This window comes from Mangifera indica, chromosome 8, assembly GCF_011075055.1.
Source record: "Mangifera indica cultivar Alphonso chromosome 8, CATAS_Mindica_2.1, whole genome shotgun sequence".
Lineage (NCBI taxonomy): Eukaryota > Viridiplantae > Streptophyta > Magnoliopsida > Sapindales > Anacardiaceae > Mangifera > Mangifera indica.
Genome location: NC_058144.1, coordinates 11,486,968 through 11,559,056, shown reverse-complemented (window position 1 = coordinate 11,559,056; position 72,089 = coordinate 11,486,968). Strand labels below are relative to the sequence as shown.

General features: G+C 31.0%; 6 protein-coding genes across 7 annotated transcripts; 3 read left to right on the top strand and 3 right to left on the bottom strand.

Annotated features, from left to right (window-relative positions):
• Positions 1–11,748: 11,748 nt before the first annotated feature.
• Positions 11,749–12,862, top strand: LOC123223980 (transcription factor MYB39-like). The gene is made up of 2 exons (XM_044647470.1): positions 11,749–12,017; positions 12,169–12,862. The coding sequence occupies exons 1-2, from the start codon at positions 11,752–11,754 to the stop codon at positions 12,860–12,862; spliced, it is 960 nt and encodes a 319-aa protein (XP_044503405.1). The 5' UTR covers positions 11,749–11,751.
• A 14,023-nt stretch (positions 12,863–26,885) lies between these two features.
• LOC123223095 lies at positions 26,886–28,133 on the bottom strand. The gene is made up of 3 exons (XM_044646164.1): positions 27,750–28,133; positions 27,605–27,649; positions 26,886–27,506 (listed from the first exon to the last, which is right to left on the bottom strand). The coding sequence occupies exons 1-3, from the start codon at positions 28,033–28,035 to the stop codon at positions 27,364–27,366; spliced, it is 474 nt and encodes a 157-aa protein (XP_044502099.1). The 5' UTR covers positions 28,036–28,133; the 3' UTR covers positions 26,886–27,363.
• Positions 28,134–41,485: 13,352 nt separating this feature from the next.
• Positions 41,486–44,363, top strand: LOC123222792. The gene is made up of 2 exons (XM_044645761.1): positions 41,486–41,706; positions 43,699–44,363. The coding sequence occupies exons 1-2, from the start codon at positions 41,576–41,578 to the stop codon at positions 44,162–44,164; spliced, it is 597 nt and encodes a 198-aa protein (XP_044501696.1). The 5' UTR covers positions 41,486–41,575; the 3' UTR covers positions 44,165–44,363.
• A 636-nt stretch (positions 44,364–44,999) lies between these two features.
• LOC123222503 (dolichol-phosphate mannose synthase subunit 2) lies at positions 45,000–46,550 on the top strand. 2 transcript variants are annotated; one of them, XM_044645317.1, is made up of 3 exons: positions 45,000–45,103; positions 45,908–46,020; positions 46,115–46,550. In XM_044645317.1, exons 2-3 carry the CDS (start codon positions 45,931–45,933, stop codon positions 46,265–46,267), a joined length of 243 nt encoding a protein of 80 aa, XP_044501252.1. In that variant the 5' UTR covers positions 45,000–45,103; positions 45,908–45,930; the 3' UTR covers positions 46,268–46,550. The 2 variants fall into 2 exon arrangements, with proteins under 2 accessions (XP_044501252.1, XP_044501251.1); XM_044645316.1 differs by having other exon boundaries at positions 45,007–45,103; positions 45,895–46,020.
• A 770-nt stretch (positions 46,551–47,320) lies between these two features.
• Positions 47,321–48,371, bottom strand: LOC123222502 (probable calcium-binding protein CML18). Its single transcript, XM_044645315.1, has 2 exons — positions 48,097–48,371; positions 47,321–48,008 (listed from the first exon to the last, which is right to left on the bottom strand). Exons 1-2 carry the CDS (start codon positions 48,122–48,124, stop codon positions 47,515–47,517), a joined length of 522 nt encoding a protein of 173 aa, XP_044501250.1. The 5' UTR covers positions 48,125–48,371; the 3' UTR covers positions 47,321–47,514.
• Positions 48,372–51,478: 3,107 nt separating this feature from the next.
• On the bottom strand, positions 51,479–56,102 carry LOC123224313 (plastoglobulin-1, chloroplastic-like). The gene is made up of 3 exons (XM_044647945.1): positions 55,395–56,102; positions 52,665–52,860; positions 51,479–52,190 (listed from the first exon to the last, which is right to left on the bottom strand). The coding sequence occupies exons 1-3, from the start codon at positions 55,958–55,960 to the stop codon at positions 51,882–51,884; spliced, it is 1,071 nt and encodes a 356-aa protein (XP_044503880.1). The 5' UTR covers positions 55,961–56,102; the 3' UTR covers positions 51,479–51,881.
• Positions 56,103–72,089: the final 15,987 nt, after the last annotated feature.

Below are 72,089 nucleotides of genomic sequence, written 5' to 3'. Positions count from 1 at the left end.
ACTATATCTAATGAATATAAAGAATTATTAGAAATTTCTTTTGAGGAATGGTGCAATTTTGTCATTGAAACTAATGCTGATATTGAATAAATTGTTCACTTAGAGGCTTGATATCACGTAATACCTAGGAAAAATATTTTTTCTATGTACAAGCCAAGAGAAATTGGTAGAGTAAAGATGGACAATACCAGTCATATAAACATAGTAAGAGTTGGTGAGATGTGTGTGTAGATTAAGTTGGGTTAAACATTGACTTTAAAAAATGTGCAACATGTACCAGGTTTGTATTTAAATTTGTTATCTGTTTGTCCTTTGGATACAAAAGGTTATCATAATATTATTGTTGATTAAAAGTGGAAGCTCACTAAAGGTTTTATAGTGGTGGATAAAGGCAAGGCTCACCATAGATTGTACAAGATTCAGTTGAAGTTGCTTAATGATAACTTAAATGATGAACTGAATGCAGTTGAAAATGATGCTTCACAAAACATATGGCATAAAAGACCAACTCATATTGATGAGAAAGAGTTGTAGGTATTGGAAAAAAAATCTCTCAATCCCTTTGCTAACGATACAAATTTAATCTCTTGTGATATTTGTTTATTTGGCAACAATTTTTTATTTTTAGTAGCACCTCTAAAAGAAAAGAAAATATGCTTGATTTAGTTTATTATGATGTATGTGATCTTATTGAGATAGAAAGTATAGATGGTAGTAGATATTTTGTGACTTTTATTGATGATGCTTCACGAAAGGTGTGGGTGTTTATTTTGAAAATAAGACTATGTATTTTAGTATTTCAAAAAGTTTCATGTCATGGTAAAAAGGGAGAGATAAATCCTTGAAATATCTTTGTATTGACAATGAAGGTGAATACACATAAAAGGTTTTTGAGAATTATTGTTTAGAGCATGACATCAGACATGAGAAAACAATTCCTAACACTTCATAACATAATGGTGTGGCTAAGAGAATGAACAGAACCATTATTGAGAAGGTCAAATGTTTGCTCAAAATGACAAATTTGTCTAAGCCATTTTGGGGAGAAGTACTTTACATTGCCTGTTACCTGATAAATAGATTTCTACAAATTCATTTGGAGAATGATATTCCTAAAAAAGTATAGAGTGGGAAAGATGTCAGTTATTCTCACTTGAAGGTTTTTTGGTTGCAAAGCCTCGTGCATGTACCTAAGGAATATAGATAAAAACTTGATGATAAGGCAACTCCTCGTATATTTTCAGGTTATGGAGATGTACAGTTTGATTACAAATTATGGGATCCAAAGAAAAAGAAGATTATCGATCTAGAGATATAGTATTTCGTGAACTAAAGTTAGAGAAACCCGAAAAGCAAAACATAAGCAATTTTGTTGATCCTTCACAAGTATCTCCTTCTATCAAACATGCCACAAAAGAAGAGTTGAATGAAACACTTAGGATATATAATGAGCCTGAAGTAGCTAATGTGGATGATGCACAAGTAGAAGGTATTGCGCAAGGGAAGTAGCCTCATTTACCTCAAATTGTAGGGCCAAAGCTAAGAAAATCTCGTAGGAGGTATATTCCATCCACTAAATATCCTAGTTTTGAGTATTTCACTCTTGTTGAAGAGGAGGAGCCAAAAAGCTTCCAAGAAGTTTAGAGTCATAAGGAAAGAGTTTAGTGGATGAAAGCAATACAAGAAAAGATTAATTCTTTGAAGAAGAATAATACTTATAAGTTGATTGAACTTCTTAAAGATAAAAAGTCTTTGAAGAATGAATGGGTGTTCAAGTTGAAGAAAGATGGTGATAAAGTTACTGAAGAAAATCTTGTAGGAGGTATATTCCATCCACTAAATATCCTAGTTTTGAGTATTTCACTCTTGTTGAAGAGGAGGAGCCAAAAAGCTTCTAAGAAGTTTAGAGTCATAAGGAAAAAGTTCAGTGGATGAAAGCAATATAAGAAAATATTAATTCTTTGAAGAAGAATAATACTTATAAGTTGATTGAACTTCTTAAAGATAAAAAGTCTTTGAAGAATGAATGGGTGTTCAAGTTGAAGAAAGATGGTGATAGAGTTACTGAACATAAAACTTGTCCAGTTTGTGTAATTCTTGGTTTGACAACTAGTCTTGATCTTGAGCTTGAATAGTTAGATGTTAAAACTACCTTCCTTTATAGTGATTTAGATGAAGAAATCTACATGGAGCAATTATAAGACTTTGAAGTTAAAGGAGAGGAACACATGGTTTGCAAGTTGAAGAAGAGCTTGTATGACTTGAAACAAGCTCCTAGGCAATGGTATAAAAAGTTTGACTCATTCATGATGATTTATAAATTAAGGTAGATCATTGTGTGCATTTCAGATTGTTCTTTGTTGATAAATTTGTGATCCTTTTGCTCTATGTAGATGATATATTGATAGTAAGGTTTGATGCTAAGGTAATTGATGGTTTAAAAAAAGAGTTATTTAGTTCCTTTGACATGAAGGATCTAAGCGAGGTACAACATATTTTAGTTTTGTAGATTACTCATGATAAGAAATTTAAAAAATTATGGTTGTCAAAAGAGAAGTATGTTGAGTGAGTTCTAGATAGATTTAATATGAAAAATGATAAACCAGTTAGCACACCTTTGAGTAATCACTTTAAACTTAGCAAGAAATATTGCCTTTCTACCAAGGAAAAGAGGGAACAAATGGTAACTATTCCTTACTCCTTTGTAATTGAGAGTCTGATATATGTTATGGTTTGCACCCGATCAAATATAGCTCATGCAGTTAGTGTAGTTAACAAGTATTTTTTTAACCCAAGGAAAGATCATTATGAAGCTGGGAAATGGATTTTTAGATACTTGAGAGGTGGCTCTAAAATGTGCTTGTGTTTTGATAGCTCAAAACCAATTTTGGAAAGGTATATTGATGCGGATATAACTAGTGACCTTGATAGTAGAAAGTCAACTTCATGGTATGTGTTTACTTTTGCAAAAGGAGTTGTGTCATGATAGTCTAAATTGCAAAAATATGTTGCCTTGTTTACAAATAAAGCTAAGTATGTTGCTGTAATTGAAATAGGTAAATAGATGTTTTGGTTGAAAAGATTTCTCTCAGAACTGGGTTTGAAGCAAAATGAGTATCTGGTTAACAATGATAGCTAGAGTGCTTTGGATTTGAGTAAGAATGTTATATAACATTGTTATATCAAACATATTGATATAAGGCACCATTGGATTTGTGAAGTGGTGAACAATTAAGATATTTCATTGAAGAAGATTCATACTGATAAAAATCTAGCTAACATGATGATTAAAATAGTAACCCGAGACAAACACTAATTATGCATCAAGATGGCGGGACAAAACTCCAAGTAATGTTGAAGAGCTAACATTTTCACCATATGTTAGAGAGGGAGATTGTTGGCCTCATGGGCTTAAAGGTCCAATCCATATTGTAAAATAATAATAATATATTTATATCTTTTTTAGATTTTTGGGAGTCCCAATGTGCACAAAGATGAAACAAGAATAGCATATTAAAGAGCTTGTTTTTCTTGCTTACATGGATCAAAGATAAAAAGTCAGATTTTTCCTTAGCCTTTGATTTATTATTGGGTATTTTCAAGATCATAAAAGTTTGTTTCAAAAATGATTTGAAAAGTTATTTCTCTTGTATTGATCCATAATCATAAAGTTTTGTGAGGTTTTAACTAGGAAAATAATTTTGGTGTTTATTCACTATTGATCTCAAGTTTATAATAAACTTGAGAGTGATTGTATTCAGTTTTTCTTGATAATGGATTTTATTTGGAATTTGACCTACGATTTTTTCCTTCTACGCTGGAGGGTTTTCCACGTAAATCTTATATTCTTATTTGTGGTTGATTCGTGTTATTTTTTGCATGCAATTAATATTTCTTGTGATTGATTTATTTATTTAATTTGCACAATTAGATTTAGGGTTCGTGGCCTTAACAAAATATTTCACTATTTAAGGATGGAGATGGAGAATCAGATTTTGAGTAATTAAAGTTTTGAGTAAATTTATGGATAAAAAGAAGATTGGAAATAATCAATTTATTCAGTACAATTTGGGTACAAGGACATATATTTGTTATGGGGAAAACTATTTTTAAAACTGAATATATATATATTTTTAAAATAATGCTATACGTATAATTTTTTATACATAATTTAGATATATGGATGACATGTCATCATGTGATTAGATAATTTTAAATTAAAGATCAACCACATAATAACACATTTTCTTGTATCCAAATTATATATTAAAAGTGTATAAGCATAATTTTATTTTATTTTAAACGTATTCAAACATAATTTTTGGGTTGGGTTGGGTTGGTGGGGGGGGGGGGGGGGGGGGGGGGGGTGAGGTGTGCTCCTTAATTTTTCCATGGTAGCTTTTGCAATTAGCAAACTTGTAAGGGTGGATTAATTGCAATGTCTCATAAATTTAATTATCAATTTGGAAGCACGTGGTTGTCTTCCACATGACAACAATTCGCAAAGATCCCTATTTCACGTGGTAGACATATACTTGGCTATTGTGGGCTCACGTTGTGGGGCATATCCACATGTATACCATAGTGAATGTGGCACATAACACGTGATATTGTGATCTATGAAACTTTTCCACATAGATATTATCCCATGTGATGTATAAACATGTGGCACTTACTACTAACTTGGTAAATCTACATAAATGCAGAAGCCCTCGTGATTTTATCCACCTTGAAACCACATAGATAACTAAATCTCGTGGCACAATCATAAATCATGCTTTGAACATGGGGTCAATCCAATTATAAATCATATTACTGTGTCACCAAGCCATATTTTAGGCCGACATAGATGCTAAATAAACATTACATCCATGTGTGTCACAAATATAAATCATATGTATTACATGTAACACAACACCCCCCGCCCCCAAAATTAGTTCTCTAATTATAGAGTTTTTACTTTTGTAAAATCACTTTTTTACATCTTAGAAAATACCTCTTAACGTGATAAATTGCACCAACATAATTATGTAAATATCCAGAGAATTAGAGTATCACAAAAAGTGTTCATGTATTAGTAAAAACAATAAAATAATAAAAGAGAAAAGAGTTTTTAAATGGTTTTTAGCAAAATCTACGTCCATTGTAGTGTTATTCACTTTGTTTTAATAATGTGTTTATTGCGACTATTCCAAATGTGACACAAGAACAATATATATTATTTGCATCAAATGCAACATAAATAACTTGGCCAACACAGTGATGATTATATCAAATGCTTGTTTCAGTAATTTGAATATCTTGCTTAATGATGGAGATGTGGTTATGATTATTTGTTTGAATATCTTCTTAATCTCTCAGACAAAATATATCCACATTATACAAATATAATTGTCTATACAATGTGACTTATCAATACACTCTTAGCATGAGTTGCTAAGTTGTTAAGCACACATTAAACACCTACCACCTAATAATTGATGTTGTTTGAGATATACTGATTATTCCTACTCATATAACAATTGTCCTTTGTTTTTGAAATGCAACTAGGATTTCAAGAACTCTTTATCTCTATTTTGTATGCATAGATAACTAGGGTTTAGACTTGTACATATGATGATGTTAGCAATAGCAATGTTTACCCTTTGCATCAATTGACACACATCATTTCAACTATATGGTCATCATAACAGTTGGAGGCATGTTCCTTGAGAATATTAGAGTCATTTGTTGGATTGTTATCATAAGGTCATCAAGACAACGTGAATTTCTTTTTGCTTAGATGCTTTTATTTCCACAAGAACTAACAATTATCCTTTTTCTTTAAAATTTTAGGTCTTGTTATTTTCAAACTTTAGCATTTCATTTTTAGCAATCTTTTTGTTTTTCCCATTTCTTAATTTTTGTTCATAAAATGTTGAGAATTTAGACTATTGGAAACGTTAATTGTTCTTATCGGAATATAATAAGGTCAAAAGACTATTTCCTATCCAAGGTTTGCTGAAATAACAAATTTTAGCTTTCAAAAAGTCGAACTTTCATCCATTATTCACTTTTGTTAGTGAAATTCCGCTAAGTAAAAGAGTAAGAATGTCTTTTTGCATAGTTTTTCTACAATGTTTTTCCTTTTTGAAATAATGTATATATAAGGGTGAACTATAATTTTTGAAAATGTTAGGGATGTTAAAAAATTTAGGTTATTTTGGAAATTTGAAAAACGTTTGGTGGGAAATTTGACAAACGTTTGGTGGTGTTTTCAAAATTTTTAAAATTTAGATATTTTCTTCAATAGTTTCAAAAATGATAATTATACGTCTAGAGAACTGAACAAAATATAATATTTTAAGATGGATTAGAGTTTGAATACTTTTAAGAGTTTTAAGTGATAAATTTTTAAGTTGGTGAAAATATATTAGTTATTTGACATTTATATTGAATGTTAATGGTACTTTTATAATTTCAATAAATTCAAGAAAATTAAATAAAATTATTAGTGAAAGTGGATTAAGGATAGAAATATTACTTTTTGAAATTTAAATAGTGAGAAATCATTTTATAAAACTGAGGTGGCAAATACATTTTGCCATATAATTATTATACATGATGTTGCTTATGTGGCCATTGTTTGAATAATGAGAAATTAAGTGGGGTGGGTAGAATTTGACTTGTAAATAAGCAAGTAAGGCATCATATTTGTTCTTGCTTACCAAATATTTGAGATGCAAGTTAATTAGTGCCAAATGTAAGTTCTCTTAACCATGAAAATTGTAAAATTTCTTGAGTTTTTGCAGTTAATTTACTGTTTGCTAATGTGCCTTTGATGCCAAAAGCTTGAATCAATGACAAAATGAAATTTTTATGACAATTTTAAAAGACTGAATTCATTTTAGCAATTAAAATATTGACCTTGAACTTAAATTTGTGAATTTTCGAAAGCCTGTCATGTAAATATGGGATAAACATTTGAATGTTATGCTTATATACAAAATCCAAAACACTGTAATTGAATAAATGAATTTTGTTTTCCGATTTTACATTAAAAACTATTATATGATAAAATTTTTCTTTAACCAAACTTACTAAATAAGTCAATATTTAATAAAGAAACAAGTTACAATAGTTGCAATCAAACACACCATACAACTTAGTTTAGAGACAATAATTTTCGAGATTACATTATATCCGTATTCCATGCCTACTTAGATAAAAGCAAAAAAAAAAAGTTATTACTAAGCATTGGTGAATTAATAAATTTCATTGATGAACTTTTTGTAATTTTGTAATATTCAAATACAAGTCATACCAAACTCAACCGTGGTTCAAACAATTAATTACTTGTACAAAGTTTCTTTGACGTGCATCGAATTGTTCCTGCGCAAGTTATTAATCTCTCCTCTTTTCCAAATTTTGTCCACTTCTTGTTGTCGAATGTTACTTTAATGGTGGACTTCTGTTGATCGATTTGCTTAGAGTCTTAACTAAACAAGGAAAGAAAGTTTGAAAAGCAATTAATACAACTCCATAGACTTAACAAATACATTTTGTAGTATAACGTGTCCAATGTTGATTTGTTCTTCGTTCTTCAAATTAAGTTTTACCATATGCTTGTTTATGAAGCCAATGAGGTAAGAAAGGTTGACATTTTGCAAGATTTTACATTATCTAAATGTAACCATTATTTTATCTCAAAAAGGTAAAAACCTTGAGATAACTATACAAAAATCAAACCAACCAGGTTAAGAATGAATAAATTAGTCAATGCCAAATATTCCTTTTTACAGTAAAATTATTATTGCTTCCATCAACCAAATTTAATGTCAACGTGGAAATAAGAAATGTCGACAACACTTCGAAGATCAAAAGGGGCAGGTAAAACCCTAGCCCTATTATCGCTTCCATAAATATTTTATGTATTTATTGTCATACGGTCTTTCATCATCAGAAGCAAAGCTAGATATTGCAATCTTTTTCCTTCTCAGAAGTCTACCGTTAGTATAATGGTCTATGTATATATCTTTTGAATTATTGTTGAACAAATTTTTTATTTATTGGTTTAAGCGAATCGAATAATACAAGGGTTGGAGGTTGCTATGGTTAGGGGTTGATTCTACCACATTTACGAAGAAGGAAATAAGGCAGCACACTTTTAATTAACATAGGCCTTCAATGCCATCTTTCTGTTGGTGAAGCTCAGCTCCCTCTGAAATTACAAGAACTATTCACCATCAAACTCGGAAACTTCCTCACTATAGGTAACATAGGCTCAAAAACACATGGTTTATTGTGATGAAATCATAATCAGCCATCCTAGTTTGATCATGGTTAAGTTTAATTGTAGCCATAGATTGAAATAAAAGGCATCTTTGCTTAGAGCCATATATCGTAATTAGTGATCAAATGCAATGCCGCCATCGACGTTAGAGTTGGTAAAACTTTGGTTGGGCATAATTCAGCGTATGTTGACAAATTCATTACATTTATGAATGTAACTTCTATAGTATACAGTAAAAGAAACATGGGCACGCAAGTTTTGTGAAACCCTTAATTAGTAAATTTGTGTATTATATTTATATAATATATGTTTATTGTATTTTATTGTTTTAAATATGTTCGATCATATTATTGAACCTAACACATAACACATATAGAATGTGTGTCTCATATATTTGTTATATTAGAGCAGTATTAAATGATTTTATTATATATTGCCATATTTTTTATTTTTTTTACCAAAAAAAAATCATTTTATAAGATATAAAATAAATTCGTTTTATATAAAATATATAAAACCCAACCTATACAGTGACAAGTTGCATTCAATTTTTTTTTCAAAATCAAAAATCACTTGCAATCCTATATTTTTTTCCTTTTTAATTTTTATCTTGCTCCATCAAATCATCATTTTATCTTTCAATTTTTTTGACACTTGGAAACGACAATTTACATTAATGATCTAATCAAGATGAAAAAACTATTATTTTGTCAAATTTATGCTGGAATAGTTGTGCATTAATAGATTTTAACTTTTATTATTTTGATTTTAAAAAAAACTTAAACTTGATTGATAATAGTCTAATAAATCTTTTTTTATCTCATCATTTGATGAAAAATATACAAACCAAATTAATCCTATTTTGTAATATAATCATTATAACTTCAAGCTTTTTTTAGTTATGACAAATGATGTAGAACAAGATAAAAATTTTAAAGATAGAATATAATTTTTTAGATTTTTTTAATATATTATTTAAACTCTTTTTATTAATATTTATTTGAAAAGTGTTTTTTTTTTTTTTTGAGGAAGACATCTATATGATTTCAATCTGACTCGACTATAGAGGATAAAAGTAGGATATAAATCATCTATTGTTGTTAACTTTTTTCTAATAAAATAAAAAAATCAACTATTATAATATGTGTTTAGGAGATTATAATTAAATCTTAGCTATGTATTGTGTTTGAAAATATTGATACTATAATTTGAAAATATATTATGTATTATGTTATGTTAGATCTAATCACCAATTAAAATAATTTGATTTGAACTGTTATACTGATTTTAATTAAATGTTTCGTGAAAAATATTGAAATTAAGATGAATATTGTCATTTTTTCTAAGCATATTATTAATTATGTGTCATATTAATCTGTATATACATGTTTCATATTTTCACCGCATCTAAATTTTATAAGTGTATTTTTACTAATGTATTTTTTACCATTCATCATATTATATCTATATAATTTTATACTATTTTTCTCTGTTCTTGTATTTACTAAACCCATAAACATAAGATCTTTCAGATTCCAGTTGAAGAAAATACTTCCGAAATATAATCTTAAATTAATTTCTTTTCTATCTTCTCTGGTACTGTGTCGGTTTACCATAATATAATAAGAGTCAATCAATTCTCTCAGCAGCCACGAACAAAGCCCAGTGGCTAGCCATGCCATGCATGAGGCAACTGCAATAAATCCAACAGAATAAGGACATGAATATTTAATAGAATGAAGGAAAAGAAAGTCATAGTTTTGAACGATACATGCATATAAACCTTAAAAATTGGACACATTAATATAGAGAATTTCGATGATCTCATATAATTATGTTACATGCTTAATTTATTGTTATATTGAATTTGAGAATTATGTTCAAACTTGGAGATAAATCTACGTTGACTTTCAAAAGACAATAGTTTGGGTGAATGGGTGATCAACCTCGCTATGCCTGCAGGGTTGGGGTAGTTGGCGACTGCAAAGCTGCATGTTATAGCGTATTAGATTAATTAATTAAGTTTCCATGATAGACCTAAACTTCATAATAGCTACAGTGTTTTTAAAAATGTTAAAAGAATAACAAAATGATGACAAAAGTGCTGAGGGTTTGACGATTTCAGGTAGAAGAAACTATATCGTAAGAATATTTGTAATTAAGAAATAGCTTAATTTAAGAGAATGTGTCTCATATTACAAAAAACATAAACTATTATTTCATTTTGTATACAAGACTTCTATATTGATTTAACGCAAAGATTGTAATTTTCAATATAACCCGTTTACTCGATACAAAATGATACGAAAAAAATTGGATTAGAGTTGAGTTTTTTTACCTGAAATTTAGTTTAAGTCAATTCGATATGAGTCAAAACTAAATTAAATTAAATTTAAATTGATATGAAACCAATCACAACTTATCCAAATGTTTAAAAAAAATTGTTATACTAGAATTTGTTAAAAGAACACTAAAGAAAGTTTAAAGGACTAGTATCAATAGTAGTTAAAATTTTTATCTATTACATATAGTTATATTTATATATAATTATACTTATTTTAATTATTCTTGATTTTATTTACAAAATTTATTTCATTTTTTTGTATGAGAATGTAATTTTGTGATTAAAATTATTAACGTGTTTTAAAATATTATAATATAATTTTTTGAGCTATTTTCTAAATAAGATAAATTGTCTTGTTAATAGCATATTGAAATAATTTAAAAAGAAAATTGAAACGCAAAAAATAATTTTAACATATAATCAAAATGATAATAAGTAATGCTAACTAAATAGAAAGATTTGCCCACCTTAATTATTATGAGAAAACCTCTCATTGCAATTATGATATGTTATATATAGAGGTGTCACATTGGCATTACTAAAATTCATTTTGTATAATTTTTTTATGTGTATACTAGACATCGATATACTTATATTATATAATCAAAGTTAAAAACAGAAGTAATTATCAGTGTTTTTAGTTTATAATGGCTAAGTCCAATGTATGGTAAATTTTAATTGAGAAGATTTTATGAGTAGGAACATGGTAAATTTTAAATGAAAAATTACAAGAGGAGAATAGTAACCCCGCCCATGTGCTAATATAATATTTAACTATATACTAACCTCCAATTAGATAACCACTTTTACTACCTAATCCTGTTTTTATTGCCATTTAATTGCCCATGGTTTTTTCTTTTCTTTTGCGTTCAAATTAGACGCCAGAAGCCAGATGGTGAATTGCTAGGGCAGTTCCTAACTTTAATTGGGAAGCTAATTAAGATTATAATAATACATGGAAAGAACTAAATGTGACATCCAGGTTTGAATTACGTCGCCCAAATGCCCCTATAAGTAATACCCACCAAGATTTATATTCTTCAGCCTCTCTTTCTAAGCAACAAATTCAAAATTAAACGATCTCTCTGTCGTTAGATATCTTCTACTGATTCTTTCTTTCTTTTGCCTTGCCACAATGAGATCTCCGTGTTGTTCTGAGGACAATAACAACCTGAAGAAAGGGCCATGGACTCCAGAGGAGGATCAGAAGCTTGTAGATTACATTAACAAACATGGCTATAAAAGTTGGAGATCACTTCCAAAGCTCGCTGGCTTGAGCAGGTGCGGCAAGAGTTGCAGACTGAGATGGACCAATTATCTGAGGCCTGATATCAAGAGAGGACATTTCACCGACCAAGAAGAGCGTATCATTATTGAGCTTCACGCATCTCTCGGAAACAAGTAATTTCATTTCCTTTTAAGGGGGATAGAATCAAGATAAGATTAATCCTGATAAAAAGAATTAAGGAAAAAATTAATGTTATTAATGTTGATAGATATGATGGTAAATTCGATTGCTTTCTGCTATTACTGACGTCTAGATTTGTTGCAGGTGGTCGAGAATTGCTAGTCATCTTCCAGGGCGGACCGATAATGAAATCAAGAACTTTTGGAACACTCATATAAAGAAGAAAATGCTCCGAATGGGAATTGACCCTAGCACACACATGCCCAGGACTGATATGAATCAACTTTTGAATCTTTCCCACATAATTTCTGCAGCACCATTTGGAAATTTGATGAACCCTTGGGACAATATTGCCCAACTAGCACAAATCCAATTCTTGCAAAATTTGCTGCAGATTTTGAATGCAAGCTCATCACTTGTTCCAAACATGGATAGCACCACTAGCACTCTTTTAGGCTCCCAAAGTCTCAATCCATTATTTCAAGGACAAATCAACAACACTCAAGTGGTGTCGCCCCAAGATGCTTCTCTGAGTCCGGGCTCAATCCCTGAAGCAACCGACCAAGACTTTTGGGTTATTGCAGATTCTTGGAAGTGCTCAGGAGATCTTGATGCTTTTAGTAACAGCTTTAATGGTAGTTGCTATCCTGAGAAAACGCTTCCTCAGTTGGTTTCTGTCTCTAATGAGATGAATACTATCAGTCAAATGGAAAGCAAGGGCAACACAACACATCATCTCTCCACCAGCTCATCACCAGCCTCCTCCACTTTTGAGGATTGGAAGAAACTCCTGGATGATGAAAGCAGTGATTCTTATTGGGAAAATATTCTGAAGTAGGTACTTAACATTGGCTTTATTGATGATAATTTCGTTGTATTTTGTTTGTATGCTTGATTAATTATTTTCTTGATGAAGAACTGATCACTGGATCCTTCTTCTTTACAGCCTTACATCTTCAGAGTCATCACCAATCTCGTGGTAGAAAAAAATAATTGCCATGATATCAATACTGATACACAAAACATTGTGAGAAGTTCCAATTTTTCAATTTTTTAGGTTCTTTCATTTAGTTTGCTCACTGAGGCAGTTTGTTTATGCTGCCTATGCATACTCAAAACCCAAAAGTTCATATACACTAATGATAAGAAACTGTTCATTATATCAATTTGAATCGGCTGTGATGTTGTTTTGCAATTAAATTGTATCGATTCCTTTTTCTTCCACTTTATATCTTAAGTTCAAGTTAATTATGATGATAAGTCAAGCTCAAACAAAGCAGCAATTTCATCAATGGGTTCAATCTTAAACAGTAAGACTTTGAGTGATGAAGCATAAGCCTAGTAGCCCGGAGTTCAAACTAGAGATGGAAAAAGTCGGATACCTTAATCACATCCGTTACCTTGTAAGGAAAACCTTTCTCCATTTTCACCTCTTCTTTGATACAAGAATGGCAGGGAATTCTTAACCCATCTCTACTAAAATAATAATATAATATTTATAAATGTCATAACATATTTTTAATAATTTAAAATTTTTAAAAATAATTCAATATATAAAAGTTTAAATAATATATAAGCGAATAGATGAATGAAATGATGGGTCGTGGATAAATTTGTTTTTATCCTTGTTTTGGGTCAAATTATCAAATTTAATTTAAACTAAATACTGCATTCATCATATAAAAATACTGCACTTTGAGAATCCACATTGAAAATAGGGGGTCATCAATAGAGATAAAAACAACTGTGAGATGAAATGAACTTATATTTTGTAAAACCTAGATAAGTTTTCTATATGAGTGGTGCAAAATTTTTGTACATAAACAACGAGCTGTTATTATATGATTGAATAATTAAAAATTAAAGATAAAATAATATCCAATTACATAATGACACATTGTTGTTTGTATATAAAAATTATACACATAATGTTATTTTTTCTAGATTTAGCCCCAATTTTATAAATGATGAGTTTCGTTTTCATTCTAATATGGTGAGTTTTTAAAGACAAACAACTAATGGAACATTAACAACCATTGCAAATTCCATTAACCATTAGCTCATATCTCCCCATCCTCCCCAGTGAGAGTTGATTTTTACTCATCTTTGTACAAATTAGCTTCAATCATTGCAACATCACGAAGCAAACAAAAACTTAAACTCATTTCGGTGATCAGTTTCAACCGACTTATTCATCAAACAAACTTACACTGGAATTTACCAGAATAATAAACCAAAAAAATTCAACAATGTACTTCCTTCTTGAAATTCCAAATAAGATTACCAAAAATTCCAACATCCAACACATCTGATCATATACTATTTTACTAAAATTCAAGCAAATCAACCAAGATTTTTAGCATGGAACAAACCAGGTCATAGCTTCCTCCCTAAAACTTAATCAAATTAACAAAGACTCCATCGCCAAAGCACCAGAACACATACTTCCTCCGTTATACTCGGACTTAAAAAAATAAAAAAAAACAAAGATTCCAGTATCAGATACACCAGAACACATACTTACTCCTTCTAACTCAACCAACTCAGCAAAGATTCCAACACCAAAATACACCAGAACACATAGTTCCTTCTTGAAACTCAACCAAATCAACAAAAATCTCCAGCACTAAAACATATCAGAACGCATACTTCCTTTCTAAAATTCAATCAAATCAACAAAGATATCTAACATTACAACATACCAGGAGACATGCTTCCTTTCTGAAATTCAATCAATTCAACTCTAAAACACACCAAACTAACCAATGAAATCAACTCCAAGAACAAGCACAATTCAGCAGTATGCAGATTATCTACACACACAAATATATTCAACATAAGACACATCATATCACATACTATCTTTTTGAGAATTCAATCAAGCCAACTTTCAGTCAAAGCACAATTCAACATCAAACACATTTCTCACGTAAGATAAATTTCCAACCTAAAATTTCCACATTCTCTATTCTATAATTACTTCCTCTTCTATATTTTGTTGTCATGCTTTCTCTAGCCTGTCAAAAATACAAAGTTTTGTTCTTAAAATGGAAAATCAATTAGCAATTAGAGGTTTTGTGAGAACATCAGTTAATTGAAAATTTATAGGCACATACTGTACAATTAACAAATTGTCAGTAATCAATTCTCTCACATAATGCACATGATCTATCTCAATGTGCATTTTTCAACCATGAAAAACTGGATTACATGCCAATGATCCAACGCTTTGATTATCACACCACACAACAACTTTCCTAACCCTGGATACCTTTAATTCTTTGAATAAATTTCCTAGCCAGACCATTTTAGTAGCCACCTGACTAAGACTTATACTTTCAGACTCAGTGGAAGACATGGCTACCACTTTTTGCTTCTTTGGCCTCTATTGAATTAGATTACATCCAAGGAAAATACAGTGCCCACCAGTGATCTTCTGTCTCATAAGTATTCTTGCCTAATCAACATCTATATATGCCTCTAGCTTATGGATTTTGGTTCAAACCATCAATGCAAGGTGCCTTTAATAATATATCTTAATACTCATGCTTGTCATGGTAATCTTATAAGAGCTTTTAGGATTTGACTCAATTTATTCACTACAAAAGATAAATCAGATCTTCTGAATGTTAAATATTGCAATGCTTATGTAGTGGAGCTATAGAGAGTAGGACTTTCAAATGGTTCATTGTCTTCAATGAATACCTTCATACTAATAGCCTTTTAGGTGTAATGCAAGGATTTGCTTCTTGCATTTGTGCCTTAGTAAGGAGATCAAGTGCATATTTTGATAGACTTAAGTGCAAATCACAACTGTTTCTAAGAGATTCGAAGCCTTAGAAATAATCTAGTTCCCGCAAATCTATAACACCTCCCTCCAAAAATACTACCCTCCCAAGGGAAAAGTTACTAGATTAACTATTATGAGCATCTCATTTGTTTTAAATCAATAAAAGCAAGTAAATAACTGAATAAAACTTATTTATTAAAACTAGTAAAAATTGCTTTAATACCCTTACTAAGAATAAGTTTGCCAGCGCAACAAAAGATGTTTATTAAACGAAAACCCATAAAAGTGTATAGCTTAACAAATCAACTAAAATAAAGCTGAAACAAATGAAAGTCTAATAAATGTTGAAATGATAGAAATGTCATCCAACTCTATACCCTCTAACCGCCACTCGTCCCATAACCGTCACAATCACCTGTACTTGCATATTCAAAACAAAGAGGATAAGTGACAAAACATACTCAATGAGTAGAAGACTCTAACTAGTATATAATCTCTAAATTTTTCCAAAATGTCCTCAACTTTAAACTCTATCATCTAAAGTTGGCATCAAACTCCTTACAAAATGATGATGGGTCCTGATTACTATATTGGTACTCATTATGTACTTTAGAGCTAACCAGGCTATGTATCTTAACTCTCTAATTGAATTATATCCCTTTTTGGTCACTAAGGAACCATTCGTCCGAATTCCTCTGTAGTGTGACACTATTGCACTCGATGGAAACACCTTAAACTAGAAGCTATGTTGTAATTGAATACTCGGTCAATTGATCCAGATTGAATATAGGGATTTGATACTTTGGTCATGTGAGTTATCTCTTATTTCCCAACATCTGTTGTACTTTAACCTGGCTCTATTGTGAGCAAGTACCCTATTGCTAATTTATTGTAACCATAACATAAAAATAATCTCATTGTTTTAAAATAATTTATTGTAGGCTCTATTGGGATCAAATACCAGGTAACATCATGCAAAAAGTGTGTACAACTATAGTTACTACAACCAAGTCACGTAATCCCCTCATGGATAAATAAATCACTCCAGAAAAAAAAAAAACTATTTATGTTGGAACTATAACATTATTTTGAAAAGTTTAGCAATCAGACAACCCTTGCAACACAAGATAGACAAAAACACAATGTCGTTTGTCTGTTTAACTTAAATTTTAGCTGACACATTGAAACATGCCCCAACAGCATCCACCAAATTCCAACGTATGCTTGTTTAGGTTATAGGAAAGCATCCTTCTGCAATAGCGTCAATACCTCATACTGGTTATTGAGTTTAGCCACATCAATAGAAGTCTTGCTATCCATGTTTTGAAGGGTTCTGCAGTAAGTGCAAATAAAGATTAATATAAAATAATTAGTAAGTAGTTAACCCATAAGGTAAATTGATAGAAAGCTATTGGCTTACACTACAACACCATTCTTCAATAGAAAGGCTGCACGTTCCTTCCTGCCATACTTAGCTGCGTAGTGAAGGATTGTGTTCTTATTCTTGTCCAATGCATCTACATTTGCTCCAGCCTCATTAAGGATCTGAGCACACTTTACTTGTAAAAAAGTTCAATTGTATCTACTTATCTTCATGTCATAACAAAATTTACTAAATTTTCAAGCCAAAACTAAACTAATATGAAATGTCAAATGGCATGAGATTCCACATAAAAGCAAACTTTAGGGTTTCACTGTTAAGATCCTAGAAACAACTTGAAAAATTTCAAGGCCACTTCTCTGGTTACAATAAATTATTTTGGACTAAAAGTCTCAAATTAATATGCACCTGAAAAATGCTAAAATCCCTTTGCCATTAGTCTAGCCTTAATATTACACTTAATTCTAAACAATAATTTGTGTCATACTTCATTCATAACACTAGTTAAAGGCACTAGACTCCAAGTATGGTTCCTTACTAAAGTAGTAAACTCCTCTTGCATAACTTTAAACCAACCAAAATTAGTCAATGCATCAACAATTTTTTTGGGTTAAACATCCTGATTTTATGATAGAAACATTAAGTATCTTAGGATAAGGTTATGGTAGATTACATGTTTTGGATCTTCTGAGCATTGGATGCATGGACTCATGGGATAAAGGACGCACATCATTATAAACGATATCTTTTCCCAATATACTAAGTACATAACGAAAAACATATTTCTCTAAATGATAATTGAACTTGTGCTTATTATAAGGTCTTAAAATAGGAAAACAGGTACATCCAAATGGTTTAAGAAATGTGTCGTCAAGTAATCTTGAAAACAACACCTAGAATGCCTTTGCTAATTATTGAAGGCTATTGATGAATAATTTAAGTCTTCAGATAAAGTCTTTACTAACACTCTTATGATAAAGTTATCATCAATGAAGTATATTAATGTTAGAGGTGTGCTTGAGCGCATTATGCAAATAAAAGACAGTGGCTCAACTTAAGTCTCTTAAGATTAAATTGTCCAAATCTTTTCTTATGTATTTTATACAAAATTCACTTCCACTACAATATAGACCTTTCAAAAATCTCTCATAACATATATAAGGAAATGGGCCATTAATGAGCTTCAAATTATATGTGTACAAAATGAAGGAAGGTTGTTAATGGAAATGGGTAAAAGTACACATATGGTAATATAAGGAAAGAAAATGAAGAAATAAGATAAACATAAAGGAACCGATAAATATCCATTCAAACTGTATAACGAGTCTAAGTGCATTTCTTTTTGTAAAAAGAAAGGACACAAAGAATGACTATTATAATTTTATGGCTTAGCTTGAAAAGAAAGTTAATCCAATGTTATTTATATATTATGAATCTAATATGGTTTATGTTTGTTGTAATACTTAGTGGATTGATTTTAGTTCTATAATTCATGCTTCAAACATTTTTTAAGGTTTTCTAAACCAAAGGAAACCAATGGCCTCGTGAACAATGCACCTATCTAGGAAATAATATGTGTTCACATATGGAAGCGGTTAGAAAATGCAAATTACATTTATATACTGGTTTTGTATTAGATTTGCAATGAACAGTTTATATTACAAACTTCTTCTAGAAACTTGATTTTAGTGTCAAGATTTGTATCTATAAGATATTCTTTTATGTTTTATGAAACGACAATTACTTTATTTTATAAACTTGCAGTTATTGGAAATGATATGTTGTTTGATGGTTTATTTTGAATTCACTTACAAAATAATGTTTTATTTAAGGCCAAAGGACATATTACCCCCCAAAGTATGTTTTTTTTTTAAGTTTCCCTTTTTTAACTTTGAAAATCTCAAATACTTACCTATGACTAGTTAAAATTAATGATTGTAAAGGCAAAATTATCATTTTATCTATAATATTAAAAATAAACTAAAATATAATCTCATTTTCCTTTTCTAAACTTTAAAAACTAAAAGTTTTCCTCTAATCAAAGTTTTAGAAAATGATAGTTTTCTCCTAGGGTTTAGTTTCCAGATCTCTGATGTCAAATTCGATGTCATTGCTAGCAGTCTCTCCCTCCCAAAGCTTCCTCTCCCTCCAACAGTCTCTCTCTACCCATTTGGATATCTGATCGACGTCAAATAAGGCTTGGAAGACAAAAAGCTTCATTGAGGAAGACGAAACTCTTCGTCTTCCCAAATGAAGACAAAGCTGTTGTCTTCCCAAAAAAAGATGTCTGGGAAGACGAAGAGCTTCGTCTTCCCCGATGAAGCTCTTCATCTTTCAAGTCTTATTCGATATCGATTGAGAGTCCAAATGGATGGAAAAAGACCGTTGAAGGGAAAGGAAGCATCGGGAGGGAGAGGTTGTTGGTAATGGAGTCAGAGATGGTGTTAGAGATTCAGAAACTAAACTCTAAGAGGAAACTATCTTTTTTTTAAACTTAGGTTGGGGGGAAACTATTAGTTTCTAAAGTTTAGGGGGGAAAAAAATAAAATTTTAAGGGGTTGGAGTTTTGTTAATTTTAACTGCTCATGGGTGGGTATTTAGGATTTTCAAAGTTAAATGGGAGAAATTTGGGAAAACAGCATACCTTGGGTGGGCAATAGTCCTTTGGCCTTTATTTAATTTAATGCATGTTGAAAATAATGTTGGTATTAAAATAAGTGTTATGAATGAAAATTTTTCTATATTATAGTATAAGAGATTAGGACATATCTATAAAGAGAATAAAATGTTAGTGAATAATGGATCAGATACTTAATACTCTAAATTTTACTAACTTTGATATTTGTATTGATTGCATAAAGGGAAAATTGACCAACAAGTCAAAGAAATGTGCCAAGAGAAGTTCATACATATTGAAAATTATACATACAAATATTTATTGTTTGGATACGGATCCTTATGGTCAAGTATACTTCATTTCATTTATTGATGACTGTTCATGATTTATTTATCACTGCATACTTCATAATAAGAACAAAACATTAGGATGAATATTATGGTAGAGAAACAATGCAGAAAGCAAATTAAGATCATGAGATCAGATGAATGTTGAGAATATTATGATAGATATACTTACGATGAACAAACACCTATTTATAAGATTTCTTGAAGATAATGAGATTGTTGCTCAAAACATTATGTTTGGTTTTCCAAACTAAAATGGTGTAACTAGAAAAAAGAAATAAACTTTATTGGACAAGGTAGGAAGTATGCCTAGCAGCTTCAAACTTGCTAAATCATTGTTGATTGAAGCTCTCAAAACGACAGTGCATTGAGTTTCAACCAAGAGTCTTTTTAAAACACCATTTGAGTTATTTAAAAGTTTAAGTGTATCTTTTTAATATAGGATAGTTTTGCACTTTGCACTTTTACAAAAATGTTTCATATTAAAAAGATACACTCTAATAACTCCCTTCACTCGCTACAAATTAAAACTCTAGTATCAAATTAATCATACTTAAGTTTTCAATTATCCCACATACGTGAGATTGATCTTAAAAACTTAATTCATTTCTTATAAATAAATCTAATTTCTTCATTTTTCATTATACTACAACTTCTTTTAATATTTTTGCAATTTTAATTATTTTAATTAATTTGTTATTATTTTTAATGAAGCATATTGAATCGGCCCACGGGCCTTATCCTAAAGCCCCAACACAACCAGCATAGCCCATGCAGGCCGTGCCAAAAATAAGGAGCCCTGCAACCCAACCTTTTTTGTCATGTCTAATCATTGCTAATTGATTTCTTGGAGAAAACTTAAGATTGCTTGTCTTACGAAGTCTTGGAGTGTGACATCAATTGTTAAACATTGGAAGACAAAAAAAAAATTGTCAATAATATTATAGATTGATTATTGGATAATTACAAGTTATTAGCAACTAAAAGTACAATTATTAGACATGAAAGATTTATCAATTTGATGTGAAGTCAATCTTTCTTAATGGATAAATTGAAGAAGATATATATGTAGAACAACCTCAAGGGTTCATGATTTCAAGAAAGAAAGATAAAGTACTTAAATTGAAAAAAACATTATATACCATGAAGTAAGCTCTGAAAGTCTAGTATAGTAGGATTGATGAACACTTCACCAATCAAGGATTCAAGAGGAGTAAAAGTGAACTGACTCTTTACATCAAGTTTCATATGACGATGTTCTCACTGTCTCTCTTTATATGGATGATCTTATCTATACAAGCAACAATGAGAATATATTGAAAAAGTATAAAGAAGATATGATGTGAGCATTTGAGATGACAGATTTAAACTTGATGCATTGTTTTCTTGGCATTGAAATTATCCAAGAAGAGTTTGGAAAATTCATCTCACAATAGAAGTATACTAAGAATCTACTCAAAAGATTCAAGACAAACGAGTGTAAGCCAATAACAACTATGTTGGTTACTAATAAGAAATTCAAAAAAGAAGACAGTTTTGAGAGATTAGATGTTTCACCCTACAAAAGTCTTAATAGGTGCCTACTCTACCTAACTGCCACTCGACCAAATATTATATATGTTATAAGTCTATTGTCAAGATTCATGCAGAATCCCAATCAAAGTCACTACGAAATTGCAAAAATGAGTTTTTGATACTTGTAAGGTACAAAAGACTATAACATTTGCTCAATTTTGCAAGTAACTTAAAGCTAATTGGCAACACTAATAATGATTAGGTAAGATCAACAGATGACAAGTAAAATACTTTCGATTATGCATTTGCTTTGGGATCAAGAATATTCTCATAGGTGTCTAAGAAACAAGAATGTGTAACACAATGATTCGTAGAAGCAAAATATGTAGCCACCGCAAATACAACGAATCAAGTGATTTGGTTTTGAAGGATACTCGAAGAGAGGGAAAAAGTTTGACAAGCAGTAAATATTTTATGTGATAGTAAATCAACAACTACAATGGAGCATAATAGCTTGATTACTCAAATGGAGCATGAGAGCTTGATTACTCCTTAAAGTACTCACAAATTTATAAGAGAAATTTTGATGATGGATTAATTTACAAATGAAACATGCAAGCTTACTTATATTGATGTTGGGCGGTTGAGACGATAGATTTGAACTTGATGCATTATTTTCTTGGCATTGAAATTATCCAAGAATATTTGGAATATTCATCTCACAAAAGGAGTATACTGAGAATCTACTCAGAAGATTCAAGATGAACAAGTACAAGCTAGTAGCAACTTCACTGGTTACTATTGAGAAATTCATAAAAGATATCTAGTTCTTCGAAAGCTAAACAAAAAACCTTGGAGGGTGATCGAATAAAGGATTCAAAGGCTCTATTCATTCTACAACAAGCGTTATTGAAGATATATTCCCTAGAATCAGCGAAGCTTTAAGTGCTAAAGAAGCTTGGGATATCACATAGGAAGATTTTTATGGTAGTGAAAAGGTACGCTCTTTTAAATTACAAACTCTTAGACGAGATTTTAAAAATATTATGATGAATGAGACTACAAATATTTACTATTCTATATTGAAAAAATTAGTGAATCAATTGAGAGTCAATGGAAAAAATATTTCTAATAGAAAAATTGTAGAGAAAATTTTGATTAGTGTCACTAAAAAATATGATTCTATCGCGACTATAATTAAAAAGTTAAAAAATATATATAAATTATTAGTGACAAAATTAATGAATTTATAAGAGGTTTATAAAAAAAGAATAAATCATAGAAATGAGGGTTCATAAGAGAGTGTTTTTCAGTCCAAGTGTAGTAAACACTCTCAAAAGTTGAAACCTAGGTGGAAGAAAAATGAAAATTCTTTAAGAACAGAGAGTTCTAGAAATATAGATAATAAAAAATATTCATCTTGTGAAATTTGTAAAAGAACAAGTCATCTAGAGAAAGATTTTGGTTTTGTGGGAAGCTGAAGTCTTGAATTACCAAAAATTTGTGCATGAAGAAAAATATTGTCGCTTCAAAGTAAAGCATCAAACAAATTACTCTTAAAAAAATGAAGTAGGTGGAGTATTTTTTTATGTTGGTCCATCAGTATCCAAAGCAAAGAAAGATAAATGGTCATTAACAATGGTTGCAACAATCACATGACTGGTGATGGAAGTAAACACAAAGGTCAGTGTCTACCTAATTATTATATATATCTAAAGAATAAGTTAATTAACAAGTTTTGTTCACATACAATTAAAACAAATGATACTCTTTAGTTTGAGCTTTGAACTATTTTGCTGATGCTTCATCACTCAAAGTCTCAATTGTTTAAGATTGTTCTTTTACAAATTCCATGAGATGATTTTTTTTCTATTATTTGTATTTCTAAAACTCTCTCTTCTTAAAGAATTTTCATTTTTCATCTACCTAGGTTTCAACTTTTGAGGGTGTATACTGAACTTGGACTAAAAAGCACTCTCTAATGAACCCTTGTTTCTACAATTTATTCTTTTTTCATAAGCCTCTAATGAACCCATTAATTATGTCATCGATAATTTAGATATATCTTTTGACTCTTCAATTACAATCACTATAAAATCATATTTTTTAGTGATACTAATCAAAATTTTATCTACTATTTTTCTATCAGAAATATTATTTATAGACTCTCAATTGATTCATTAATTCTTTCAATCTAAAATAGTAAACATTTGTAGTCTCAGACTCATTTGTCATAATATTTTCAAAATCTCTTTTCAAAGTTTGTAATTTGAAAGAGCATATTTATTCTCTACCATGAAACTCTTCTTGCAAGATATCCTAAGTTTTTTTAGCTCTTGAAGTTTTACTGATTTTGGGGAATATATCATTTGATAGTGTTTGTTACAGAATGAATTGAACCCTCAAATCCTTCATTTGATTATCCTCTAATGCCTTTTGTTCAGTTTTTAGAGAACTAGATATCTCTTCCGGAAGACTGAACCCAAACTTGACTATATCCCATAAATTCTAGGATTAAAAAAAGCTCATCATCTTAATGCACCAATAATCATATTTGTCACCAGTGACTATTGGCACCAGGACTGGACAGATGAATAACTTATCTCAACCATTATAATAGATACCTAAGAGTGACCAAACTTGGAAAAATAATAACTATCGGTGTGATTTAAACATACTAGGAAAGTTCTCAGGAAAGACTGGTGGGGACAAAGACTTCTTAAAAACCAACATCTTTAGACAGAACTCCTAGATATATATATATATATATATATATATATATATATATATATATAATCACATAAATAAGCACTCACTATCTTAAATCGGGCTGTTAGGAAAATAAATAAAATAAAATTTTTAACTAGAAAGTTTATAGAAATAGAAATTACTATTAACTCAAATGAAGCACCAAAGCTTGATTACTTCTTAAAGCACTAACAAATTTATAAGAGAAATTTTGATGATGGAATGATCTAGAAATGAAACATGCAAGCGTATTTATATTGATGCTGGGCGGTTGCAAACAATTAAAGAAGTAATTCTCCTTAATTTGCAACTCTATCGGCTCATTTTTTTGGCTATGTCTTCACTTGACATGTGGCCATAAATTGTACATTAGTGGCATATGTGCCCTTAATTTGCATCAAATTTTGACAGATAAATAATTTATTGACTTTGTAGCGTGGACTAGGAGACGCTTTTCGCTGCAGCACATGCCCTTACAAGGACTTCCACCGTTACCTTTCAAATTGGGGCGAAAGGTACAAAATAATATTATATGCAGTGTTTTTTCCTACCTCTCGCTCTCTTTAATAAATCAGAAACGTATATTTTTATGCAGGTAGGATTGCCTCCAAACTTTCTCGCGATAGACAATAATTTGAACAAAAATTTGGACACACCAAATGTTTCTGGTTTCTGGATACTTTTCAATAGTCCTACCTGTAATTTAAACTGCAGAAAAAGAGTATGCCACAATGTGGGATTCCAGAGATGGTTTTGTCCAGTCTTCACCTTAGATTTGTCCACTAGAAAGAAAGGCTTTGTTGTTTGATGAAAGATTCGATCATCATACATATTGGTAAAGGAGCAAATGTACAACAAAGAGCACCAAAAGATTAGGTTTATATGCTTTAATGCGACTTGCTTATAAAGTTGAAGTTGTTTTAACTTTCACTTTATAACGTTCCAAGTCTTTTAGAGATTCTTAATTACTAAGTATACCTGTCTCTTAATAAGTGAGTTCAACAATATGGGAATTTTGAATACCTTTCTTGTAATTTGGTTATTGTTATGAGCCGTTGGAGGATTTGATACATGTTAGAAACGTTTTGTTGACTTAGATTTTGGTTCAAGTTCAAAAAGGAATTGATTAATTTGAGTTTGACTATAAAAATTATATTTAAACTTTGAATTTATAATTATAACTATAAATAAGTATATGAATTACCCTTTATAATTTTAAGGATATATATATATTTATATAAATTAAATTTTTTAAGGATTTAATAATATCTTACTTGAATCAATCATTAGTTCACAAGTGTGCTAAATTGATTATTCTCGAATTCGAACTCAACTCAATATGAACCAATCATGAGTTCACAAGTTTGCTAAATTTCAAATTTTTAAAGATTAACAACAGCCAACGGGCTGAGGATTTATGTGCTAGTTGATAAATTTATAGGGGAAGAAAAAGTTAAAATATGTTAATGTCGTGATGATGAGCATCAAACAAATGGGGCATATTTCCATATTCACAAGAATTTGTCGTTAAGCTAGTCTCCACTCGTGACGAGGAGCCCACAAAAACTCCATCCAAAAACATCATTTAAGCCGTGAAAAGGAAACAAAGTGTGAGGTGGCCTGGGATTGATGATGATGCATGGATCATGGATCCACATTCATTAATCATCTGCTCAATTATTAGTATTCTTTACTACATCAAAAATCATTTTCAATTTACACCTTACAAGCTAAGTAATAAATATCCAAACCAATCACACACCGTCCATCACACACAACTCAACCTCAACGGAAGGTCGAATGGACGTGATGCATTACATCAGCATCTATGGTCATAGCCTTTAAAATACAGTTTTTCTTTTATGACTTCCGGTGGACCTACTACATAAATATCATATTTTTCGGTGGGTCCAACGAATGTAAATTCCACTTAATCATGAAACAAGTAGTGCGCTATGATGACACCTGTCACAATGTCGTCGCATGTGATTATCATAATAAAATTACAATGATCTGATCATCAACTGTCAAAAGTCAAAAACAATGAGAATCCGAGGTGAAAATTTCTACCGTGACCGTCACATTTACGTCATCACTTTGTCTTTAGTACTCTGTTCACTTGTAACACGCGTACAAACCTATTTGAGAAAGCTATGTATATAATCCTTATGAAATTATGAAATTACTTATAAGAAACCTTATTCTATTTGTGTTTAATATTATTACTTGTTAATCAATCAGTTAGAAGAATCTGGACGTTGAAAGTTTCCCATCACCAGTTACTGTAGAGTTTTTATATTCCAAAACCTAAAACTTTTGACTTCTAATAATAATTATTATAGATATTAACACTAATACAAAAACAAAATAATAATTAATGGCTGACAAAACAATGAATTCAATTTAATTTGATTTAAAAAATGATTTTTTTTATTAACAAACATTAAAGAGAAGAATACCAAATGAAAAATGTAAAATAACTTAATTATCTTAAATTAAAATGCAATACTATAAATTACACGTGTAAATAGATAATGGAGGCATCACCGAACCAACATATGTTTGACCGTTAGAGTAGTCACAGAAGAGTGTTTTAAGAGTTGTTAATGCGCTCTGTTCCACCACGACATCTTTCCAGCTGTCTTCCGAACAGAAGGTTGCAGTACGAAACGGCCCAGACAGTTAAACGGCGGTCTTTCAACATAAAATTAAAATTATCGACAAATTCTATTTTTTTTTTCTTTTTCCCTTTACATAAGATTTACACAATAAAAACAGTAAAAAAAGCGTCATAAATCGAGCGAAATGTTTCATAAGTCATAAAAAACGACTTTGTATTATTTCACACGTGGGAAAGTTGTAAGAAGATTATCTCGCTTGCGAGAGTGATGAGACGGAGCTGCAGCAGAGTAGAGAGAGATTATGAAACGGGAAATGTGAATTAAAAATCGGCGATTTTTCTGTGGGGGCGATATTTTGGGGCGTGCTTTTCTATCTTTTGTAAGTTTCTGAGACTTCCAATCGCCAAAAAATCGCCTCTCCGCAGCTCAACAAATCGGTTGACATCTTCCATTTGACTGGAATCTACAATCGGAAAACAGATTAAAAAATTAGCGAAAGCAATAAACATGCTTCCAGAAAGCAAAACAACAACTTGTATTGAAGCTACATTATCTTTATACCTATACGCGTTGAGGGCCGCTTGAATCCGTTAAACTGAGCCAAATCTGAAACCACAATACATAAAATAATCAAACTGTTAGAGACAAACAAAACCTGAGGCTAAATGAACGGAAGCCATGGATTGAGAAAACAAGCAAAAATTACCTGATTGAGAAGGCGAGTGTGAGGAGAGATAAAGGACAAGAAAGCAAAAGAGAGTGAGAAGAGGAATGACGTGAACGAGATTTTCGGATTTAAACTGAGAAGACAATGAGGCAGGTGGCGGCGAGATAGAGAAGCGGCGAGGCTTCGTCGTCTTGCTTTGATCATCGTCGGACAGTGAAGAAGAAGATGAAGAAACGAGTTCAGTTAGACGAGAATCTTCTTTAGAAAGTTCGCCACCATGGATGTGGAGCTTGGAGACCGGCGAGCCTAGAGATTGTCTATGCATGGGTGAGAAAGAGAAATTGCTGCCGCTGAGTTGTGCTCTGAGTTGTTGAGGAAAGAAATGTTCAGTTTGGCTTTTTTTTTTATGGCTGGTGTTGGGGTACCGTCCGTTAACTTACAGGCAACATAACATTTTACTTTGGCCAAAGGACTTGTTCCCATCCAAAGTATTTTGTTTTATCATACTTTTATCCCTTAATTTTAAAAATTTTAAATATTTACTCATAGACAGTTAAAGTTAACAAAACTCTAACTCTTTAAAATTAAATCTATTTTTTTCCCTAAATATTAAAAACTAAAAGTTTTTCCCCTAAAATAAGTTTTAAAAAATGACATTTTTCCCGTAGAGTTTAGTTTTCAATCCCCATCACGATTGCCAACAATGAAGAGTCTTCGATCCATCACCATGGTTTAGTGGTCTCTCTCCCTTCCTCTAGAAATCTGACTTATGAAGATTTTGTTTGGGAAGACAATCATCTTCTTATATGAGGTTTTCATTGATTAGAGTTCCAAAGAAAAGGAAATAGACCATCGGAGCATAGTGATACGTCAGGGACTCTTTATCTCTAATGATGATGGTGGAGATTGAAAACTAAACCCCTAGGAGAAAAAGTCATTTTTAAAACTTGACCTAAAATAAAATTTTTAGTTTTTAGGGTTTACGGAGACAGGGAGGAAAAAGATTAAATTTTAGTTTATTTTTAATATTATAGATATAATGACGATTTTGTCTTTAAAACTAATCTCATGAATAAGTATTTGAGATTTTCAAAATTATAGGTGGAAATTTAGAAAAACAACCTATTTTGGGTGGGAATAAGTCCTTTGGCCTTTTTCTTTTTTCATACATCATATACGTATTCTAGGGTTTTTTAATGTTAAGGCCAAAAGACTTATTCTCACCCAAAGTTTGGTGAAATCTCAAATTCTTATTCATTAACTTTAAAAAACCTAAATATTCATATTTTTTTTAAAAATCACTAATAGAGTTAAGAGTAAAAATGTGATTTAGTCAAAAATATTTAAAAAACTAAAAATTTATATATTTTCTCCTTTAATTTTAAAATCTAGTAATTTCTCTTACCAAAAATTTGAAAAGTGACAATTTTTCTCTTAAGGTTTGCATTTTTTTTAGTTTCTTCTTCAACGATCAGAGTCGATCTTCCCACCCATCTTTTGTTAGCGGTCGAAGAAGAAGGAAAGGAGATTAACTTTTTTCTTCGTCTAATGCTCGAAGGGCAACCGATCTCAATCACGAGTAAAAGATCTATCATGCGATTCATCTCCCATCTTCCATCAAACAATGCTTAATTCATTTTCGCTTCATGGTGGTTAGACAATGACAAGATGATGCTTGGAACATTTCGTTGCTTTGTTGCGATTCGTCTCTCAATGTCATCCAAGCATCTCTCGTTGTCATCCTTCCTTCTTCTTCGACCACCAACATAAAATGGGTGGGAAGGTCACTCCGATTGCTGAAAGAAGAAACTAGAAAAAAATGTAAACTCTAGGGGGGTAAATAGTCACTTTTTAAACTTTGTGTAGGGAGAAATTATTAAATTTTTTAAACTAAAAAAGGAAAATATAATAAATTTTTAGTTTTTAAAATATTTTTAGTTAAATAATATTTTTATCTATAACTTTAACAGTGATTTTTATTAAAATAATAGATATTTAGATTTTTAAAAGTTAACCACTTAAAGTTTGTAATTTCACAAAACCTTGGGTGGGAATAAGACTTTTGGCCTAGCGTTAATGATAATTCGGTTAATGGAATAAAAAAAAGTGGGTTGGTCCCGCCTGCTGGAGGAGCTTTATGGCTTTTGCTGAGACTAAGTCGGGCCCGTGAAAGACAAAATACAAAATTAGTCTATATTTTGTTGTTAATTTATGAGGAATTTAAAATGCTATGATGGTTTGATTGATTAAGATACATAGTAGAAGCATTAATGTAGCGATGCTTGTAGAGAGAGGTTGGATGGCAGGTCAATTCTCTTAAATTTCTACCAATCTAAAAGGAAAATGTTTCTATGTTTAAATTATATTCATCTTAAAAAATTATCCAAAAAAGAAATTAGTTAATCATGAAAACCTTTTGGCGTGCGTGCCAACGCCAACTTTTTTTACAATACCCTTAAAAATAGTGGAAATTGCATGGAAAACCCTAGAATTTCGGTATAAAATCTTTTTATCTTTTCAAAGGAATATTTGCAAAAACCTCCGTACAATTAGTTACAATGAAAGCGTGATTTATATAAGGTTTTACAATTATTAGAAATTATAAAACAAAAGCAATATTATATGTATTTATATCGAATATATTATTTTACATATATTTATATATTATTATATAATTAAATATTATTTTATTTTTAATTTAAAATCACCTAATCATATGATGTTAAATATAAATATGTATATATTTATGTATCAAAAATGAATATACATAGTTTTATTGATAAAACAATATACTAATATTTTCATAATCGGATCATATATTAATTCGATAGAGAGAATGGTCTAGTTCAACTGATGATTGGATCGATTAACCAATAGTTGAACCGGTAAACTATTTAAAAATAATATTCAAAATAATTTTATATAATTTATTATTAAATATATAATCTGAAATATTTTAGTATTAAATACACTTAATTTGATGTTATATATGTTTAAAATTAATAGATAAGGTATTAGATTCAATTAGTACCAAATTTTTTATTAAAAAATTATCTTTTATATTGATTGGGCCAAACCCTGTTTTTTGTCTAATTTAACTGAGCAATTTGAATGATTCGATATAATCTAAAGTGATTTAACTTTAAAAATAGTTTTTAAGCGAATTAAAACTATTTTGGTTAACAAATCTTAGTTCAACTAATCAGACTAAATGCTCTGATTTGATTTTCAAAACCATGCAATATATGTTAATAATGAATATTATTTTATATATTGATAATAATATCATTATATATCATATTCATTATTAATATATAATTTTACTCTATTAGAAGTAGCGTTGATAATTTTTAACATGATCTATTAACTCGATACGATAAGATATGAAAAAATCAGTTAGAGTTAAGTTTTTCTGACATAAAATTTATTTCGGATCAACCTAACACAACTCAAAATTAAATTGAATAATGTTAGGGTTAAAAAAAAGTAACCTAACATGATATGAATTGACTTGAATGTTTTAGAAAAATGATACTTTAATAGAATTTATTAGAAATAAATTATGAGCAATATTATATAGATACACTTTTGGTACACAATTTGAGTACACAAATGTTGTCTCATCATGTTATCAAATGTTATTTTATCTTTAATTTAAAATCATCTAATCACATAATGACATATTATCTGTATATCCAAATTATGTACCAAAAGTGTACACGCATAGTTTTTTTGATAAATTATAGAAATGTTGAAAGATGATATCAACAATAATTAAAATATTTATAAATTGTATATAATTGTAATTACTCATATTATTTTTTATTTTTATTTAAATATTTTATTTTATTGTTAAGTAATAAAAATATGATTTGATTAGTTAAATTATTGACATATTTTAAAAGTCTTAGTATGTAATTTTTAGATTATTTGTAAACAAGATAAAATATTGTATTGTATGTTTTATTAATAATAGGTTGGGTAATTTAATAAATAAATTAAAATGATAAAAAATTTTAAAGAGTGAAAAAAATAAATAATTTTAATTTAAATCAGATCGACTTAGGTTAATTCGAATATTAAAAAGTTTAATTTAGAATAAAAAATTTTAATTTAAATCAAATTAAAATTAAAGATCTTTGATAAAAAATTTGAATCGATAAAATACAAATACGGTTTGAAAACATGCACGGGTAGGTCTAATTAAAAATGTGGTTTTGGCACACGTTGAGTTACTTTTTAATCAATAAAGGTAATTAATTGAGGGATCATTGAGTTTTAATTTTTTTAAGGGTATTTCGGACCTTTTGAAATTCTTTTTTCATTCCCAATCTCCAAGGGATGTACAAGGCTAGGTCCAAACTCTGCGGCTTTGCAGTTTGCAAGGTCAAATTCGGCTTTCGATGTTGTCCCAAGGCATAAATCAACTTAAAGCAATGCCTTTAAGGTCAAATCTAGCGTCAAGTGACTGCTACAATACAAGGCCTCGTTCGACTTTATTGACATTGCCAGGCTGCTTGTGGCCTCTAAAAATGCGGTAGGGAGACTCTCATAGCTGCTTTGAAGCACCTTTAACAGTGCCACAAGCGACGCCATGGATCGTTGGCAACAGTAAGGCCAACTGCGTTTGTGAGGGAAAGATTAAATGTTTAGGGTTTTCACAGGTAAAAAAGTCTTTTTTCAATCTTAATAATGTTAATCCAAATGCGTATCAAAAATCAAATTTTTTAATCATATTTTAAAAAATAATATAATAAAAAATTTTAATTAACACTACAACATTTAAAAAAAAATTATAAACATTCCTAAAAATTTAAAACTTCTTTATACACCCATATTATATTTTATTTTCTCTAAAACATGTATTGATCTATATCGGTAATGTATATCATATTATAGAATATATATCATATTATGTTAATTTGATACATATTATCTTCTATTTATATTTTATTATATCATATCATATTGTAAGATATAGATACCCATAATCTTAATAGAAAGTTTGTAATAATTTTGTATAAGTGCTTTTTCAATCTAATCTATCGACAGAACAATTATTTGCCACCCAAGGTTTACTATAATGACCTTTCACACCTTCAAGTTTAAAAAGTTAGTTTGCCACCAATCATCAAATTTTGTTAGTAAAATTTGTTAACTTACAGGTCACAATTGTTGAAAATATAAAAATATTCTTCATTATTTCTTTGATGTGTTTATTGAAGTTGAATAAAAACTTGAGAAATTCATTAAATTACCCAAAAATTAGGGGTGGAAAATGAAATTGCCCAACTTTTTGAATTTTAAACAAAAATGCCTTATTTTACTGTGAAGACGAAAATAACCTTTATGTCAAAATCGAAGAAAACGATGAATTTTCTTTCTCAACCACACGAAAACACGTCCCTTGTGTGCCGATTATGCAAACTCTCTTCGACAATTTTCTCAAGAAAATTTGGCAGCATTTCTTAGGATGAAAATAGATAAAAAAGTTAGTAAAATAATCCTTATTAAGTTTTTATATATTTGAATGAAAGATTTTGTGGATTGGATACGGTATTTGGGTGTTTACAGTTAAAGTTTCAAATTGAAAGATTTGATGAAATTGTTTAATTTGTTGTTGATTTTGATCAATTTTTTTAAGGCTTTTGTATTATATTACTTATAGAGTTGATTGTGGATGAAATGATATTTAAAAAATGAAGTTTACGAGGTGAAATCTCACCACACGAGATCGACAGTCACCACATAAATGTTTTGCTAACCACACGAGTTCATGTGGTGAGATTTCATGGAGACAAGGAGGTTTTGTATATTTTTCAAATTTTTTGGACCACACGAATTCGTGTGGCTGGGGGCCAAAATGCTAGTTTTTAAATAATGAATAGTGTAGTGGGCCAGATTTCTAATTTTGAAAAATTCGTTAACACGCGAATTTGTGTGGTTGACACGTGAATTTGCATGGTGGGGTGCAAAATGCTTTTTTTCAAAGTTTTCCACCACATGAATTCGCATGGTGAGTTTTGGTAGGGCAAAATGAATTTTTTTCAAAATTATGGGCTTTTTTTATATTTTTCATATGAGAGGCAAATTGAAATTTTTGCATTTTAAAGTTTTTTTATGTGTAAAATTCGAATTTGATATCTGTTTTTTTTTAATAATACATCTATGCTCAGAATTAAATCATTTATAATATAAAATTGATATTGTTGTAATTTAATTTTTTTACAAGAAGCTCGACAAAAGAGAAAAATGGATGAGGGAAAGGATTAAATGAGATTCTTTATTGAAAAATACTTCAAAGCTCAAGTTATTACCCGTGGATATAGAGATGTGGGAGTCGTGATTAAGAAAATATTAACAGAGCGACAGTTACAAATGTTTTGGCGTACCTATTTTGGACACTTCCTCGACCTTAAGAATAGCCAATTTAGTGGAGTGTTAATACACTCCTTCATCCTAAGAGTAGTAAATAAGGCAAACTCGAGCAATGAGTTATGGTTTTGAATTAATGAAATTGACGTGAGATTTCAGTCCTTATGAGTTTGCCATTATGTGAGACTTTTGATTTAGTCATATATTGGATATTGACATGTATATTTCATCGAAGGCCACAAATCGGATCTAAGATACATATTTTCACGAGCGTAAGTTAGTTACATATGTCAATTTGAGTTATGTTTTCTAGCAAAGGCCTTGGGGGAACGACAACACTAATGTAGTATAATCACAACTTTTATATTAAAAATAAATAAGTACAATTATAAGTGCAGTTATCTTCTATCTTTCTTTTTACTTCTTAAACTTGATAGTACAGAATTAGGTATCGAAATAAGATTCTTGCAGTTCTATCTTATATGTCCAGGTTTATAACATCTGTTATAAATAAGTTGTTTAAAAACTTATCCTTGTGAAGGACATCTATTTTTATTTGTTGGATGTTCCGTATAATGACGATGGATGAATGGTGGATGGATAATGTTTGCCTCCTTTGCACGAATCCAATCTGATTGGTCTCTTAATGGATTAATGGCTTCCATGTAAATTGTATGGTAAAAAACAGTACTGTAGTATAGATGCACCCATTGAACACATGTGGTAAGCTTCATATATCTGCAATAACAATGACATGAATGTAAGGAATTTGTGATAGTTGAAATTTTGTATATGTACATATCGGCTCCACAAGGTTGACCACACCATCATATTGGCCACTACAAAGAACCTCGTACCGTTCTGATATAATAAGACGCACCTCTAAGTTTGAAGACTTTTGTATATGTTTGACAATTTTTTCCTCTGGCCAAGTGTTATTAGACTAGTGCAAACATCTATAAATCATATAAATACAAACATATATAGTAAGTAATTAAGTATAAGTATACATAAACACATTTATAACATGTTATAATTTGAATATATACTTACTTGCATGATTTCTCCTTTTATAAAACTATTATTGTAATGTACCTTTAATGAACTTGATAAGTATAATAATGGGTAAACCTCAAGCATGTCTGATAAGTGTATTAAATGACTTAGCGATATTGGTAGTCATTATATTGTGCTTATGCCCTAAAAAATATGCCCTTGCCTATCAATCGAAACCTACCTCACATAGGTACACTATTGCATTAGGGCGTATATGAGACAATGACTTCATTATCTCTTGAAATTCATACTTCGTGTATGTCTTAGCTATTTTCCAATACATTTACGTGACTTTTTCATTTTTATTATACTTAGATCACATGTTACAATAGAGGTGATGACGACAATAGCTATGGTGCACACCTGGGAATATTTTAGCTATTACAGATAATATACTGACATGTCGATCTGAAGTCATTGTTAATGAGATATCTCACCCAAATAATTCTTTAATTTTGTTAAAAACCAACATCATGTGTCATGATTTTCCTTAGGACTGATGTCAAAACCAATAGGTATATCTAATTATTACTATCTAATGCAATAATAATAAATAATTAACCCAGATATTTACCCTTTAAGAAGGCAGCGTCAATATAAACAACTAATCGAATATCTTGTTGGAATGCACGAATACTACAACCTAATGTCATGTAAAAGTATTTAAATTGTTCATGCTCATCTGTTAATGTATGTATCACAATTCCCAGATTATAATATAGTAAATTGTAATAATACTCTAGCAACAAAATAAACAACTCTTCTAGTATGCCCCTCAATGATTGAAGTGCCCACCATGTTTGTGCATATGATATATCAATTTTATATCGATCTGTTATATCCATAATGATCTCCTTTGGTCAATAAACCCAATCAATCAATATAAATCTCGTCCCCAAAATTTGCCCTAAAGCTCGGGCACCCACTTGCCTATGATAAGATAATATTTTATCTCTAAAACATGTGTGTTGGCTATCCATATGACGTAATTCAAAACTATTATTTCCCCCCACCTTAATTGCCCGTGCACGCCACTTACATTGTTCATTACAAACATTTGACCTCTCATTTGAGTGTGTTTGACTTGTGCACTTTAAACTGATATCTTCTCTCAAGAGCATCTCAAGTTATTATATCAATGATATGTTTTTTACTTGAAAATAATATATCAATTTTTGGCGAATCACTATCTCTTTGTGCTCTTGGGTTTCTGGATATAGATGATTAGTCAAAAAAAGGTGGTACCAATAAAATGCATCAATACGAATATTTTCACCATCAGGATTTGTTTACGAGAAACTACTTGTACATCTAATATCTTCATTAACGTGTGTCTTTTCTTAGAACTCTAGTGCCTCAATGAGAATATCATCATAACCTTCCCATCAAAATTCACTCCAATCTGGAAATTTTTCTTTGTTACCACGAACAAATTCATCTGCATTATATAATATATCAACATGAACATCATTTAAGTATACAAAGTCTTCTTCAGAAAATTCTTGTTTTGAATTGATCTTGATATTTTGAATTTCTTTTAAACTAATCTCCTGATCTTCTGAAAAACTACTTGACTCACCACCTTGTAAATCTTCATCTGTTTGTTGAACCTTATAATTATTATCATTAACTATAGTTGTTACAAAAACTGGAACATATTTTTTAAAGAGGTTAAACAAACCATTAAAAACCTCAACATCTTCATCATTTAAAATTTTAATAGGGATAACATCGTCAAGATGTCTTAGTTTCATGTTTATCTGAATGTTAAATATCCTTCAATCTATATTACATTTTTCGCTCACCATTTGAATTAATCCCTCAAATGTTGTGTGTTATAAAATTTTAATCAATTTCTTATTACCTCCAATATATTTTATTACATTATCAACCTTTTCTATCTATTTTCCCCTATCTAATTGAAACATATCTAGCAATTTAGATTAATCATATAATAAAATATATAATTAATATAAATATCATGATCAAAAATACTATTTACAGATTTGTGTTACATTATTTTATTATTAAGTTTGAATTTCGTGATTTTATTTTTGTTATACAATTACACCTATTCTATAATTATATTACATATTGTGACTATTAATATACTTTGATTAATGTGATACTAATTTTTGAAAATATCACTTTATCCTATATTATAAAATATCATTTTATCTTCAAATATTATCAAATATATCTCTAACACTTTTTATCGTAAAATATCATTTTATCTCCAAGTATTATCTACTACCTCTAACACTTTTTATCGTAAAATATCATTTCACCCCTTACTACAATAATAATTACAAAATACCTCTATAATTTGTATTAATTTAATTGTTACACACAACTCTAATTTATTAGATAAAACACTACATATAATTGCATTATCAATAAAATAATAACAATTGAAGTTATAGTATGTATAAATATCTTAATATCATGAACTTTTTTTTTATCGGTTAAAATCCTGATCACAAACTTCTTTTCTCTCTCTAGAAATCTCTCTTAGATAATGAGTAAAATTATATATGTTAATAGATAAAGGAAAATATATGATTTATATAAAATAAAAGAAGGGTAGTTTTGGTATTTTATTGAATATTTAGGATATTTTTGTTTAAACCCCAAAATTAAGGGTAAATTTTTTTATTGCCCATGAAAAAAGGGTAATTTAATTAATTTCCCTAAAACTTTGTCCCTTAAACATTTGATAAATATTTTTTTACCTTTGTTTTATACAAATTTTAAGGTTAATAACTATAAAAATAAAAAATAAAAGCCGACAACAGTGAAACTAACCACATGTGATCTTGACCATCTCATGCATAGGATAGTGCAATCAAGTTGGAATTGCACCTAGAATGATGAGATCGAGCCAATTTGCACATATTCTAATGCAATTCAATTTAGACAAATTGTACCATATAGCTGTAATTTCGACTATGTTGCATCATCCCAAGTGTGTTGTAATAGAGATCGCACTTGACATTACTATTTGGGCTACGTGGAATAGTGATGGTTAGGATTTTGATTTTTTTTTTAAATTCAATTAAAGATGATGTGGTCTAAGTGATGAATTTATAAGTTGGTGACGCAAATAAATTTGTTTGTATTTTGGGGCTATAAATGACATTAACCTTATATTATGTGTTATGAAAATGGATGAAAATACCCTATTATTAAAACTAAAGACTGAACTTTAATGAGTAGGTGAAATTTTTAAGTTTTTAAACTTGAAAGGTGGAAAATGTTATTACAACAATCCTTAGTGGAGAATAATTGTTCTTCCTTAATCAAGCCTTTTTGAACAAATTAACACTCTTAAACCATTCATTATGTTACACATACAAAGTAATCATGTTGGTGAAATAACAAATTACTGTTTTATCCTTTTTAATATAATAACGAAAATGTCTCACTAGTTAATACAAGTTTCAATTATCAATATGTCTTTAATTTTATTAAAATTATAAAAATATCTTTATCAAAAATAAAAATTTAATTGGTCAATTTATCTTCAATAATTATGATTATAATTTGTTCCTTTCTCTTTCAAAAAATAAATTTTCATTTTTTATTTTTTACCCTCTCGTCATCTTTGAGTCTTCACTACCAACCACTAACCATCCTTTTTCTACTTTATTCATCTTTATTAACAATATCGCTATCAATTATCATTTTTCTCCTTCCAACATTTCGCCACCAATTGTCAATCATTTTCTTTTTCTCCGTTCATCTTCACCAATAACATTATTGTCAACCATCATTTTTATCCTTTTATCATTTTCACTGCCAACTGCTGATTATTCTCTTTCTTTTAATCCATCTTTACCAATAACATTGTCGTTGACCATTCTTTTTTTCCTTCCATCATCTTTACCACTAATATGTTAACCATTTTATTTTTTCTCTTATTATCATCACCAATAACACAACTAACAACTATAATTTTCTTTCAGTCATTTTCACCACTAATATAGTCCGATCTATTATTAATATATTATCTACTTTGAACATACAGTCTATCATGATTTTATTTTTTAGTATTGTAATATAAAACATGTCTTGACAGTTTAAAGAGTTTATAACTGTTTAACTAGTCTAAACTTAACATCTCTAAGTAGTGCAAAATATGCACACAATCCTATCATCTCTCATATATTTTATCAATATGGGATTTATCTAAAGATATCACAGAAAACCTCTCAATAAATTTAGATTTATATTTAATTGAATTAACATGAAATTGGTGGAAGAAAGAAGTCATTTGAAAGAAATAAGTAGGAGAAAAAAAAGAAGGAGATAAATTGACATTTATTGAAAAGAAATAATTGGGAGAAAAAAAATGTAATTAGAAAATGAGTGGAAGAAAGGAGAGAAAGAGATATATTAATATTTATTGAAAAGAAATGAGTGGGTAAAAGAAGATGAAAAAATGAGAGTGATGAGAAATAAGTGTGAGAAATAAGAGGAGGAAAATTGACATTTATTTTTAAAAAATAGTGAAAGAAAAGAAAAAAACAATAATAAAAAAGAGGAAATTAAAAAGAATAAATGTAAAAATAGTATGGATAAGGCTAGATTCGAGCCGAGTCAGCTCGAGCTCGAGCTCGGCTTGGCTCGGTTCGAGCCCGAAATGAGTCGGGCTCTGCTCGGCTCGATCGAGCTCGAGCTGGCTCGGTAATTTTTTTTTAATTTTTTATACAAAATGACATCATTTTGATCTCTATATATATATATATATATATATATATATATATATATATATATATATATAATGGTACCGTTTTAATATAAAAAATGAGTCGAATCGAGCCATAAACAAGTCGAATCGAACTCGAACTGAACTCAAATTGGCTATAAAAAACCGAGCCAAACTGAACTCAGCTCGGCTCGAATCTAACCCTATGGATTGAAAAAAAGTAAACATATTAAATATTTTTAAATAATTGATTTTACTTTATGTTAAAATATCATTTTTTATCTTTTCTCGTGACGAAACTCTTTATCAGAATTGAATAACAATAGGTGAAACCTAGTCATTTTGATTTGCAGGCTTCCTATGCCTACAATCATAGCTCTTCTTTCTAAATTTTAATAATATTGATTAGTTTAAAATAATAATTTGTGGTGATCAACGGTGGAAAATCAACTGTATCAATAATGGTAGCATGTCTATGAGGCACATTGTTATTACCCCGAATGAATATTTCCCACATGAGGTTTGGTGAAAATCTAATTTTTTATTTATTAATTATAAAAAGTTTAAATACTTATTTATCTATTAAATTATGTTATTATTATCACGAGTAAAATTAATATTTATGAAAATATTTAAGAAAAATAATCTCTAAATTTAAAAATCTAATAAATTTTCTCTCACCTAAAGTTTAAAAAATTAACAATTATCCCTAGGGTTTTTCTAGTTACTACTACTAGTTGTTGAACAGGGCAACGATGACGTTATCCCTTTCTCTTAACTTTTCTCTCAATCTCATTATATTTCTAGTTATCACCGACCGACGAAACTAGACGATGACAAAGACAAATTACGTCTTCGTTTAGAGACGAAGAAATTTCTTTATCAGTCAGTGATGATAAAAAATGAAGTGAGATTGAGAGAGAAGTCGAGAGAGAGGGAGAATGTCACCGTCAGATAGTGGTGACTAGAAAAACACTAATTTATGAGAAAAAATAAGATAAATTTTTAATTTTTTTAAATATTTTGATAAATAAGAATTTTACTTTTGACAGTAATAACAAATTTTAACAGACAAATAAATATTTAAACTTTTAATAATTAACAAATAAAAAACTAAGTTTGCATCCATCCTTGGGTGGAAAATAGTCATTTGGGCTTGTTATTACTTACCCTGCGATCATTTTTGTTATTTTTAAGCTTGTTTTGGAAAAAACAATATTACCATCTTTTTAGGTGGGATTCACAAGCAGCATAAACTTCTAACAAGTTTGTCGTCCAAGTCTTGATTTTGATTTCAACTCTTTTTTTTTTTGAAAATATTCAGTTATATTTCCTTTAAAAAATTCTATTTTCAGTTTCAATTCAACACAAGACAAACTTTAACAAAAGAAATAAATAAATAAATAAATAAATATATATATATATATATATATATATATATATATATATATATATATATATATATATATTTTCTTGAAAGGTGATGAAAAAAGTACTCAAAATTTTATTAGTTTTTTATGGGCTCAATGACTCAGGCCCAAATAGGCTCGAATTTCAGATGTGTTAAACGGAGAGGTAGAGATCAACGGCTGTGATGAAAACCAGGAGCGGTGATGTCTTGCTTGCGGAAAACGAAGCCCGAAGAAAATAGGAAAGTAATAATAATGAGCAAACACAACACCAAATATTGTAAAGAAAGATAACGATTCAAACAAGGTGCGAGAGAATGGTACTGTGGGAGATCACTTTGGCGACAGCCTATTTCTTGGGGCTAAAACGGACTCACAGACTCGCTTTGAAGATTCAGCGTCGCATTATAAGCCACAAGCATCCTAAAATACGCCAGTTTGCTCACAGGTATATATATTTTTTTCCTGAATCAGTTTTCATGATTTCGTTTGACTTTGGTTTGTGTTATTGATTTTTTTTGGTTTGGATGATCTGTGTGAAATTTTGGATTTTGCAATAACGGCAAAGAAGTATTATTTTGGATGAAAGTTAGTGAGCTTCTGCTTGCATCATCTTTTTTGTTTCTCTGTTGAGCTGTGTTTTGTTATATTAGGAAAGCTATCAAGCCATATTAGGATAAAATATGCATTTTAGGGATTTGATTTAATCTGTTTCTTTATATACCTTCTTTGTAACTGTATGTATTGTAACATTTTTGCTCTCTATCAATCATATAAGAAAAAAAATATTTTTAATTCACATTCTCTTTTTTAAGATTTTATTTATAGGAATTGGAACATCATAGTTTTGATAATGGATGGCATGAAAATACGTATGCACTTATCTCAACTGAATGCCCTCGGTTTTTCGGAGCAATGTCATGTCCACTTAGATTTTAGTACATAACGGGGTATACAAATGATGTGTTATTATGTAAATGAATTAATTTATACTTAATTCAAAATTACCCATATTATCTGTGTATTCAAATATGTATTTAACTAATTGCATAATGACACATTTGTGTACCCAAATATGTATTCAAACCTGTGTGCATCTAGTTTTATCGTTTTCGGAGATTGAGAGGTTTTTTAATTAGTATATCCATCTGTTGGTTAGTATGTTTGGTAGCTTTGGTGATAAACAAGGCGTGAGATTTGTTGCCAGTGCAAGAGAATAATAGAGCCTGTGCTTTTTTAATGGGAAGTGAAACATGATGCTGATTATAACAATGTTGACAATCTAGCGTGTGAATTCATAACGATAAAGTGGAAGGTTGGTGGGGATTAGCTGGGCTTAGGCTTACTTAAGGTGCAGCCATCATCTTTAAAGATATCCACGATAGGTTGAGTTAATTAGGAAGAAGTGGATTGAGAAGACTTAATTATGATGTAACTTAAAGGAGACTAGCAATGTGAAATATTCTAGTGATGCTGTATTGGAGTGTGTTTATATCTTTCATAGGAGTAAACTTTGCTATTTAAGGACATAAAAGCTTTTATCCTTTTTGGTGGTTACGGTATGAGTTAATATTGAACTGTTTTGCCAAAATCTATCTCTGTGATCCCCTTGTACTCTCTTATCTTACACAACGCCTCCAATAGTGATTCATAAATTGTAATTCATGGTTCGAAGCATCTTTGTGAGTGGCATGCCATTAAACAATCTATTGAAATAATAATTTTCTTAATTTTTTTCTTGTATGAAGTATAATCAGGTTTTTTGAAAGGGAGTTTTACTTGAATCAAATAATGATATCGTTTTTGACTTTTTTTTGTTTTTGTTGTCATGAGCTTAAATATAATTTGGCCAGATGCTATGGTGTGTGCTTTTCAAGTAAGATGTTTGGGCTTGAGTTTATTGGGAGTTTTTAGTGGGGCTTTAAGTTTATCTAGTTGCTTTTAGACATTTGTGCATTGCAAGATCAGAATTTATTTATTTGAGGACTTCTTTTTTTTGTTCATATGCTTGCACAACCAGCTAGATATGGTGGCTTGGAACTTATAATTAGATGTTTAAGTTTAGACTTTTTACAGTGGATACGACTGGCAGTTTCATTAACTTCATAACAATAACCAAGAAGCATATTTTTGGTCATCCAAGTAAAAAATATATAATATCCATGATCTTCCCTGCATAAATTATGAAAAAAAATCTGGATGACCCAAACTCTTGGCTATTTTCGGCATGATATAATTTTGCTCTCCCTCTGGTGGATAACCCATTGGATTTCTGTTCTTGTACTACCACACTGTGTTGCTTACCGACTTGGAATTATAATTTCTCTTGTGCTTAATTTAAAAAAAAAAAAAACTAATGTTTTACCACCAACAGTTTGAAAGTGCAGATATTGTTACTACTTGGACTGACTTCTCTCTTTTTTCTTCCTTTTTTCAACAGACAGACACGTGCTGTATTTGATGTTGCACTAAAGTTTCACCAGAAGATACAAGAGAGGAAAATAGATTTTGGTCGAAATCTAGGTAATGGAATTCTGCGATGGCTTGACCGAATGAAGCCTTCTGCTCAAATCTGTGGTCCATCAGATAAACCCATACAGAGTTCTGGTCCAATCATGAACTTGACCAACCGAGCAATGAAATTTTCCAAGCAAAAAACTAATGGGATGAGTACATCTAGAAACCAGGATTCATACAGACATTTATGTACCTCATTAATAAATTTAAGACCTAAACCCTTTCCTTCAATTGCAATGATGTTGCGACCACCAAGGATGGCTGGGACCATAACCCAGTATAGGCATCTCTACAACAGTGGGTCTGATATGTTGATGTCGAAATACAAAAGAGATGGGTTTGATGTAGTTATTCGGAAGGATATAATGCAGTGGATGCTGCAAAAATAAAGGTAGAATGCTCACGTTTGTTTGTTTTATTGGACTTCATTTCTGAGATTCATCTAAGATAGATTTGGTTTGATGCTGTATAATCAAAGGACTGCTTGCTGTTGAAATTAACAAATCCAAGGCTCAAGCATTTTTGTTGCGCTGTGGCGCTCATGTACCATAAAATAAATAAAGTTCCCCTTGATTTTCTGGCTTTTAATTTTTTAGAGCCTGCATTTTTTGGGAAGATTCAGATACTTGTTATCTCAAAATTAGTTATTAATGTATTGTTTTCTAGTCATAGTTGTCAATCCTGTAATGCTGTAAATACACCAGGACCTGCAATCACACTGGGTCTATTTTGGCAGATGATCGAGCTAACATTCCTAATTTTATGCTTTCAAATCTTAGAAGCATCATTTTTATTATATGTTAATGATGTTCACTTCCTCAGCAATTTGCAAATCAAGAAAGTATAAGCATATTTTCGTTCATCATGATAGAAAGCTTATGTAGCATATATTTTTAGCTGTCAAAAAGCTTATGGGGTTGAGCTCCAAAAAAAATAAAAAGTTAAGTTCCTGCTTAATGAAGAAGACCCGCCATCAAAAGTTCAAGACTCTGTTCAAACACCATTTGTCAATTTATTTTTAATAATTATTCTTCAATTGAAAGTAATTTAAGTTTGTGAAGAAGTTTACTGGAGAAAATAATTAATTAATGGGAACAAGCTACAAAAGAAACAATTACAAAAGAGTTTTGGATGGATAATTTTGGGATAGGCCTACTATGAAGCCCAAATCAGCCCACTAACCCACAGGCCCAACCTATAAAACAAAGACAAAACCAGAGAAATAGAGGAGAGTGTTGCATGATCGAGAGAGGTAAATCTTATTTGGATTGAAGGGTGAGAAACAAAAACCCATCGACTCTTATTTGGATTTTCACTTTAGAATCGAGGTAATCTCATCGCCTTTCTTATAATGAATTTTGTTTTTTATATTGAAACCAAGACGATTTATGTAATTTTGAGTTACTGAGATTAAAATTTGTTTGAGATCTTAACTGTAATATGGTTTCAAGATGATTAGCAATCTATGATATTAATTACAATGGGATGCTTCTAAAATACATCTTGCCTGTAGCGTGTAATTTACTCTGATTATTTCCTGATAATTTCATTTTCATTTTAGTCGCATAGATTTTACTAATGGAATTGATTTGAAGGTATCGAGTTTTGTTATTTGATTTTATTAAGATACTAGTATAGATGGATTTGAGAAGTTATAGTTGCTGGAGATCACAGGGTTTAGTTAGCATATTGTCTTTTGACGTTAGCCGCAGAACTGTTTGAGGATTTTGTTTGATTGTAGTATTCATATTGGGTTTAGAATTCTTAGTTTTGGAATTTGTTGGATGTTGGGTTTTATTTAGAGACGTTTTTAAATTGTATTGATATCTGTAAATATGATGTTTTGTTGGTAAAATTTTAGTTATTTTAAGGCCTTAGATGTTGTAATTGATTTATGAGGTACAATAGAGAAAGAGGAGGTTCCAGAAGAATGTTAGAACCAAAAAGAGTTTAGAGTGGAAGATGATCTTAGTTGTCTCTAATTCAATTTTCTTTCAGTTAAGCTAAAACTTTGGATGTTACTGTGGAAAACATTGTCAAATATTTTTCTTTCTTAAATTTATTTGCTTGATGTGTTCATTTGAATTACTCTAAATGTGATCAATGGTATGATCTGAAGTTTTTCTTTACAGGAGTTCAGAGCTGTGAGATTAGAATGGAACTAGCAGATCGAGCAGTTGGGTTTTTATTATCTTTAATCAGCTTATCCATATTCACTTATTATACTTTTTGGGTCATCATCCTGGTTAGTATCCATAACTTCACTGGAAAATCAAATATTTCTTCTTTGAAAACTTTGCATAAAGCTACTGTTAATTTTATGTACTTTTTATTTTCAGCCATTTGTAGACAGTGATCACTTCATACACCAATATTTCCTCCCCCAAGAGTATGCCATACTGATACCAGTGTTTGCTGGAGTGGCGCTTCTCTGCTTCTTATGCATATTTATTGGGTTAGTGACACTCAAATCCAAAAAGAAGAAGGCATGATGAATTTATGTTGCCGTTCTGATTGCTGTCCACATCTTTTCAGAAACACCAAAAATCCTAATTTTATTTCTCATACTTGGTGGTTTATGTTATTTGGATTGGACTTCTGGAAAATGAGAGCAGCTTACAAGATTTGCATTTCTGTTTTACTGCTAATATTGACTTGAACATAGCCGGTTATATGAAAGCCTATTCGTTTTTCTCTATTTATACTTTACTGAGAAATTTTTGATATACAATTGTGGTACAGAATTTTAATGGATAAGGAATTCAATCTGCCAAATGTATGAGTACTTTGTGTTAAGAAGATACAGTCTTTTTTGTGTACGTCTGCAAATTGCCCATCCTGAGGCGCTCCTGTTCTAGAGAATAGTGTGAATGATTTAGATTTACTAGATTAAGGCACCTTGTGGATTTAGTATAAATTTTAGTGTGTGCTTGTAAAGTTACTTTTGTTGTATGAGTTATTAAAATAAAACAGAATACCTGTTGCATAAAAGCGAGACATTGAAGATTTGAATTATTTCATCCTGACCACCATAATCATCCGAACAAAAAGCTGCTGGTGACATGCTGTTGCCAGAACCTCAGGTCATTCAAAATGTCAGATTTGACTTAATCACACTTTTCATTTATTATATTTCTTCTGTGTTAACATTTGTTATCAATATAAATTCCCATGAATCTATTAAAGCTGGCTAAGTTTACCCTAATAAAACTAAGAGGGCTCTTGTGAAAAGGTGTACCATGAATCACCATAAGAATTCTCGTGTAATCACAAAGATCTTACTAGTTGGTGCCTACTTCTAATTCGAAAGTTAAAAAAACTCGTTTTGATTGAGCCCCAAGAAAGAGCAGATCCATTAAAATGATATATGGGAAAATTACTGTCAGTTTTTGTAACTTTACCAGGAAGAAATTTGTTAAGATAAAAGAGAGAAATTCAATCAGCACTATGTTTGTCTAGATAAGATATTTCACTTCAATAATTTGTAATTCTCTCAATTAACTGCCCATGATTATAAACATCCTTTATCAGTGCCAATAATCATATGAATCAGCCAACTCAACTCTTACTCCCTTCATTTCCATCAAAATAATCCTATTAAAACAACAATTCAAGAACCATGTGCGATCTCCGCTATTCTAAATCAACCACAACACTCACAGATGCATTTGTTAACTATTAACAGGTAACCAACAAAAGAAACCAAAACCATACCGCAAAACTTGCATACACTATTATATCAAGGCCAAGAATTATCAAAAGCAGCCGAAGTAATGGCCTCCGCAAACTCTTGAAAACTGATCATTCCATCCCCATCTGTGTCTGCTTCCCTTATCATGCCCGTCAACTCTTCAGCCGTCAATGCATGCCCTAGTTTCGCCATCGAATGAGCCAACTCCGCTGCGGTAATGAACCCATTTCCATCTCTATCGAACATCCTAAAAAGCTGCTTCAACTGCTTCTCACTGTAGGGCGACTTCCCGGAGAGCAGATCCGGCGCCACCAGGCCCACGAACTCCGAGAACTCGATTAGTCCGTTGCTGTTAGTGTCAGCCTTTTGAATTAGGGTTTCCAGCTGATCAGAGCTCGGTTTTAGCCCTAACGATCGGAGGAGTGAGCCCAGCTCAAGCTGCGTTAAGCTTCCATCGTTATTTCGATCAAAAGAACGAAATATCTCTCGAAGCTGCGCGATTTGATCATCATCTAGCTTGTTGCTCATATTAACAACTAACTCTATATGATGATGAGAAATAAAGGCCACAAATCTCCTATCAAAAACATTGAAAAACGAAGGAGAACAAATTCTGGGTTTGGAACATACCTTTATTCTCTTTTTCTCTCTCTGGCATCAATCTGAATTCAGTATATTTGCTTTATTTATGTACGAACGTGATGTTGTGTTATAAAAGAGATGAAGATTTCAAAGGGGAGAGAGAAGCTGAAGGATCCAAAAAAATCCTGGGAAGTCGTCCTTTCTTCCTCCACTTTTGATGGATCCTCCGAATTAACATGCAGAGAAATGAATAAAATGATGAGGATGACCCAAATATCGGATCCGATAAAATGAAATCTATTTAATAATGTAATGCAATCTCACAGAGGGTGCTTCTTGGGTAATTAATTAAAATAGTCAATCTAGGAAGGGGTATAAAACTTTAGCAACTCATTTACTGATGTAACAAGCATCCCAGGTGATACCAGGATTATTCTCTAGGTTGAAACTTTATTTTGTTTACCAAAATAGGGAATTATATGATATTTCACACTATACTGGGTTTAATGAAATTTTACTTGTAGGGGTTTTTACATATACTGTAGTAAAAGAGTAAAATCATCTCGTATTTTTATTGTATATTTATAAGTATACTTTATATAAGTAATGTTATACGTATCCACTTTAATCAAATAAATGAGTATACATTTATATATGTTATCATGTGATTAAGTGTTATTTTATTTTTAATTCAAAATTATTTAATGACACATATAAATATGTACTCATTTATGTATTTAAAATAAATATACATAATGTTATTATAATTTATATATAGTTTATTTGTCATTACATGATTGCACAAAACAAAATGTATGATTTAATTGTCCTAAACCATAAAATGTGAGTTGAAAACCCAAAGTCGTGAACTACAAATTGTAAACCATAGACCAAAACCCTTGCCTGTAAATCATAAACCATTAACCCAAAACCTTAAAACTCTCATCTCATTAACTATAAATTATAAACCCTAAACCCTAAACCAACCAGATCATGTGAGTTGATTGATTTTCGAAAGCATAATGTATTTAACTAATCCTTTATTTGATTTTTTTTCTTTCCTGTTGTATATTTGTTGTAATATAAATAAACTATTATGTGTACAACATACATGCATATTATATACAAAGAATCAATCAAATAAATTAATGCAGTAAACGTACATATGTATAAAACATAAAAAATGTACAAGTATACAAAACAAATATGTGTAATCTATGCATAGTTGTGGAATAGTCTTTATGCTTGTTGAATCTGTCAATATAAATGGACTATGTTAGTGGGTGACTGTTGATAGTAAGTTCAACTCTACCCAACCATTCAAAATATTGAACGTACATCTCTTATATCTAGTTTTGTAAATCTAGTATTGTTTTTTTTTTTTGGGTAATTATAAATCTAATATTGTTAATTAAAGTAAATCTAAAATTGTTAATTAAAGTTAATTGAAATGTATACTTGTAAACATGTTGACAATGTCATACAACCTTAATTATTGTAATTTCTAGTAAAAGAGTATAAAACCACATGAAAAATACATAACGTATACTATTCTACCTTTTTTTATATGGAGTATAATAAATATTTTTATGAGAATATAAAGTTTGATTATATTTAAAAGACATCTTTCATAGGGTTTGACTCAGAGTCATTGTAGATTATAGTTTGTGAACATCTATTCTATATGAAACATATGCATCTAATAAAATTTAAAATTTATGGTTCGATGTGGTTTTGAACTATAAACATTTTAAAAATTAACACTAAACTCTAGTAAATCTTCATTTAAAATTCTATACTAAGATCAAAAATTATTTGCAACAAATTTTTCTTTGAAAAATTATAATTTTTTTTTTTTGTTAGAATCTTTTTACCTTTGTCCAATTTATGAGTTGAACATGGTTGTATTTCTAACAAAAACTCTTTTATATATTGTTCAATCTTGTCTAAATATTACATTTGTGTACTTTCTAGAATGTTGAGTAAAGTAAAATAAACTTAGTTGAATTAGTTAATTTAATTAATTAGTAGTATTGTATTGTCTTGAAATGATGAGCAAGTTGCGGGGATATGGATTCTTGAATTTCCTCTGAGAAATCAACAATCGGTAACGAGTCAACACCCAAGACCGAGACAAAACGGAAGCATTCTACATTATTAAAAAAATAATTATTTTTTAAAATTTAAATAATTGCAAAAAATTTCATATTTCAAGAGACTTGGTCAACCAGTCAAGGCTTTTAACCATGTAGGTTCACTTCTTATCAGCTAACACGTGGCAGTTGGTATTAACCACTTAAAATTTGACATTTGGACATATTCCTGACCCCACAATTGGGATAACCGAAACGGTGCGTAGTAGTATGATGTGTTGGGCAAATTCACACATTCATCTATTTGTCTTTTCTCTTTTTTTCACTAAAATTGAACTATTTTTTTGTTATTATCGATTATTATTTTTAATTTTTCTTGTTATCGAATTGTAGCCAATCGGAAACTAATCCGAAATACCCTGGATTTGCCGCTAATTTAGGTCTCCAATTATGACAAGTCAAGCTCATATCTATACCGTGCAACGAATTTGGGCTCAGTTTTCTGTTCCTCTTGATTTCATGTCTTGCTATTTTCACTTATAGGGCTGTTTCATGCATGCTATGTAGCTGATTGGTGACTCAATTGTAGGGGATAATTATAAAGCTTGTAATAAGAGAAGAATGTTCATTAAGCGGCCTAAATTTCTGGCTACACTGAGCTATCCAAGAAGATTTCCTCAACCATTCATATCATGGGTTAATCTTTTCAAGTACGTCTCACTGCATCAATCAAGTTCAAGTTGATAAATTAGTCATATCTTGGTGCCACTATCCATTGATTCCTAATGCTCTCTTATAGATGAGAGATGACTTCCACTATCCATTGCACACGCCATTACTTAAAAAGCAGGGAAATTAAGCTAATAATGAAGAAATAGTGCTGAACACTGCAGCACAACCATGACAACCAAGAGTCATGCAGAAAAAAGGAAACGCAGAAAACAATATGCCTCAAAACAGAGTCTAGGTAGAGGACAAGTTTTCAGGTAATTTTATATTAATCGATGTTGCAATCCTCTTATATCAGCTACTCCCACCAACAAGAGTTCTGTAAGAATTCAAGTGACCGAATCCCCATGTGTTCTTCATAATGAAAATTTTATCCCTTTTCCAACTGCAGTTAATACTTTCTTTGTCTGGTTACATATAAAGGGTAGGAGAAGTATAACTTGCAAGTGTTGTCAATTTATTAGCCAATAGTCATGAATTAGATTATCAAGTCCTTTAATCAGCTAAATGTCAAAGCTCACTGCCTTTTCAGTTTAGTCTACAATTATAAATCATTCCCAAAATTAAGTAATTGTGCCAATAAATATAAGAGATGAAGAATTATTCCCTCTGACCAAACAAACATCCCAATTTCAACTTCTTATACAATTCTAATAGTTCATAAAGTTGTCAAAAACTCAACGCTTTAGTTTCTATCAATTTACAAACCAGACACATTTCACCTCCTTTCAGAATATCATATAACCACCTTAAGATCCACTTGCACTTGAAGGACAATCAAAAGAAACTTCTACTTTGTACAACTACATCTACCACAAAAAGTTTTCAAATTTGTCATTCTTTTACTAGGTTCTCAGCAGCCAAACAGAACACTATTTAAATGCCCGAGATACAAAAGGACAAGAATAAATTCCCTCTTTCAATTATGTAATAAGTGATGAAACCACAAAATGATATGTTGGAGAGCGTAGGTAAGCAATAATTCATAACACAGCGGCATGTACCTCTTTTCTAGTCAAGAAGAGGACTCCCTTCTTTAACAAGCACAAAAAGACCACCATCCCCTCTTGAGATTTGAAGGTCATCATCAAGGTATGTAATAATAAGCCAGGACTTGGTTCGTTCACCAGGAATGGGTACCTTTAGAGGTGGCTGACCAGAAATTGCCCTGGCAATATTTGCTACAACCTCCTGCAGTGGAGAGACAGATTGCTGCACTGGCAACAAATTGATATTCTGCCCAAAAATATTCACACTTTCTGGAAGAGAAACAGTTGACTTTATCTCTGGAGGTTGGAAGGTACCTTCCTTAAATTGAACCTGAAAATAGTTAGAAAAGATTCATAAGATATGGTACTAATTTATTACTATGCTGAAGTTCTTAATAATTTTGAGGAAGTTCTGTATAGCAACTAACAATTTTCACTATACATTTAGCAAACTCATCAAAGATTTTTGCACTGTTTACATTTATATTCTAACTTGCCCCAAGTGCTGTCGACAACTCCTGAAATATCAGTGACCTTTTCTTTCTTCCTTTTATTATTTATTTAGTGACAAGCATACTTCTACGTCATCAACTCTTTCAAATTCATTTTCACATGGCTTTATCATTTATAATTTTTTCTGCAGTTCAGCGAAAACCATTTTCAAAACCAAAATTGATCCATAATTTATTTTAATGCAATCACTTAAAAAAATTTCTTTTTATTCATTTATTTAATTTTCCACAACAAAAAGGCTATTTTGGAATCAATTATATAATCAACTACTCAAGGTGGGTTCAAAGATTACTTGAATTCTAGAAGGGCTTCGAACTTCAAAGGATGCAGAAACACTGAAAGAGAACGTAGCTAAAGGGCCAGATAATGTAGTTGAGTTCACAATGGAGAGACTACTGGTGTCAATTGTTTGAGATATCCTTTCCACTTTCAACAAAGGTGTTGCAGCCGCTGCCAGAAGTGGTAACAGCTCAGAAAATGCTGTGTACCTAATCAGTTTCAAACCAGAAAGCAAGATTAGGGCAGTTGTGATTATTAAGTGTCAGCAACATTGAGACATAAAGAAACAATATGCTACAGTATCACCAATTTTCATTTAGGCATTCAAATCCAAACTGAAAAGAACATCTAATCATACGTTTTAGCAATAACGTTTCAGTGAATCTAATCCCTATTATTAATGTTATGTAATCTATGTCCAAGTCAGAGAGAAAAGCTAGTGCAGGTTTTATCAGCATACATCCTAAAATATTGTTTCCTTTCAGCTTTCATATAGTGCCCCAATTTACTAAAATGACTTTCCAAAATATTAATGAAAAAAATTTCATAGACTCCCTAATGATTGGCTTAGATAAAGATAGTAGACAACCACCAGCGGTTCAGACATTTTCCAACCACTTTCCTTGTATTCAGAATTAAAATCCAAAACTACTGCAATCATTTCTTTTCAAAGATCAACTCTCTTTTTCTCCTTGTCTTTGCTCAGAATCTATCCAACACAGCTCTAACACCATAACAGTGACAAATCATCCATATAAGTGTTTGTTCAATGAATTATTCACCGGAAAGCAATGAAACAAGGATGGAGAAGAAAAAAGACTGAATTCGAAGCTTCAGATTTAGACTTTCAGGATGTCCCAGAATTCACAAGGTGAAACATGTTGATGTATCAATATTAGTTGGGCTTGTTTGAGATCTGTTAAGTGGGTTTAGGGAGCAGTTTAGCTGATTTAAAAGGTTCTTAGTGTTTTCTGCATTTAGATAGAATTTTCTTTCAAAGTATGCAGAAGAAACCCATTCTTTTGCCTCGGTCCAATTTTTACTCACTGACATTGTCGAAAATATATATTACGCTTACAAATATAAAGATTGAAACCACATTACACAAAACCAATTCGCTTGTATTAAGGTTCAATCCACAACACTTATATACCATTCTCTTATGTTCTATTTATTAGATGTAAGACTTTTAGTCTCCAACACCCTTACTCAAGTGTAACCATCTAAACTATTAAACCCGCCGTTTGGCTCAGCTAGTTTTTGGTTGGGTACGTTGTCACTTGTATTCAAGAACACTTTACGTTGTTACGCCTGCCGTTCGGCTCGTGCTTTGATATCATATCGGAAATATATATTGGGTTTACAAGTATGGAGATTAAAACTCATATTAGACAAAACCAATTAGTTTGTATTAAAGTCTAATCCACAACACTTATATACCACTCTCTTATATTTTATTTATTAGATGTGAGATTTTTCCCAACACTCCTGCTCAAATGCAACCACCTGCGTTGTTAGACCCGTCGTTTAATTCAACCAATTTTTGGTTGTGTACATTATCACTTATATCTAGGAATACTTTAAGTTGTTAGACTCGCCGTTCGGCTCGTGCTCTGATACCATGTTGGAAATATATATCGGGTTTACAAGTATGAAGATTGAAACTCATATTACACAAAACCAATTAGCTTATATTAAGGTCCAATCCACAACACTTATATATCACTCTCTTATATTCTATTTATTAAATGTAGGACTTCTAAGCGCAATATATATTTTAGACAATTAAGTCTAATATATATTTACGACATGGTATCAGAGCACGAGCCAAATGACGGGCCTAACAGCCTGAAGTGTTCCTAGATATAAATGTCAACTCACCCAGCAAAAAATCAGCTGAACCAAACGGCTGATCTAATACCCTAGGTGATTGCACTTGAGCAGGGTTGTTGAAGACTAAAAGTTTCATATTTAATAAATAGAATATAAGAGAGTGGTATATAAGTATTGTGGATTGGACTTTAATACAAATCAATTAGTTTTGTGTAATATGAATTTCAATCTCTACACTTGTAAGCCTAATATATATTTCCGACAGACATTATTCTAAGAAGTTGGCATTTTTCTCACTAAAAAGCATGTCTACACATTTTGTTTGTGTTACTTAATGCAGACCACTTAATTGTAGATAACATAGATAGAAACCTAACAACTTAGCTCAAAAAGCAACTTAATTTGATGGTCACTCATAGCAAGGAATAAATAGACAGAATGGTAGAATCAATTTAAGCCCCATGGGCAGATAAATGGAATTATTTCCAACGATGAGGAAAGCTAAAAAAAATATTTTCCCTCCCATACTGATTTGACACAAAAATAAAACAATCAGAGAGGAACGCCAACAAAAAAAGGAGAAGAAAACCCATTTACAATGAATGATTTCACCTATTGGAAAAAACAAATGTTTACAAATACGATACAGCAAATAATGATTTAATATCTCAGAGAAAATAAAATTTTCACGATCCCTGAAGCAATATGGCCACTGAAAAATTAACAAATTCTTGTAACAAAGCCTAAACGTTTTAAATTTTCTCTTGAATTAAAATTTATAGAATCAGGCTAATGAGCGATTGAATTAAAATCAATTTGTTTGTATCTCTTTTCCTTCCTTTTGTTTAATTAAATCACATAAATTCAGGATAAAACATATACAATTAGATAATGATAAAGGGAAACTCACACCAAGACCCAGTTGCCATCAAGAACCCCACCGGCCTCTACCGGAGTGGGAGTAGGGTTAAGCGCCTCCAACTGATTAACAAGCTCCAAAACCTCGGCCCGAACTTCCGCCTCGGCACGAAACCCGAATTCCGTCCCATAAACCGTGTCCACCAAGCTCCTCTTCAAATCACGCAATTTATTATTATCATCATCTTCCTCCACCGCCGGTCCAGCGCTACCGTTACCCTGGCTTACATACTCCCCCCACTCGTCCTCGTTCTTAGGAGGGTCTGAATCCGGCAGCTTGGTGAGTTCGGGCTCGGACTCGGGCTCCGTCTTTTCGCCCCATTCATCTGTGATGGAAACTGTGGTTTCGGTGGGGGGTTCCGAATCGGGTTCTGGAGTTGGGTCGGGTTGGGAAGAGGAGCGAGAGATTAAAGGACGGAGAGTGAAGGTTTTGGTGGGGTTTTTGAGAGAGAGTGAAAGAGAAGAAGGGATTTTAGAGGAAGATAAGAGGAGAGGTTTAGAGTTTTTGGAGGAAGAAAAGGAGAAGAAAGATGGGGGCATGGTGAGGAGCAAAGCCATTTCGAGTTAATGGATTGCCAATTGTGCTTGATTTTCTTTTCTTTTTGTCAGAGTTCGGCGAATTCCATTGCTTTGAGTTCAAGGAGCTCCGTTCTGCTCTGCGTCATAAAAAGGAAAAAAATAAAAAGTGAAAAATTTAAGAAGGAAATTGGAAAAAATACCTTTTTTTTTTTTTGTGGATTTCATTTTCCCATAATAGCTGGTTACTGATTTATTTATAGGCATGGGTTTAATGTTAACAAAAATCCATGATTATATATACATGAGAATATGAATAGATAGTAACCGTGGTGTATGCCCATTAGATTTGAGATTTATCTTAATTAATATGATTAATTTGATTTTAAAAATAATAATTTGATTAAGATAAAATTTCTTGTTACCCAAAAAAAAAATTAGTCTTAATAATGATAACATTATAAACAAATTTCTTTTGATTGAAAATGATTTATGAAAATAATGTGAAAGTTATTGAGATGGTGTTTGGCCACTTGAGATGTGTGTTGCAATGAATGTATGATGCATATGTGGAAATTTATTAAGTTTGCATAAAGTTGAAGCTTCAAGGTCCTTTGAGATTACAATAAATATAGAAAAGTCATTAACCAATGGTTCTGATATTAATAATCGAATGGACAAACTCAAACACATATTTGATAGAGTTGCGAGAAGATGAATATGTGCAAAACAAAACTCAGTCACGATATTACCTAGAGGAGAGTTATGAAAACATTACAATTGATTTGTATATCTTGGCTCTATGGAAGTTGAATGTACCAAAATTTAAGGTTTAATCCCTTAGGACAAGAGATATATTCGCAATTTCAGTGTCAATGGTTGCTTTAGAATTAGTTTTTAGTACATTAGGTAGAGTATTAAACCAATTTAGAAATTGCTTAAGTCCACCAATCATGGAAGCCTTAATTTGTGCACAAGATTGGTTAACATATTCACCTACATCAATTCAAGCTAAACAGTATCTAGAGGATTCAAAACTTTTTGATTCATGTTAGTTAAATATTTTAATATATTACTATGTATGAACAAACTAAATGATTTTTTTGTATATAATTTGCAAAGATGAGTAGCTTAACTAAAGAAATTCTAAATATAGGCTGTGATAAATAGTATTGATAGAAAGAATTTTGCATTATCATTTATATTTATTAAAGTCTTTTGATTTGTCTTGCTTGTTTGTTTTAGTTTTATGTGTTTTCATCTTTAAGTTGAAGGTAGAATGTTAGTTGTGTTTGGAAAGTTGATTGAGTTTACCATTCACCTTGTTGTGCAATAGAAGATTGTTGTCTAGTTAAGGTTTTCCATTATGTAAGTTTTTGTTTGATATCTTTTAGTTAAAGCGAAATTTCATTGCCTATTGGCAACTCTTTTCTCTGTTGCAAAATATATTTAAACATCGTTGTTGATGCAAGAGATATTTAAGGCCAAATGACTTATTCTCACCTAAAATATGTTGTATTTTTAAGTTTTTATATCTTAATTTTGAAAATTTTATTTACCCATTAATAAACTATTAAGTTTATTAATTTTAATAGTAAAATCATTATTTTATATATAATATTAAAAATAAACTAATATTTTATCTTCTCCCTCCCCTCCAAATTTAAAAAATTAATATTTTTTCCTCTAAACTGAATTTTAAAAAATCGCATTTTCCCTTATAGGGTTTAGTTTCAATATATGGTCACCCTCTCCAGTGCCATCATCGATCGTCTCTTCCTCTCGACGGTTTCCCTTTTTCTGACGGTTTACCTCAACGAAACCTCAATCCCTTCGACATCATCTAGGAAGACTAGACGATTAAGACGAAATCGATTATCAATCTCATTTTCCCAAAGGAAGACAATCATCTTCCTAGATAAAGACGAGATTGATAATCAATCTTGTCTTTGTCGTACGGGAATACGATTTGTATTCGTCGTTTGGAAAGATGATTTATCTTCCTAAATGATATTACATAGCATCAAAGGGGTTGAGATATCGTTGAGGCAAACTATTGAAGGAAGATGAACCATTCGAGGGGAGAGATGACTAATGATGACATCAAAAAGAGTGATTGGATATTAAACTAAACCCTAAATGAGGAAATGTGATTTTTTAAAATTTAGCTTAAAAAATAAAATTGTTAGTTTTTAAAATTTAAAGAAAAAATAAGATAAAATTTTATTAACTTTAATTTTTTATAGATGAATAAATAAAATTTTTAAAATTAAGAGATAAAAACTTACAAACGCAATACACTTTATATGGGAATAAGTCTTTTGCTGGATGATAACAGCACAAGGACCCTACATGAAAATCTTGTACAAGTTGTACTTGGCGTACTTGTTGATCCAGATATTTAGGAAGTGTTTAGACTATCTAGCTTGTTGAAGGTTTTATTTGTTTATAGTTATTGGCTTTGTAGTACCGTTTACTTAGATTCTAATTGTACAAAATTTGAATTAAATTCTAATTGTAGTTTAGTTCTTATTTAAATATTAACAAGGTTTTACCAAATTGATCACTTTATGACTGTTTTATTTTATTCTAATTTTATATGTGAGTAATTATGTCACTAGAGGGTTTTATCGAGGAGTTCAACATGAGAAAGACTTCCTTGGATCATCTGATGATATAATCACAATTGGTGTATATATATATACACATAAGGGTTCCGGTATTTGTAGGTTGGTTCTTATCAAGAATCGACTTTATAGGTTTTGATTCTTAAAAATTTTACAAGATATCTGAATCAACTCATCTTTAGTGTATACACTTTTTAGTATATAATAATTATACAGAAGATATGTTATTATGTGATTGAATATTATTTTATCATTAATTCAAAATCATTCAATTACATGATGATATATTATATGTATACTCAATTTTATGCTCAAAAGTATATATACATAGTTTTATTATTACTTAACATAATATTAAGTATAAATTATTACTATATTTAATAAAAATAAATAATTATTATATTTATACAATTGATAATAAAATATTATCAAAATCTTTTATCTCTTTACATATCAAATAAAGTAATATTAATAATAAAATATAAATTACCAGAATATTTAGGTGGTTTAGTCTCACAAAGTATTGGGTTCAAATCATTTCATAAGTACATAGACGGATGAAGTAGGCATAAAAAGGAAATCAATTGGTCAAGGTTCTAACAGGTGAAACAAAATAATGAAACGATAGTGTTTTCCTTTATGTGTTGGGTAATTTGCACTTTGCAATTGATAATAGGTGAGGAAATGTCTTATAGATGTTTTGCCAACTTTCACACGCTCGATCATTGTACAAGAGGGCCACCATTGTTGTTTGTGAAAGGAGTGGGATGAAATTGAAAAAGAAATTGTTGAGAGATATTTTTTTGGAGATCTGAGATGAGAAAGAAGAGAAAGGGAAGCTTGTTTTAATCAAAAGCGAAAGGGGTTAATTTGCATTGGAAAATGAGAGAAATTGGAAGATGGGAGGTTTGTTTTAATTAGGAATGAGGGGCATTAATTTGTTAGAAATTTCTGATAGGGGCTAACATTAATTATATTTTGTTTTTATAAAATTGAGTAATTAGATAGTTTAATATCAGTTTATAAATAAGTTTGAGTGATCAATAAAAACATGTCTACTATACTTAAAAGTTATCGATCTAGATGGATGGTTTAGTGTAGGTCTTCGGTTATTGGACCTTTAATAGGAAGATTTAGATAATTTCTTATAAATAAATTAGATCCCACTCTAAAATCTAATTTTGATACGTTTACCCATTCAAAGCCGTCATAAAGAGGTTTATGAAGTGGAGCCCTATCATAACATATTTTTAAGTTTCAGGTGGTTTCTGAAGATCTTTGATTTTCAGAGATATGGCTCAAACAGGTTTTTCTATATCCCTAATTATTAATTCTATATTCAATTTAATATAATAATTCAATATTCTATATTCTATGTATGTTCATATTAAATTACTATTTTGAATTAATGCTTACATGTGGTGTCAGAGCGAATCAACATAGATATAAAATCTGGATTTTATGAGAATTGAAATTTGGTTTTTTTTTTTTCAAATTCAATGTAGGGTTTGTTATGATTATTATTACTTTGTTCAATTATTATTATTTTGATTAAAATACGCATGTATAAACAAACCTAATAATTGGTAATAGTACATGTCAACAACGACACGGTCGAATTCACTACCAGTATGAGCCGTGGCAACCACGGCGATCCTTCTTTGTGACTGGAGTGCTATCGGAAACCATTCCCCAATCAGATCTTCCAGTTTTGATCTTGGTTGTTGTCGTGCAATCACGGCCAATTAACATCGTTGGTGTTCTCTATGATGTCGGAACATCGACAAAAAAGTGATATGATGTCTTCAGGGAGCCTTCTGGTGGTCGATTGTGGCAGAATCAGGTGACAAAATCACAAAAATCGGCGACTAGGGTTTCTCCAGGTTGTCGATCAAAATCGGGTTTTCCCAATCCGATTACCCAACCCACATGGTCAAACTGGGTCTTTTGACTAGAGTAGCAGTTGGGCCAAACCCGGGCAAGCTAATCAGGTATTTAGTGCTTGAATCCATCGTTATGACGTGTACTATGTGCATGACAACACGTGACTGTGAGTCCGAGCATGTGACAATGTGTTCAAGCGCATGAAAGTCCATGATGACATGTCTGAGCGTGTGACAGCATGTCTGTCATTCTGGCGATGCGTGGAGGCATGTGAAAATTTTTCCTAGATCGTGGTGGCGCGTGTAATATTGTTTGCTTAACATGTTGGCATGTTTTACTTTGTTAGGGTTTAAATTGTTAAAATTCAAAAATTTTAAGTAAATTTTTTCAAGTATTGTTCTCAAAAAATTAGATGCAACAAACTTAGAAAAATGTTGTCAGAGATCATAAGATATTAGGTCTTATGAAATCTTAAATTAGAGCAACATGATTTTGTATCAAGGAATAATTTGTGAGTTCTCAGAATATTGATCGTCAAAGCGACACATTTTGAGGCTCACAAAATGTTCGCTTTCAGAATGATACGTTCAATAATTTTAATACATATAATTTCCTACCCAAAGGTGGTTATTATGTGTATTAAATATAAAAGAAACATAAGGTTAATTATAGAAATCAACTAATCTTATAAATTGGAGAATGAACTATGATCTAGAAAATATATTTGCCCAAAAGTGATATTATTTTTGAACATCATATGTTTTAAAAGTCTTCATAAAGTTGTTACTCTATCAAGAAAAGGATGAACTGTGATCTAGAAAATATATCTGTCTAAATGTGATATTATTTTTGAACATCATATGTTCTAAAGGTCCTTATAAAGTTTATATATATAACCTTATGTTTGAGACCCTTATTGCATGTCATTTTCTCTACCTAAAAGTGAGTCGATAATGATACCCGAGGAATCCCTATAAGGTATAGCTTATCAAGTTTCATTGTTTATTTTAAAACTACTTTAATTAATTGTTGCTCATGATTTTAATTTGTTGTATTATCTTCTTTTAGTTTCCATTTCTATGAACAATAGCAATGCTACTATTGAGGTACTGACTGGAAAAAATTATAAGCAATGGAAGCAAGATATTGAGTTTACTATAGCTATAGGTGATAAGGATATGACACTTGTTCAAGATAAGCCAGCGCATACTACTGATATGAGTACCATTAAAGAGAATGATTTATTTGCTAAGTGGGAGAGGTCAAATCGTTTATACTTGATGGCTATGAAAAAGACTATGCTTGAACATCTTCTCAGTGCGCTACTAGTTGATGGGACTACCAAGGAATTCTTCACTGTTGTAAGAAAACGATTTCGAATCTTTAATAATTTTTAAGCCTCATCTCTTGTTATTGAGTTGATTAGTATGAGATATACTGAGTTTGGAGGTGTTAGGGACTATATATTGAAGCTTGTTCACATCCAAGATAAACTCAAGAATCATAAGATCTTCTTACCTGATGAGTTTATTGTTCATCATGCCCTAGCTATACCCTACCTCAAACTTTTTCCTAGCTCAAGACAACTTATAACACCATAGAAGGAACTTGGAACTTAGATAGCGTGATTACTAAGTGTGTTGCTAAGCAGTGCAAAATTCAGAGGGAAAAGAGTTATGTGGTTTTTTTTGTCTCTCATTCTAAAGATGATCATGGTAAGAAAAAATATAAGAAACAAGTTTAATCCTACTGCTCCTAAAAATGATTGGAATAAAAGACATGGTCAAGGTTAGAAAAATACAAATGTGATAAAGGAGAAAGATCCTGGTAAGTGCTTTTGTTAAAGAAAAAGGGTTATATGAAGAAGAATTACATAAAAAATATAAATCTTGGTTAGAAAAGAGAGGTAACCCACTAAGCTTTGTGTGTTTTGAATCTAATTTTGTTGATATATCCCCAAATTCTTGGGGTTTGATAGTGGAGCAACTATACATGTCGCTTTTACTTTACAGGGGTTCAAAAGCAAAAGGAGACCAAGTGAGACTGAGAAGGCACCTAGAGTTGGAAACCATGCAAAAGTTGAAGTTGAATATATAGGAGTTGTTTGCCTTAGATTAAAAAGTGGTTTTAAGTTAGTTTTAAATAATACATTTTATATACCTTTATTTATAAGGAATTTGATTTCAATTGCATTATCTTTAAATTCTAAAGTTGTTGGTGAATGTATTATGGACAATGGATTATATTATGTATGTCTAGCCCCAACTAATACTCCTACTTCTATAAATGTTGAAAATAATGTGAGAAAAAGATCTTTGATCGATGAAAAGTCCTTTTTATTATAGAATAAAAGGTTTAGGCATATCTCTAAAGAGATGATTGAAAGATTGAAAAAGGATAATATTCTTCCTTGATTAAATTTTGAGAATCTGGAAGCTTGTGTTGATTGCATTAGGGAAAAATTAACAAAGACTAAAAAGAAAAAGGCAACTCATAGTTTAGATTTATTGGAAGTAATTCGCACTGAGTAGAGTAGGCCTTACTCTACTACAATTTATGGTTGTCAATATTTTATCACTTTTATTGATGACTTCTCTTGTTATGGTTTCCCCTATTTGATTAAAGAAAAATCTAACGCTTTGGAGAAATTTAAAGTTTTCAGAATTGAAATGAAAAAACAATTGGAAAAAGTTATTAAGGTTATAAGATATGACTGAAGGAGTGAGTACTATAAAAGACATGGAGATTCAAGTCAATGTATCGATCAATTGGCCAAGTACTTACAAGAATGTGGTATTATTGCTTAATACACCATGTCTGGGAGTCTTGATCAAAATAGTGCAGTCGAAAGGCGTAATCGCACACTTATAGATATGGTAAAGAGCATGATGAATATGATTAATTTGCTTGAATACCTTTGAGGAGAGTTAATCAAAACGGTCTTATACATTCTGAATAGAGTTCCCAATAAATCAATTCCTAAAACACCTTTTGAGTTATGGACTAGTAGAAAGCCCAGGCTTAATCACTTTTGAGTTTAGGGTTACCCTGCTGAGGTTAAGATTCTTGAAAATATAACTCAAAATCCTATAATTGAGGTACCCCTTAGGAGATCAACAAGAAAAATAAGGGTTGTCATTTTAGACATTTATATTTATTTGGCTGAAAATGAGTATGATATTGGAGATATAACTGATCCAGTTTCATTCTCTGAAGCAATTAAAAGCTCAAGTGCAGACATGTGGATGAAGGTTATGGAAGATAAGATGTAATCCATGAAAGAAAACAAGGTTTGGGATCTTGTGGAGCTACCCGAAGATTTCAAGCCTATTGGTTGTAAATAGGTCTTTAAAACTAAAAGAGACATTAAGGGAAAGATAAACAGATTTAAAGCAAGATTGGTTGCAAAATGGTTTACTCAGAGAGAAAAGATTGACTTCAATGAGACATTTTCACCTGTATCCTCAAAAGATTCATTCAGAATCATAATGACCTTAGTAGCACATTTTGATTTGGAGTTTTATCAAATAGATGTAAAGACAACTTTTCTCAATGACAATCTTGATAAGGAGGTGTACATGAAATAATCAGATGGTTTTGTGGTTAATAGGAAACAACATATGGTATGTAGACTTAAAAGTCTATCCATGGTTTAAAACAGGCCTCTCGACAATGGTATATTAAGTTTGATGAGGTTATGACCTCACATGGCTTTACTGAAAATAAATTTGATTAGTGTATGTATATAGAGATCAGTAGGAGCAGGTTTATTTTCTTGGTACTCTATGTTGATGACATTTTGCTTGCGAGTAGTAATCGTAGTATACTTTATAAGACTAAGTAGTTTTTTGTCGAGAGCCTTTGACATGAAAGATCTTGGGGAAGCTTCTTTTGTTCTTGGCATTGAAATCCACCGAGATAGAAATCATGGGTTGCTTGGCTTATCTCAAAAGGTATTTATTAAGTGTGCTCTTAAAAGATTTTAGATGTAAAATTATAGAGTTGGTGATTTACCTGTTATAAAAGGAGATAGGTTTAGTAACAAATACTATCCTCAAAATGATATTGAAATAGCATTCATGAAAGATAAATTATATACTAGTATGATTGGGAGCCTAATATATGCCCAAGTGTGTACGAGACCTAATATAACTTTTGTTGTGAATGTTTTTGGTCGATATATTGTTGATCTTGGTTCTGATCATTTGGTAGCAACAAAGAAAATCATGAGATATTTATAGAGGACTCAAAATTTCATGTTTGTGTACAGAAGAATGGAAATTCTTGAGGTGGTAGGATATTCTGATTCAGACTTAGTGAACATCCTGATAACTTCAAATCCACTTTAAAGTACATCTTTATGCTTGCATATGGGGTCATATCTTAGAAAAGTATCAAGTAGACATTAGTAGCATCTTCAACCATGTATGTAGAATTTATTGCTTGATATAGGGAATCTACCCATGCCATATGGTTAAAAAATTATATTTCTGAGCTTCGAGTAGTTAACTCTATTTTTAAACCGCTTGTGATCTATTGTGATAATTATGCAACTGTGCTCTTTTGCAAGAATAATAAATTCAGTAACAAGTCAAAACATATGGAGCTAAAATATCTTACAGTCAAGGACCTCGTAAAGAAATGAGACATCATGGTGGATCATGTTAGTACTAATGCGATATTGATCGATCCCCTAACTAAAGGACTCAAACCCATTGTTTTTAAAGGTCGTGATGAATATGAGTGTGTTAGAATCTTTGACGTCTTAGGTTAGTAGAAGTCTTAAAGTAATCTTTGGTTATTTTTTGCTTGACTTTATGACATTATTTTATTGGATAGGTTATTATAATTATGAGTTTTGCAAAACTTATTATATGGATCTTTGATTATATATATTTATCTGTGTATAGATATATATACATGTATAAGGTTAAGGTACAACATGAGTTTCAAGATAAAGTTTCTCTTAAGAATGACAGTTGTATGAGTATGTTTCATTAGTCTTGAGCAAAACTGAAACATACAGGTTTCATTAGAAGTAAAAATATTTCTCTTGTTTCTTTTGAAACATAAAAGTTAGAGAGAAATCATAAAGAGGATTGACAGAAAAATAACACTGCTTACGATCACCTTGTTAGGTGTTATTCTGCCACACTCCCAGACTTGATTTGCATTGATTTGATTATTAGTAATTGTAATCGAGAACAATCTTGTGTCAATATACTACATAAATAATGTCTTAGTTCATTATTGATGATCATATCAACTAGATTGTTTATTATAGTATAATTTATCTTTTGACTATTTCGTTTTATAAAATCGGGTCACTTAAAGTTAAAATTGTTGATTACCCAAGAGTCAAAATTGTTTTCTTTTTTAAAATACGATAAAAATAATTAATATTGCCAAAGTGGAAGTGTTAAAAATTTTCTATATGGGATAACATTAATTATATTTTATTTTTATAAAACTGGGTAATTAGATAGTTGAATGTTAGTTTTCAAATGAATTTAAGTGATCAGTAAAAACATGTCTAATATACTTAAAAGTTATTAATATGGGTGAACGGTTTAGTGTGGGCTTTTCGTTATTAGACCTTTAATAAGAGGGTTTAAATAATTTCTTATAAATAGACTAGATCTTCACTTTAAAACCTAATTTTGATATGTTTACCCATTCAAAACCCTTATAGGGAGGTTTCTGGAATAGAAGATCTATCATAACATATTTTCAAATTTCAGGTAGTTTCTAAAGATCTTTTATTTCAGAGATATGACTCAAATATGTTGTTTTATATCCTTAATTATTAATTTTTTATTTAATTTATTATAAAAATTCAGTATTTTATATTCTGTGTATATTTATATTAAATTATTATTCCGAATTAGCACTTGCATAATTTGCACCGGAGTAGGAGAGAAATTAAATGGGCATTGGATTTGGTAAGCAAATTGGCAGGGGATTTGATTTTGATTGAGTATCAGAAATAATAAAGTAAAATTTTAATTTTTGAAAAGTAGAGAAATTTGTATTATAATAATATATATTAAAAATTAGTGAAAATATAATTTTTTGTATATATTTTATATTCAATAGAATTACAATTATATAGGAGGTTAGGATAGCTAATTTAGGAAAACTATTAACTACTCTTATCTAAGTTTAGGAAGAATATTATAGCATTTCTATTCTATATGATTTTCTATGATTCACTATCTATACAAATATTTCAATATATCTCAACAATATCTCAACATATCTTAACAATATTTCAACATATCTCAACACTCCCTCTCAAGCTGGAGCATATAAATCATATGCACCAAGCTTGTTACAAATATAATTAATTCGTAGCCCTCGAAGTGATTTTGTCAGGATGTCAGCAAGTTGATCATTTAAATTGACATGGCTTGTTCCAATAATGCCAGATATAACTTTCTCTCGAACAAAGTGACAATCAATTTCTATATGTTTTGTCCTTTCATGAAAAACTGGATTGGAAGAGATATGAAGAGCAGTCTGGTTATCATAAAATAATGTCATTTGTGGAACATCTGCAAACTTTAATTCTTGAATTAACTACTTCAACCAAACAAGTTCATAGGTAACTAATGTCATAGCACGATACTTAGCTTCGGCACTTGATATAGCCACAACATCTTGTTTCTTGCTTTTCCACGATATAAGATTTCTTCCAACTAAGACATAATACCCAGAAGTAGATCATCTATCTGAAGGTGAGCTTGCCCAATCGGCATCAAAATATCTAACTATCTGTGTATGACCTTTATTCTCATAGAGTAGACCTTTTCCTGGTGCTCCTTTGATATACCATAGAATTCGAACAATAGCATCCCAATGATGGGTACATGGCGATTGAAGAAACTAACTAACAACACTGACTAAAAATGAAATGTCAGGTCGTGTTATGGTGAGATAATTGAGCTTACCAACCAATCTGCGATACCTCCCAGGATCATTAAGAGGCTTCCCCTGTCTAGGAAAGAGTTTAGTATTAGGATCCATAGGAGAGTCTATGGGTTTACAGTCTAACATCTCTGTTTCTTCCAAAATATCCAAAACATACTTTCTTTGTGAAATAACAATTCTAGATTTAGATTGTGCCACTTCTATGTCGAGAAAATACTTAAGTGGCCCCAAATCTTTAGTCTGAAAATGTCTAAACAGATGTTGCTTTAATTACATAATGTCATCTTGATCATTTCCTGTTATAACAATATCATCCACATAAACAACCAAATATATACTTTCTCCTTGTAAGGTATGTCTATAGAACACCGAATGATCAGACTCGCTTCTACTCATGCCAAATTCCTGAATTACTGTACTAAAACGCCCAAACCAAGCATGGGGAGATTGTTTTAAGCCATATAAAGAGCATCGGAGTTTACAAACCAATCTAGACTCCCCTTGAGCAACAAAACTATGTGGTTGCTCCATATAAATCTCCTTATGAAGTTCACCATGGAGAAAAGCATTTTTGATATCCAACTGATATAGAGGCCAATGCCTAATGGCAACTATAGAGAGAAATAGACGAAATATGACATTTTAGCCACTGGAAAGAATGTTTCATAATAGTCCAGGCCATATGTTTGGCTGTACCCTTTTGTAACCAATCGATCAACCTTGCCATCCAGACCAACCTTAATAGTATAGATCCACCGACAACCAACAGTGGTGTGTCCATAAGGTAATGGAACTAAATCCTAAGTACCATTGGCATGTAAAGTAGACATCTCATCCAACATTGTTTGTCGCCATCCAAGGTCAGAAAGGGCCTCATGAATATAGTTAGGAATAGAATTAGAGGACAATGTAGACATAAATGCATAATATGGCGATGATAAGCGATGATAACTAAGGAAATTATAAATAGGATGAGGATTACGAGTGGAACGCATACCTTTGCGAATGGCAATAAGAAACTGATCAACAGGAGACAAAACCTTAGTACTAGAGGAGATTGATGTAGGAAGTGGAGGCACAGGAATCTCAAGAGTTACCTCATGAACATCTTCACCTATAGGACCCATACTTGGCTGAAGAGACTCTTTAATGAGAGGAGCAGACTCAGATAGAGAATTAAGAAAGGAGATAATAGAAGACAATGGAAGAGTTTATGTGATAGGTAGACCACCTGGAGAAGAAAAATAAGGAGAAGACTCAAAAAAGATAACGTCTGTAGAACTATAATATCGACGTGTTTCAAGAGAATAACATCGATATCCTTTCTGAAGACGAGAGTACCCAAGAAAGACACATTTGAGAGCACGAGCAGTTAACTTATCTTGACCAGGAGATAGGTTATGAATAAAACAAGTACACCCAAAAATACGAGGAGAAAGAGAATATAGAGGTTGTTTAGGATGTAAAATAGAGTGAGGTACCTGATGCTGTAAAACTGAAGACGGCATTCGATTTATTAGAAAACAAGCAGTGAGAACTATATCAGCCCAAAATTGAGAAGGGACATTATTGTGTATAAGAAGGGTACGAGCAGTTTCAAGAAGGTGTCAATTTTTACGTTCAACAACTCTATTTTGCTGAGGGGTATAAACACAAGATGACTGATGTAAAATATCTTGAGAAGACATAAACTCGGTGAAAAGAGCAGAGAAATATTCAGTAGCATTGTCACTACGAAGGATATGTATAGTAGTAGAAAATTAAGTTTTTATTTCAGCACAAAAAGTCTAAAAAATAGAGAATAACTTAGATCGATTTTTCATTAAAAACAATCAAGTGCAACGAGAATAATCGTCAATAAAAGTAACAAAGTATTTAAATCCTAAAACAGACGCGACTCTACTGGGACCCCAAACATCTGAATGAACTAACTCAAAAGGGGATGCAACCCGATTATTGATCCGCTTGAAAAATATTTTTCTAGTATGTTTTCCAAGTTGACACAACTCACATTGAAGAAATGATAAAGAAGACAAACTAGGTATCATTTTCTATAGTTTAGAGATATTAGGATATCCGAGACGGTTGTGAAGAACTGTCAAAGACTTAGTAATTGGGTAAGCTATAGACTCAGATGGTAGATGTAAGCGATAGAGACCCAGTGACTCACGTCCTCTGCCAATCATTCATCTCGTACTACGGTCCTATATAACAAAAGAATCTTTAGTAAAGATAATGACACAGTCTAAAGAATGAGTGAGTTTACTCACAGAGATGAGATTAAAAGGGTATTTAGGTATATAAAGTACAAAGTTTAAAGGTAAAGAAGGAAGAGGAAGTGCATGACCTAAGGTCGTTGCTTGAGCTACAGAACCATTGGCTAACGTGACAACATGTAGAGACTGAGATTTAGTACAATGAGAAAGTAAATTAAGGTTACCAGAGATGTGGTCAGAAACACCAGAATCGAGAACCCAAGGTCCAGAAAGAGAAGACTGAGTGAAGCATACGACTGGGTGACCTGGATGTGCACTAGAAGTAATATTGGATAAAGACTGCTTTGATGTCTGATACTTGGGATATTCTTCGTAATTAACACATGTGAGAGTCAATGATGGTTGAGATTGATTATTAGAAGAGTGTGGAACATCCATCTAAGTAGAAGCATTGAAAAGCTCCCGAAGATGAGGTCGGTAGAAGAATCACAATCTGAAAAGAAGAGAAAGGTCGACAAAAATTGATTTTCGGTGATAATAGTGATGGACGGTGACAAAACGAAGTGTGGATGACCAGAAGAAGATCACCGGTGCTTTCTATAATTGACAATACCGAAGGTGAGACAACATGCTCTCCGAAAAAGCAGATCGGAGATCATAGCCTGAGCAAGAACAACGACTAGCGCATGTGGCCGATGTCGTCTGAGTTCAACGGAATAGGGGGTGTCAATGCACTGTCGCCGGAACAGGAGATCGATGTCGAAAGATACCGAGAGGTTGAGCGACGTGTGTAAGAGCGTGGAAAGGCGAACAATGATGTTGCTTTGACGGATGTGTCGGTGAGAGAATCCTAATCACATTGGTATAGGCACGATCACTGGAAAAATGACGGAAGCACAGTGATCAGAGAAACAGTGGAGAAAGGACTTGGATTCGCCAGAAACTAAATTGAGAACGTTGGAAAAATTTTAAATGCTAGGCTCTGATATCATGAAAATATAATTTTCTATATATATTTCATATTCAATAGAATTATAATTATATAGGAGGTTATGATAGCTAATTTAGGAAGACTATTAACTACTCATATCTAAGTTTAGAAAAGATATTATAGCATTTCTATTCTATATGATTCTCTATAATTCACTATCTATACAAATATCTCAACATATCTCAACAATTAGGTTTTTGTTAAAGTACGAACGGTTTATTTTATTATCATTTTTAATAGAAATCATTAACAGTAATAGTTACACATAAATATTTAGATTTTTTAAAATTAAAGAATAAGAATTATTTAATAAATTAAATCTTAGATGGGAGTAAATTTTTTTGGTATATTTTGAAATAATAATCTCTTTAATTATTTACAATTTTGTTTAGTAAATTAAATAAATCATAAATGAGATGAATTATCAAATCAATAAAATTATGTGTATAATTTTATATACAAATAATTATATATTATAATTATGTATTATTTTATCTTTAATTTTTAACTATTTAATTATATAATTACATATTATTTTTTTATATAAAATTATATAATTTTATAATAATTGTTGGGAATAATTAAACATGTCAAGATCAAAATTCTGTAAAAAATTGTAAATACAAATTTCGCGTACCCGTTTCAATTTTCGATGAAGCATCTTCAAAATCTACGTGAGGTGTTGATGTTAGTCTATTTCCACGACACCATTTGCTCACGTATTACTTTTTATCTTGGGAGACAGGATCTGTGCTTTTGTGTGTTGGGTGGAGAATGATTCTCTGTAAAAATGGCGTTATCTCATCATCTGCTTTGGAAGGCAGTTAGGAATTTATATAAGAGTTCAACTGCCAATAATAACCGCTAATAACTGCCATTTGACAGTTAATCAAATCAGGTCAGGTCGACCTGTCATGGGTGGACCCGGATCCAATATCTTCCACTCACATATGATGGAAGACCTGAACGAAATGCTTAGCCACAGAAATCCCATATAGTAGTACGTTTCATACTTGCAAATGTGTCGTGCGACCTCACGAGTAACCTGCACTTGGGAGCTAAATACTATGTATCTGTTAAGAATAGCATAATCGCTTCAACCCGAATAAAACAAAAACAAATCGCTAGGCTCGCAGCACCCCAGACTTACTCGATAACACTAGCTCCTTTTAATCCTTCATTTATCCTTGTGTTATTTTTCTATGTATCCATGATCAAGTCCAATCTCCATATGAGTGGCATGATCGGTCGACCAATAAACACACATAACATATAAGTCTTCCTTTTCTACTTGAAATTCTCAATTTAAACTTAGCTGCTTTTGTAATCATATTCCATAGATCGAATCATGTGTGGTCATAGGTTCTAAGTTAAGATAACAACACTAAGAGTAAATATCAAACAACAGTAAATAGTCAAAGGGTACCAACATGAGGTAATTCTCATAAAATCTCACACAGTGAAGAAGCAAGGATTCATCCTTCCACTACTTTAACTAGTCGTCTTACTTATGCACACATGGT

What these genes read in the sequence shown, in the direction of transcription:
- LOC123224313 (XM_044647945.1), bottom strand. Translation starts at nt 55,960, where the DNA reads ATGGCTTTGCTCCTCACCATGCCCCCATCTTTCTTCTCCTTTTCTTCC. An exon ending in GATGGCAACTGGGTCTTGGT is followed by an intron (nt 52,861 to 55,394) that starts GTGAGTTTCCCT and finishes GAAACTGATTAG; the next exon opens with GTACACAGCATTTTCTGAGC. An exon ending in GAAGCCCTTCTAGAATTCAA is followed by an intron (nt 52,191 to 52,664) that starts GTAATCTTTGAA and finishes AACTATTTTCAG; the next exon opens with GTTCAATTTAAGGAAGGTAC.
- LOC123223980 (XM_044647470.1), top strand. Translation starts at nt 11,752, where the DNA reads ATGAGATCTCCGTGTTGTTCTGAGGACAATAACAACCTGAAGAAAGGG. An exon ending in CACGCATCTCTCGGAAACAA is followed by an intron (nt 12,018 to 12,168) that starts GTAATTTCATTT and finishes GATTTGTTGCAG; the next exon opens with GTGGTCGAGAATTGCTAGTC.
- LOC123223095 (XM_044646164.1), bottom strand. Translation starts at nt 28,035, where the DNA reads ATGCATAGACAATCTCTAGGCTCGCCGGTCTCCAAGCTCCACATCCAT. An exon ending in ACACTCGCCTTCTCAATCAG is followed by an intron (nt 27,650 to 27,749) that starts GTAATTTTTGCT and finishes TTGTGGTTTCAG; the next exon opens with ATTTGGCTCAGTTTAACGGA. An exon ending in GCGGCCCTCAACGCGTATAG is followed by an intron (nt 27,507 to 27,604) that starts GTATAAAGATAA and finishes TTCCGATTGTAG; the next exon opens with ATTCCAGTCAAATGGAAGAT.
- LOC123222503 (XM_044645317.1), top strand. Translation starts at nt 45,931, where the DNA reads ATGGAACTAGCAGATCGAGCAGTTGGGTTTTTATTATCTTTAATCAGC. An exon ending in CTTTTTGGGTCATCATCCTG is followed by an intron (nt 46,021 to 46,114) that starts GTTAGTATCCAT and finishes TTTTATTTTCAG; the next exon opens with CCATTTGTAGACAGTGATCA.
- LOC123222792 (XM_044645761.1), top strand. Translation starts at nt 41,576, where the DNA reads ATGGTACTGTGGGAGATCACTTTGGCGACAGCCTATTTCTTGGGGCTA. An exon ending in ATACGCCAGTTTGCTCACAG is followed by an intron (nt 41,707 to 43,698) that starts GTATATATATTT and finishes TTTTTTCAACAG; the next exon opens with ACAGACACGTGCTGTATTTG.
- LOC123222502 (XM_044645315.1), bottom strand. Translation starts at nt 48,124, where the DNA reads ATGCCAGAGAGAGAAAAAGAGAATAAAG. An exon ending in GAGAGAAAAAGAGAATAAAG is followed by an intron (nt 48,009 to 48,096) that starts GTATGTTCCAAA and finishes ATCATCATATAG; the next exon opens with AGTTAGTTGTTAATATGAGC.